Source organism: Ambystoma mexicanum, chromosome 5q (assembly GCF_040938575.1).
Source record: "Ambystoma mexicanum isolate Mex_15411 chromosome 5q, UKY_AmexF1_1, whole genome shotgun sequence".
In the NCBI taxonomy this organism is placed as follows: Eukaryota; Metazoa; Chordata; class Amphibia; order Caudata; family Ambystomatidae; genus Ambystoma; species Ambystoma mexicanum.
The window spans coordinates 443,436,261-443,508,349 of record NC_090933.1 but is presented as its reverse complement, the minus strand read 5'-3'; positions in this window follow the sequence as shown (position 1 = coordinate 443,508,349).

The window sequence follows — 72,089 nt, the reverse complement described above, 5'->3', positions numbered from 1 at the left end:
CAAGGAAAGGAAAGATCATATGAGTATTTCTTCTGCAACAAAAATATTTTTGTAATTGAAACACTGCATTTTCAGTCCAGACTTCGAACATTATTTTGTTTGATATGATGTAATTTCATTAGAAAAGTGGGTACAGTAAAAACATGGAATGTGAGAATACACAAAGTGGTAAAAAGAAAACAGACAATATTAGTTAGTTCTATAAGACGTTGATAATTTAGAACCAAATTGTGTTCTATTTCAGATGCACCCGTGCTTCTTGTGTGCACCGTTAAGCCGTGAATTCTTGAAAGACAAGCATTGGCAAATCCAAATGTATTGGTGTTTACTGCTGTTTGTTGCAATTTGCATTAAGAGGCAAAAGGCTGCAAGTAGGAGAGTGCAACATTTCAAAGGAGGATGTGATAAGGGGTACAGGTGTGCAAGATAATGCTTAGGAAGGAGAATAGAGCAAGGTAGGAAACGAATGAGAGAGGGTTCCATTAATGATGTGCAATAGGAAATATGAGCGAGAAAGGTTGAGAGTGAGAGGGTAAGAAAAAAGTGAGAGTGTGAGAGGAAAGATGAGAAGGGGTGGGTGGGATCTACAGAGAGTTGGGTGGGGGTAGAGAGAGTGGTGGTAGGGTGGGCAGGGGTAGAGAGAGTGGGGGTAGAGAGACTGGGGGTAGGTGTGGGTGGGGTAGAGAGTGGGGATAAGGTGGGTGGAGGTGGAGAGAGTGGGGGTAGGTTCAGTGAGGGGGATTTGATGGGGGTAGAGAGAGGGGTAGCATGGGTGGGGTAGGGTTGGTGGGGTAGAGAGAGTGGTAGTAGTTTGGGTGGATAAGGACAGAGAGAGTGGAGGTAGAGTGGGTGGTTGGGTGTAGAGAGAGTGGGGTAGTGTGGGTGGGTGGAGGTAGAGAGAGTGGGGGTATGGTGGAGAGAGTGGGGATGGGTGGGGGTAGGGAGAGTGGGGATAGGCTGGGTGGGTGGGTTGGGGTAGAGAGAGTGAGAATAGGCTGGGTGGGTCTTGGTAGGGTGGGTGAGTGGTGGTAGAGATGGTTGGGGTTGTGTGAGTGGGGCAGAGAGAGTGAGGCTAAGGTGGGTCTGTGAGGCAGAGAGAGTGGGGATAGGGTGGGTGGGTGGCAGAAGATAGAGTTGGGGTAGGGTATGCTGGGTGGGGTACTGCAAGTCGGGGTAGGGTGGGGGAAAAGAGGGTGTAAGACGGTGGGTGTTGGTAGACAGTGTGGGGGGAGGGTGGGGTATGTAGCTAGAGAGTGGTGCTTGGGTGGGTGAGGTTAGAGAGGGTGGGATTGTATGTGTGGGTGTAGAGTGAGTAGGTCTAGAGTGAGTAGGTGTAGAGGGAGTGGGGTAGGGTGTGTGGGGTAGAGAGAGTGGGGGTAGGGTGAGTGGGGGTTAAGAGTGTGGGGGTCTGGTGGGTGGGTTAGGTAGATAGAGTGGGGGTATGGTGGGTGGGTGGGGGTTCAGAGGGTGAAGGACCTCCAGAAACAGACCTAGTTGCCCCAACCCTCCCTCCAGACCCACAGTCAGTTTGCCCTTAGCACCGGGGGTACACTCTTCATTCTCTGCCACCAGACCCACACCCAGTAGCCATGTCCCTCCAGCCAGACCCACGCCTTGATGACCAAATCCAGAACTCCCTCAAGAACCACACCCAGATGGGCCCATCCGCCCTCCCTCCAAACCCACACGCAGTCACTCTACCTCTCCCTACAGACCTACATACAGTACCCCATACCAGGGTGCTGCATCTCTCCCTCCAGACCCACACTCTGATGGGCACATCTGCTCCGAGTCAGGGTCCCCATCTGCCCTGCCGCCAGGACCACAGTGAGATGCCCAGTCCCTCCATCAAGACCTGCACCGAGATCCCCTACCCATTGCTTGGCAACCATGTGCCCCCGCTCGTGTAGACACACATGCTCCCAACCCACATTCCGCCATCCCTACACTGACATGCATGCCCCATCCCTCCCTCGATTCCAGCATGCCACCACACCTTCCTCCAGACCCACGTGCCCCATCCCTCCTCTATATAACCACATGCCCCCATCCATGGGGCATAATTTCAAGTTCCAAGCTACTAGCCAGACATACGTCACTTGCTGCCTCAATTCTATGCATGCACACAGCACACATATTCCTACTCGCCAGGAGTGAAATATCACTAGGCAATGGCTAGGAGTGAGTGCACATTTTGCACCCTGCCCCATCCCTTCCTCCAGACCCATATGCCCCCATCAATCACTCCCTCCAGACCTACATGCCACAATCCAACACTCCGGACCCACATGGCCCCATCCCTCACTCCATAACCACACATAGATGCCTCCATCTGTTCCTCCGTACTCAGAACTAGAGGCTCTTTCCCTCTGCTAGAGCCACACACAGATGCTCTCATCCCTTCATTCATGCTCAGATGCCCCATCCCTCCTTTATTCCAGACCCACACGCAGATTCTTCACCTCTACTTTCAGACCACACCCAGATGCGTCATTGCTCCCCCAGAGCAATACCCAGATGCTTCACCTCTAACTCCAGACTAAGGGCCCCAGCTGCCCTGCATCCAGACCAACACCCAAATGGCCACATCCACCCTGACTCCAGACCCATACACAGATATCCCCATCTGCCCTGCCTCAAGACTCCCACCCAGATTCTGCCATCCCTCCCTTGACACCCACATGCTCTCACCGCTCCTGTACACCCACATGCCCCCAGCTCTCCATTCATACACACACCCACCCCATTTCAGACCCACATGCCCCATCACAACCAGCTGCCCCATCCCTCCCACCAGACCCACACCCAGATGTCCCTTCCCTCTCTCCAGACACACACTCAGATGCCCATCCCTCCCTCCAGATCCACACCCATAGGCCCCATCTCGCCCACCAGATCCCCACCCATATGCCCGATCCCTTGCCACATCTCTCCTACCAGATCCACACCCAGTTGTCCCATCCTGCCTACTAGATCCACACCCAGATGCCCCATACATCCTACTAGATCCACACACGGATGCCCCATCCCTCCCACCAGATACAGACCCAGATGCCCCATCCCTTCCACCAGATCCACACCCAGATATCCCATGCCTTCCACCAGATCCACACCCAGATGCCCATGCATCTCACCAGAACCACATCCAGATGCCCCATCTCTTCCATCGAATGCACACCCAGATGCCCCATCCCTCATACCAGCACCACACAAAGATGCCACATCCCTCCCACCAGATCCACACCCAGATACCCCATCCTTCCCACCAGATCCACACCCAGATACCCCATGCCTCCCACCAGATCCACACACATATGTCCCATGCATCCCACCAGATCCACACCTAGATGTCCCATCCCTTCCATCGGATGCACACCCAGATGTCCTATCCTACCCACCATATCCAGACCCAGATGCCCCAACCCTCCAACCAGATCCAAACACAGATGCCCCATCCCTTCCACCAGAACCACACCCAGATGCCCAATACCTCCCACAAGATATACACAGATACCCCTTCCCTTTCTCCAGAAATACACCCAGATGGGCCATCCGTCCCTCCAGATCCACACCCAAATGGCCCCAACTGACCCTCTCCAGTCACCCCATTCTACTCACCTATTTGTTAGCTCCCACCTTCATTACACTCCCATCCCACCACTTCTTCATCAATCTACATCAGATTGGCAAGTAAATTTGCCCTTGAGTCCCATCCAAGCCCCCTAACATATCATCAGTCTAGCATGCACGATTACCCTCCTGTTATTGTCTTCCCACTCAAAGGGAAAGATTTGATAAGAGAACCAACCTTCGTGCTCAACATCAAGGATGAGAACACTGCTTGGGTCGTTTTCTTGAATGGGAACTAGACACTATGGGGTAATTCATGGAATAAACGTGCGCCAAAATTTGTGGAGCAAGCTGGCGCAAGCGTGCAAAAGCCGGCGCATGCGTGCGAATCGCATGCGTGCGATTCATGGAAGGCCCTGGGCGTGTTTTCCCCGGGATGTGCGCCAAATCCGCGTGTGGCGCACACTGGTGCACACGTCACTGCAACATCCCGAACGCTGTGCGTGACGCGCACAGCGAAAGCGCACAACGTTAGCACACACACCAAAAAGGGGGCAGAACACAGGGTGGAACACGCAGAATGGGGAACAACGCGTGGAAATATGGGTGTAACTGGGGAAGTACTGCTGTGAAATCCATGGAACGTGCACACGCACGCAAACTACACATATTCATGGTATCGAATAGGGGAAACATGCGCATGCCAAAAAGCACGCACAGGCCTAAACACGTCCACCAGACAAAGGCAGGCGGAAGCGTCCCCGTGCAGTATAAAAGGGCACACAAACAACAAAGCACATATATACAGCTACGATGAATGTCCCATTCCATGGCCCCTTAGGAGAAATGACGTGTCACGCAACGCTCAGGCAACCCTAAAAAGCAAGAAAAAGAGATACGCGACCCTTGTAGCCCACGTGCATGTAAAAAAACACAAACAGTACGCTGTGGCAGCCAGGAACACAAAGAAATGCATACGTGATCAATACGCAGGCTAGTATGCCTGAAAAAAAGGGGTATGCGACTGACAGGGACACCCGCAGTAGGAAAAATAGTGTGCGCGACTCACCGTCTGCCTTGCGTGTAGTAGAAGAACGCATAGCCAACACCCGTGCCAGAAGAAGAAGTATGCACTGTTGCCGCTGTGAAGTAATCGCGTGTGAACCCCAACATCTGGAAAAAACAGGCACAGCTTTCCACGAAAAGCACGTACAGAGCGATGGAAACTCCCGTCGGACCTTCAACCCGTGCCGAGGGAAACACCCGTGCGCACGTTACGTCACCTACGTGCTTACGCGCTAAGGGCCTTTCCTCGGAATTCACGCAAACATGCTGTTTTTCACATGCCAAATCACTCTGTATCAAGCTGGCCACGCGACAACACATGGAAGACCAAGTTCCTGCCCAGAAGGCCGAATAACTGCCCCCCAGAGCCCTGAGCAGCCTCCCACGAGCCATCTGCTGCTACCTGCCTGTCTGCTGCCACCGTGCCCTGCCATTTGGTGCCTGCACATCTTCCATCTGCAGGGGTCCAATTGCTGTGACCACCCCTGCTGGAACAGAAGACTCCTGACTGGTGTTCCATCAATCCACAGCCCAGCCCCAGGACCCAGTTGCCCACCCACACCTCCTTCGGGGGTTGCCATGTCCAACATAACACCTTCCGGCACCAGTGGCAACCCCCCAGCAGAGAGGCAGAGGACTACCAGCTTCAGTGAAAAGGAAGTTGGTATCCTGGTGGAGCAAGTTCTGGGGCATTATGATGCCCTCTTCACACCATTGCGCACCGACAAGGAAGGACGGAAGAGGATCTGGAAGGACATAGTGGGTGCCATCAACACGGAGGAGGTGGCACTCCGTGACATCAAACACGTCCAGAAGCGCTGGGAGGACTACAAGTCCAGAAACCTCAAGAAGCCCGGGGCCTCTTGGAAGAAGCGGATGCAGTGGGGCTCCAGGTCCAGCTTGCCACCCAGCAGATGAGGGTCCTGGAGCGCATTCGCCCAGTGCTTCACCACCAGATCCTCAGGATGCAGGCACGTCTGGAGTCGAGCGGTAAGTGGCCATGCATTCACGTTTAAAAAAGGGCATGTTGCAGTCTGCTGGTAGTTAGCTAATTGGCTGCATGTGTGACATGGGTCATGTTTGGATGTTTGTGTGCAGGGACATGATGGTGCTGCATGTGAGTCCAGTCAGGCGTGACCCACATGGATGGTGTATGTGTTACAATGCATCATGCGGAGCAGCATGCAGAATACACACTGTGCCTGTGTCTGTACCTTGACATGTTTGGGGTGTGAGAGACGTGTGCTGCTGTCATGGACATGCATGATGTACATGTCCGTGTGTCTGAGTAGTGTGTGCGCCATGGATGCATGACACATGTCTGTGACGATGTGTTGATTCACTGATACAGCCTAGTCATCCTTGTATCCACTGTGTCTGGGTCTATATGGGGCCAGATGCATGCCCCTCCGGTGATGTGTGTGCATGTGACCAGCATGTCCCATGATGCATGTGAGTATCAGCCCACCATAGGCTGAATCTACGGTGCCTTGGACATGGATGCCAATGTATGTTGCATGTGCCATGCCTGTTCCTGCATGTGTGTTGCCTGCACTGACCCATGTGTTGTGGAGGGACATGATGGAAGTGACGTTTGACAGTGCCACTCATGTGCTATTGCTTTGTGTCTAGGGGACTATAGTTCAGTACCCTGATGCTTGTGTTCAATGTCTCCCTTTATACAGCAGCGAGTGAAGAAGAGGGCGGAGACGGCACTGTGGATGAAAGCGGCAGGGATGCCTCCACCGGCCGGCGACTCAAGGCCCAGTCACCCTCCCAGGAAATTCCCTCGTCCGGGAGCGAGGGCACTGGTGCCGCATCTGCCACTACGGCTGCACCGGAAGGGGCGGATGAGCCCCCATAGTGGCTTGCAACGGTGGAAGACGGTGCAGAGCCATCCAGGTTGGTGGTGTGTATCGAGGAGGAGGAGGCTGCTACAGAGCCGCACATGGGGCCTGGTGGGGGTGGCACCACTTGTGCAAGTGGTGCAGTTCAGGGGCAGGAGGCAGCACAGGTCACCATGGAGGTACCTGTGCATGTCTCTGTCCCTGACACTGACTGCATCAGCATGCACCAGCAGGGATGCCCCGTCCCAGGTCCGTCCGCAGGTAGGGGGAGGTCCACGTCATCTGGCACTCCTCTACCCGAGGACGAGGGGACCCGTGACCGGATTGAGTCCGTCCTGATTGGTGTCACGTTGCGCACATGTGACATTCGTGATGACGTGCGTGCTTCCTGGGGGAACCACGCACGTCATCACGAAGAACTGTGTGCCAACATGGCCCAGTTAGGAGGCCCCATGGATGGGGGTTTCCTCCATGTGTCGGCCAGTCGTGCGGCCCTCTCCTCGTCTGTGCACACTATACGCGACACGTTCTACGTGCCGTCTACCGGCCCAGATGCCACCAGGGCCCCCTGTGGATCTGCCCCAACCAACACAGCCAGCCTGGTGGAGATCCCATCCCTGCCACAGTCGGGAGTCGGAGGTCCAGCAGGGGTGGCCACCCCACCAACTGGACCCCAGCAGATGGAGGATGTGCCAGCATCATCGGGCAGGGCACGTGCACGACGGCGCCAGTGGATTCCATCAGCCCGGAGGCCATTGTGGTGGCAGAGGCAGTTGCGTCGGAGGCAGCAGCAGGCTCAGCGTGGGAGGCATCATGGCTCGGGGCCATCAACAACCCGGGGGCAGGCATCGGCCGAGGGGCACAAGGACCCCGGACTGGGAGTGTCTTCCATGTGGCAGCGGTTGGGCCAGAAAATAGATGCAAAGAGGCGGCGGGCGGAGACGGCACGGCTCACTATGGTCAGGGCAGAGAACTCCATGCGTAGGGCATTGAGACTAGCTGAGTGCCTCGAGGCAACTCGCAGGGAGTTGGAGGAGGCCATGGATGCATCCCTGCGAGACCTCGATGCCAGGGGACAGGCCCGCCTCTGGAACATCGATGTGGAGTTTGATGATGCCCTGGCCTGGAACATCACTAAATGAGCCGTGGGACTGGCCCGCCGCCTTTGTAAATAGTTTTGTAGGTGTAGGTTTCCTTTCTTTCTGATTTTTATTTGGGGCGCATTGACTATGCCCCGCCTTTTTGTAAATAGTTGTTTATTAGGTAGGTTTTTAGTTCGGTTTCCTTTGGATTGTCAGGCTCATGGACCCTTCATTTTATATTTGTACATAGTTATGGACCAGATCTTACTGTATCATTTTTACCATGGAGGAATGGTTTGCTTTTTTGGGGATTTTGGTTTATGGATGGATGCTTTGCAGCCATTTTACTTTGGATTTCATTGATTGCAGCATTCATTTTTTTCCCTTTATTGTGGACATCCAGACTTTCATACATTTTTTTTTTCTCGGTCGATTTCATTTCATAATTCTGTTTTGTATAGAATACATTTTTTTTTTAATTAATTCGTGTGGTCTGGGCCTGCTCGCAGGTGCCCGTCACTGAGGGTGGGGTACATGAGTCGGGGCTCCCAAGTGCATGGTGCCATTTGTCCTGCCTGCGGGTCATGGTCTGGGGTGATGGGCTGTCTGCAGGGCATGCCCAGGGTGTAGGGTGGTCCCCTGTGTTGTGGGCTGTCTGCAGGGCATGGGGAGGGGGAGGGGCACACCTGGGAGGGCCCACACTGCCAAATCATGTGTAAATCTCCACGCGCACCGCTGGAATACACGTAACCCGCTCACGCCAGCGAAAACCTGTGTAAAAATCTACGCGCACACCCGGAATACACGTACCCCGCTCGCGCCAGCGAAAACGTGTGTAAAACTCCATGCACACCCCTGGAATACACGTACCCCACTCAGGCCAGCGAAATCACGTGTAAAACTCCACATGCACCCCCGGTATACACGTACCCCGCTCGCACTAGCAAAATCGCATGTAAAATTCCACGCGCACCCCCGGAATACATGTACCCCACTCGTGCCCGCGAAATTGCATGTAAGAGTCCACGCGCATCCCCGGAATACAAGCATTCAGCCCATCCACCCGCCCCATGGCCCGCAGGCAGCCCATCCACCCCTGGGCATGCCCCGCAGGCAGCCCACACCACAGGGGTACTTTCTCCACGCAATTTCACTGGCGCGAGCGGGGTACATGTATTCCAGGGGTGTGCGTGGAGTTTTACACACGATTACGCTGGCACGAGTGGGGTACGTGTATTTCGGGGGTACGAGGGGCATTTTACATGTAATTTCGGCGCGAGCAGGGTACCTGTATTCCAGGGTTGCGCGTGGAGTTTTACATGCGTGTTCGCTGGCGCGAGCGGGGTACGTGTATTCTGAGGGATGCGCGGGGAGTTTTCTATGCGTTTTCGTGGTTGGGGGGCTGTATGCTGGTCCACTGGCCTTTGCGCCATGTAGGGGATTTGTGCAATGTTTTTGGCGCACGGGGCAGGGTTGGGGGCATAACTGGTGCTGCTGCAGGGTCGCTGTGCCACTCTGCGCCATGGCTGGTTATGGATGTAAGTATCCATGAATACGCTATGTGGTAAAATGGGTTTTGGCACACGTGGCTGGCACAGACTGTCACACGCGCACTCTGTGTGCCAGCCGTGTGCGCCACTTGTGCGCTAAATTCTATGAATTACCCCCTATGCAGTTTCTACTTCCCATCCCGAAAACGAAACATGGCAACACCACGCCTGCTCACTTTGAACATGCAGGACCAATAACATGCATTCTGCTAAATTTACATGGACCATCTTCTTCCATGTAAATTGTGCAGAATATATGATATTCGCAAGGACAAAGGGTAAATAACATACCTTCTGCACAGTTTACACAGACACTCTTTGCCCTTGTAAATTGTGCAGATTGTATGCTATTTACTCTTTGTCCTTGCAAATAGACATATCCTTTATTAAAATGTGCCACTTTATTAAGAGCAAAGAGCATCTTTTCTCCAGTGTAGTTATGAGAAAAAAGGTGAAAAATTACACAATTGAAAATGGATCAAACTGGTGGCTAAGCGCCGACCAGAATGGACGCATAGCGCCCCGCTCCCGCACTCTATTTTTTCTTCTCCGCCACGTTTCCTGGACGGTGGCGCTTCATGTTAAAGCCTGGCATATCCTGATATGGAGGTAGATAGAAAGTGAAAGCAGCAACGGTCGTGGCCTGCTGCGGTGGGCAGAGTTGTGTAACAGGGAAACCGACTTTCCAGTCAGCTGGTCAGCAACATGAAAGAGAATCTGCCGCTTATCCTAAAGAAACAAAATTCCCTCACAACAAGGGAACGCTTGCTGTTTTCAAGCCCTTTCAATAGGAATTAAGGTACTTTTGGCATACGGTTTCCTTCATTGTGTGGTAATAATGGAATATACAAGCAGTTTAAGCTCATTTAATATATGACATGGCTGAAGGGCCATTTTAAGTGATTCTGCTGCTAACAAAATACCTTTAGCAAAGAGCTACCTTTATTATGGATGGAAAACAGAAAATATAACAAAGTGAAGTCTGTTTAATTTACTACAAGGCTGAAGGGTCATTTTAAGGGATCTTACAGATAACAAGGCACACAGCTACCTTCACCACTTAGTGAAAATAGGGAATTAAAATCTGTCAATTTATAGGGACTTCTTGGCTTCTAACCTAGCATTGGTTATCAATAGTGGCTGAATATTTAGTCATCTTATTTGCACAATATGGCATCTAAAAAAGGGCAACCTAAGGAAATGCCCATACCATCTAAGAGTAATCCCCCTACAAGGCAGAAAAGTGACTTGCCCACACCTAAAGATGCCTCACAGGACCCGGTTATGCAAACCATATTAACAGAGATAAGAGCCCTTAAACCATTCATGGAAGCCACAAATGCAAAATTGCAAATGATAGATGAGAAATGGTTTACTTTTGAATCGCTCATAATTGAAGTTGAAAGAAGATTCAGTGATGCTGAAGATGTCACAGGTAGAGTAGCCGTACTGGAAAACACTGTTAGCTCTCTACAGAAACAAATAGAGAATATTGAAAACAGGAATAAGAGAAATAACTTATGGATTGTGGGCCTTCCGGAAAACATAGAAAAATACAACCCAATTGAATACTTATATGACATGCTTCGCACACTCTTGGAGCTTCCAGCATCCCTACAGCTCAACATTCAAAGGGCTCACCGGGTTGGACCCATAAGTTCAGCGCAAAATGTTCCCGGAACTCTAATCTTTGCCTTACTGGACTATACTCATGCTCTACTTATAATATACAGAGCAAAACAAAAAAGACAGTTTATGTGGGAGGGCTCCAAAATCTTTGTTTCTCAAGATGTATCCAATGCCATTGCAGTGAGAAGGAACAAACTATTCACCTTTAGACCTGCTTTAGATAATTAAATGCCAGATATGGAATTATCCATCAAGCTATGTTCAAGGTTACCCTTAATGGGTGTACCTTCTTCAAAAATCCAACAGACCTGCTCAACTTCATCCAAGGTCACAGAAGGGAGGACATTGATATTTCCAAGGCACCTACCTGATCACAAATGTCTTGTATGAAGCTAATGTCAACAAGTAACCATTTAGCCAGAGAGGGGTGCTGAACGAGCCCCTTTGGGCCTGGGCTTCACCCCCACTCTACATTGCCTGTATACCAACATGGATTGGAGTGGCTGTTTCCCATTAGCCACTACTCTGCTCAAAGTTTTTGGTTGTAAATGGAAGTTATTCAAATTCATGTTGTTTTTGTTTGTCTACCCCTCTCCCTTATGTATCTCCCACACTAGTGTATTATTGCAACAGCAAATCAATTTAACATTATTCTCTGAATGGCTTTCACTAAATTCTGCTATCCATTATAGGGGTATTTCCAAATGTGTGTAATTTATCTCTCTTAACATACCTTCATAGAACATTAAAGGTCTGCATAGCCCTATTAAAAGGCAGGCAGTCCTGTCTCATCTTAATCGGGCTAAACCGTCTATCGCATGTATACAATAATCTCACCTGTCACAGGCTGAAGCTGCTAAAGTGCTTGTGGGTAGGTCAGGTGTTCTCTAGTGCTGCAAATGGAAAAAGGAATAGTGCCATCACCCTTATTAATAAAACATTTTATTGTAAGGTTATTGCTACTGAATTTGACGATGTGGGAAGATGGTTTCTTGTCAAACTTCTCATTGACTCCACAGAATATTCTATTCTTAATGTTTATGGCCCAACCAGTTCCGACCCTCATTCTGGCTGCAACTGAGGAATTCTATCCTTAACTCTAACACGCACAACCTCATAGTTTGTGGTGATTGTAATGAGATTATAGATCCCTAGCTAGACATGAAATCCACGGTACAGTACAGGATAACTAAATCTCATTCACAATTTGTCAACTTTGTTTCTGAATTAGGTTTAACTGATGCCTGGCGTATAACTCACCCCTCCGACTTGTAATACAGCTTCTACTCCAAACCTCACAACTTCTTTTCGAGAATTGATTAAATTTTAATTTCTAAATCCATGACTAATTGCCTGTTAGAAGGTAAGATAGAAGGTATCCAGTTAAAATGTCGAAAACATTTTTGCGAATGCAATAATGGTGAAAAAAATAATGGCAAAAAAACATTTTGAATGTGTTTTTTTTATTTGTATATTTTGTTTGGTTTATCTAGTAAAAATAAATAGAAAATAAAAAAAACTGGGGGTTGGGGGGGACCCCCCATAAATTATTCTTTTTTTTAAATAATCAAAATCATTTTTTTCCGCATTTCTTTCCCAACATTATGGCATTCGAAAAAATGTCATTCGACATATTCACTATAAACCAAGATAGAATGTATCACTGTGTCGGATCATGTACCTGTTCACATCCAACTTTCAGATCTAAGACAGGTATATAAATCATGTCGATGGAGATGTAATCCTGCTCTATTGAAGGTTGCACAATTTACACAGTACATTCAACAACAACATACCCACTTCTTTTCAGAAAATTCAAGTGCTGATACCTCCATTTCAAATAACTGGGACTGCTATAAAGCCATTCTCAGAGGACATATAATCTCCTACGCTGCCAACAAGAAGAAAAAGAAGAAACAGAGGACATACTCAAAACGATTAAATCTATATATACAAACCAACTCTGCGTCTATCCTTCAAAAAATGACCAAACTTAGAATACAATACAATAATTCGGCCACTTAATATTCCTGCACTAACCTTATAGAATATAAATCTAAAATATATCACTTTGCAAATAAATCTAGCAATTCTTTAGCGTCCTATCTCAAGTTTAAAAAAGATAAAGCCAAGATTGTTGTTATTAAAGATCATAGTGGTAATAGAATCTTATCAGATAAAGGAATTTTATAAGCATTCTCAAACTTCTACCAAAAATGATTTTCTTCTGAAGCTTCTCTGAACACTACTCATGATAGATTTCCTTTAACAGGTTTGTCGCAACTCATACTTAAAAACAGATCTCCGTGTATTAATGCTCCTATTACCGATGATGAAATATATAAACCCATTAAAAACCTTAAGAAAGGCAAAGCGCTTGGCCCAGAGGGCTTCTCTATTGACTTTTTTCCTCACTTTAACGATCTCCTAATCCCTAAGCTTAATGAACAATTCACTTCATTCATTGTGAATGAGAAAGCTGCAAGTTCCTTTTTAAAAGCTTTGCTAATTTTATTCCCTAAACCTAACAAAGATCCCGAGCACCCTCAAAACTATAGACCAATCTCCCTTAGCAATACGGACTGCAACATTTTTGCCAAGATCCTAGAAAATCAACTTTTACCTATGCTCCCAAATCTAATTTAAAGCAATCAGATAGGGTACGTTAAGGGGCGATTATCTTCTTCCAATATAAGGCTATTGATATTCTGGATATCATCCAGAAATCCACTGACCTGTACGTGGCCATAGCCGTGGACGGTTGCCAGACATTTCGTCGAAAAAAATTCGTCGACAGGACATTTGGTCGAAACCATTTGGTTGAAAACCAAATGGTCGAATTTTTTTATTTTTTATTTTCACTTTTCTTTATTTTTTTTGGGGGGGTCCCCCCCAATCCCCTTTTTTCTTAAAAACCCTTTTTTTCCCTAAACTACAACCTAAAAAATATATATATAAATAAAAAATAAATTCAACCATTTGGTTTTCGACCAAATTACGTCGACCAAATGTCTTTCGACGAAATGTCTTTCGACGAAATGTCTGGACACCCCCTGGACACAGGAAAAGCATTTGATAGGGTAGAGTGGAATTACATGTTTAATGCTTTAAAATGGCATGGTATTGAAGATCCATTCATATCCATGGTCAAAATACTATACTCTAATCCTAAAAAATCGTTTTTTATAAATGGACAAATGTTCTCATTCTTTCCTCTATATAGAGGTACGCGTCAAGGGTGCCCTCTCTCTCCACTTCTCTTCATACTTGCATTGGGGACCTTCCTAGAAGCATTGCGACAATAAGAAAATATAACAGGTATACATTTTAATGGTATTCAGATTAAGGCTGCTGCTTATGCTGATGATATACTATTGTTTATGAATACATCCAATACACGTTTACAGTATTTACTTACCATCATCACACAATTTTCCCTAGTTAAAATGGTTAAAATGATGATCTCTCCAATTATACTTTATGTTTTATATGTGCTACCTATTAATTTCCCCCTCCTTCTTTAAATCACTAGATGCATGTATTCTTCCATTTCTCTGAGGGAAAAGAAAAAGAGAATTTCTCTATGCAAATTTAAAAAGCCACATGCTAATGGTGAGGTGGGCCTTCCGGATTTCAAGAAATATCAAATGGCCTTTGTCTTACGACAAGTTCAATTGTGGTTTACTCCTACTAATTCTAATGTGCCAAACTGTTTTCTGTTAGAGAGATCAATTGTCTCTCTATAATCTGACTGATTGTACCAATTATCAAAAGAAACATTAAACCCCTTTCTAGTGCTAGCGTTAATCTCTCTATGAAATATCTCTGATCCTATTTATTTCCATCTATTACAAAAACGTCCCAGTTCATTTTACAATATATTTGGATGAACCCTTTAAAATAACAATTTACAACAGAATTATCTGCTGGAAACCATGGCTCTCTTCAGGTATTAAATATGTTAAACAGTTGTTTACTGAAATGGCTCCACTTACTTTTATTGAAATTGTACGTGAATTCCCTCTGCTGATATCTTATATGCAGCCCTTCAGAGAGATTTCCTTCTCAGGGTATGATCTTCAAAACAGCGTCACTCATGGTTGTCCTTGCTATAGTGTTGCTTTCACTATAATAGTGAGCATTGATATATTGCACACAACAGGCACTTGTTCCTTTGATCTCTAATGGCAACACTATTTGAAAATCATGTCCCACTTCTAATCTCATTCTGTCTGGATACATACACCACCTTGGTAGCTTCCAATCTGCATCCACGGTCCATGCTATGGTATGTGTAGCTTTCTCCATCCTACCAATTGGTCTCCTCGATCCATGCTTGAGCACGTTTGCATTCTGTGAGGCAGCAAATGTGAGTTCTCTGTCTTCTCTGGGTTACATGCACCTTTTACATACAGTCCTGTATTAATACTACAGGCTGCATACCTTCTGGATTCTATTGATAAAAAGTCTCCTATATCTATGCTAGAACAGAAGTAACCTCTTCGTAGACTGATAATGTTGGCCTTCAAATGGTTCTTGTTTATCATTCTGACTAGAGCAAGAATGAAGAGGGTAAGGGGACTTAAAGAGAGTTTGGGTTGTGATTGTGGTGTGGGGGGAGGGTGCAGATATTCTTGATCACTTAACTCCTTTGGTTTGGTGGAGGGGGCCCCAAAGATGTCAATGCCAGGGCCCCCAAAAGTGCTTAAAATGGCTCTGCATAGGAGGGACACATTTTTGATCAGTGGAACATGCTATGTTAGGAACATTGAGTTATGTCTTGGGATAACGACTCACGCTCAGAATACAATCTTGAAGTTGTCAATGTCCACAGAATGGGTTAATATATTTTCCAATTGTAAGTTAACATAACAATAGATGGTAATCCACTTGGCATAGAGCAGCTTGTTTTATTGTTCATCAGGAAAAATAGCCGACACGTGTTTCGACCACCCTGGTCGTTCTCAAGGCTGTAAGTAGTTATGGCATCCATACAAATCAATAAATTAAATACAATTTATTTTGTTCCACAAATAATGTGACACCAAATAAACAAACAGAAATAAAGAAAAGGTAAAACAAAAAGTTTTTGGACATACCACACAGGAAGTTTCAAGGGACGGTTGCAACGTCATGGTCAGGTATTATGAAGAAAAACAATTAAGAAAATTAAGTAATTGTTATAATGGCATTACCTTTTGTCATAATAAAAAATAGCAAATTGTTACTCCAAAATGATACTTGATTTTGGATTCACATTGATGCTTCATTCTGAGTATGAGTCGAAGTTACAGAAGGAAGTGGGAGGGTTAGAGAAGAATGATTTTGATCCTTCTACATATGGTTGACTGTCGATCCACATTCTAGGTTATGTTTGGTGCAATATAAGAGTGATGGATTGCAAGATGACAGGAAAAGTGTACTCAGAAGGGATAGTCTGCTGGGATGGAGACACCATGGGCATCTCAAAATGGAACTTAAACCACGGCAAGAGATGCACATAAAAGTGGTTTTGCCAATTGGCTCAAGGAGTGAGTATGGACACAGGATAGTGAAGGAATTTCCAGAGGTGTTCAAGGACTAATTCCAATGGACGCACATCCCGACACACAGACCTCACAGTGCTGCGCTACTGTTAAAAGATGCCAGCCCAAATGCTGGCTCTCCACATTCTGTGCACCACTCCACTTTTCTCAAGGTAGGTCTGTGCTTTAAAAAATAAAATAAAAAATAAAAAATAAGGAGGCAATTGGTATGCTGGGAGGTTTCAGTCCTCGGATTAAGTTGAAGTGGGGGGCGGTTCCTATTGTGCATAAAGTCAGGCAAGTTCCCGTGAGTGTGAAAGGTGATCTAGAACAGGAATTAATGAGGTTATTCAGGGAAGGAGTCATTGAACCTATAGAAGCAAGTGAATGATTGTAGCCCATAGTAGTCACGCAGAAGTCTGCTGGAAAAATACGTATGTGTGTGGATCTGAGGGATGTGAACAAGGCGATATGGGTAGAGTGGTATCCCCTTTCTAACATAAACAATATGTTGACAACCATGGGCAAAGTGAAATGGTTTTCAACTATTGATCTATCATCGACATACCCCCAAGTAGACTTGCATCTGGAATTAAGTCACAGCACATTGTTTATAATACAGATGGGTGCAAATAAATATAAATGCATGCCATTTGGTTTGGCATCTACAGGTGCAGTGTTCCAGAAAGTTATGGAAAATGTGTTCAAGGGGTGTGAAGGCATACATTGGACCTCATTACAACCCTGGCGGTATGGTGTGAACGGTGCCGGTAATGCACTGGAACCGTTCACACGTACCGCCTAATTCAGAGCTTTGCTCGTGGGTGCCTGAAAGCCCGCCAGGTCTGACCGGCGGGCTGTCTGGCACCCACAAGCATAACTCGTAATTGCACTGGCACCGGTATCAACAGTGCCGGTGCATCCATGCTCCTCACCCCCATTCTGCCCTATTGAGCAGAATAGGGATGGGGAGCCCGGTAATGCCGCCACCCGCAAATGGGCAATTACCAGCCCATTCAACTCGTAATGGCCCGGTAATTGCCCATTCGCGGGTGGCAGTGCCGGTTGCGAGTTTGGCGGTAGCCGTGCCTGCCATAAAGTCACGGCTACAACCAAACTCCTAATGAGGCCCATTGTCTCCAATATGACATTCTGGTATGTGCGTGGAAGGAGGAAAAGCATGATAGGCTGTTGGTACAAGTTCTGGAGACATTATGCGATGCAGGGTTAATGGTGAAGAAGGAAAAATGTAAAGTTAAGGTAGATGAGGTTACGTGTTTGCAGCATGTTGTAACTGGTGAAGGGCTGAAGCCCAAACCGGAGTTAGTGAAAGCAATAATAGAGGTGAAGGAACCAGGAAACAAGGAGCAGTAAGGGTAATTCCTAGGACTTGTGTGGAATTTTATGCAAAGTTCATTCCAAACTTTTCCGAGAGAACAGCAGTATTCAGGAACATTTTAAAAAAATAAAGGCATTTGAGTGGTCAGATTCAATGGAAGGAGCATTCCGCAGTATCAAGGAGGCGATTGCTAGGGCTCCGACCCTATATCGATTTTAGATGTGAGCAAGAAAATCTCTAACTGTTGATGCGAGTCAGAGAGGTTTGGGGGCAGTATTGAGTCAATGCCAGGGGAGAGAGGAAGTGCCCATTGTATTTGCTTCCAAGGCACTAAATGAGTGTGTGAAGAAATGTTCAGTGTTTAAAAAAGAAGCATGGGCATGCTGTTGGGCAGCAAGTTGTTTTAGATCTTATTTATGGGGCATACCTTTTGTGATTAGGCGTGATCAAAAACCATTAGTGCATCTGTTTCATTCCAGGGGGTCAGGCATGGCCACACCCCACATAGCAAAGTAATTGGTAAATACACAGGAATTGTTAACAAGGGAGGAGCAATGTGGCAGTAGACTGCTTGTCAAGGCTGCTTCTTGATAAGTGTGCCAAGGAGGGGGAAGAAGAAAAGATTGATACATTGGTAGCAGGCATTCAGGAGTTGGTAGGTGCCATGTGGGGAATGGGAGAGAGCAATAGAGGAGGATGAGAAACTTAGTCGAGTAAAGGAGTACAGGCAAAAGGGGTGGTCGGGAAAGCCAGATTGTGAAATGGCCTACAATATGATTGGAGACAAATTTTCGTCTTCTGAATGGGGTTTAGTGGTATGCAGTGAAAGAAAGAAGGAAATAGAAAAGCTCTGTTTAGACAATTTGAAACACTGCCTGCATTATAGAACAAAAGAAAGGTTACCGTTTTGCTAATGTCACCCCAAGTTTGGCGGATATGCCCAGACATTGCCCTGCACTTCGTAAAGTCCCAAGATACACCACACTGAGGAAACTCATTGAGGCTGAAACATACCTGTGGTTGCTTGTGGTCTTGTACATATGGAATGCGACCAAACAGTTTTGGCTAACATTCTCCTTTTGGGATGGGACCAAGCCTGTTTGGCATATTCTCTCCCCTTTTCTGTAATGCCATGGCAGGCTGAAAAAGATGGTCTGGAGGGTTTCCTAGAGCAATGCATAAATTATCAATAATAAAAAACGCCCAGGCGGCAATCTTTACTTTTCCCTACGGGTTGTGCCCACCACAGTATTATTTGATATCCCTAATAGCTCCTCTGCACCAGTCCAGGGCGAATGATACTTTAAGCACTTTTGTAAGCTATTCCAAATGCTGCAGTGCCATCCCCTGAACCCACCTGGAGTTACACAGAATATTTGTGACTTGCCCTTCCATCAGGAATTGCATATGTACATCGATACAGAAACAGAAGGATGGAGGTGGAAATGGAAACAATTATGGAAGGAAAGGAGGCGGAGTATATTGGTGGGGGGAATATCCTAAAGAGGAGGTTGGAAATAACAGCAAGAGGAACGAGGTTAAGAGTATACTAGGAGAAGATATTGAAGTGGGCCTTGAAGGCGTAGAACGAGGAGAGGAGGTGGACGTTAGACATATGATTGGAGAAAGTGATGAAGTGGTTAGAGGAGTGGAGGAAAATGAGCATGCACACTGTCTACCTGTGAGAATAAAGTCATGAAGGGGTGGATGTCCAAGCACATGGCAAGGAGATAAAATGGTACAGGAGAGAGGTAGTGGGAGCAGGAGGTGTGGGAGAGAATCCCTTAGGCATGACTTTCTTGCGACTCATTTGTGGATGGAGAAGAGGACAGGATGCTAATGTATATCTGCATAAAAGCCTTGCTTGTTAGCTGCCTAGTTGAATTTTAAGGGTACATCCATACCACTCAACCCTGACTTCTGCTTTCACCTGGCCTAGTGTGCCCATGCACAAAAAGCTCTAAGGCCCAAGGAGAGTTATCTTCCTCAGGAGGTAATGATGAGCAGCTGATGACCTTGTCATGAATTGCACGATTTACCTATAATTTAAACAGCTCTCAATCCAAGGCAATTCATAATATGCTTGCAACATTCCTATTGACATTGACAGAAAATGAAGTTCAAAAATGTGCATTCAAGACGATTGGCTCTGACATTTTCTCTTTTCAAGCACAAGTGGATACTATACTGAACATTCGTTTGAACCTTTAAGAATGGATGATAGGGTTATTTACTGCAAGTCATAAAAGCAATGTGGATTCAAACTGTATTTATACCTATGCAAAAAGCACACTATTGAGATGGACTTTGCAAAAGGCTTCACTTCTTATTTGTCCTGTTTAAAAGTTGCTTTTCAAAGCACATGTCCAGAACCATGCTCTGCCACAAGGAGCATTGTAGCTATTTTATTCCGTTGCATTACTATTGCAGCAATTCAAAACAAAATAATGGGTGATTGTTGAACACAAGAACCGTATTTTGAAAAGATGTCATTAGACACTGCAAGAAAAATGCAACAATTCAAAAACATGCACTGGTATGGTCTGCACTCATGAGAGTGTCCAGTGCTTAATTTGTAAAAAAATAAGTGCCAGTGCCCAAAAAATATTGCATCCAATAATGTCGGGCGCTGTGCCGTCCGCAGCGCGGGCCCAGCGCCGCCCTCAGTGCAGGCGCGGCACCGCCGTCAACGCGGGCGCGCCTGCCGCCCCAGTTCAGTGCTAGACCTACCTAGATTGGCCCACCACCAGCCCATCACAAAGCTGCAGCTCCATGTCACATGTTTGGCGCTGCAGCAACTGCTGGCACAGGCTAGTAGTAAATACGCAACTAAGACATGCTCCTCCTGTAACTGCGCCTCGATGCACCCGGGCTGTGTGAGCGCTTTAAAAATGCAAATAAATAAAAAAGCATTCTGTTTCAGTCACTGTTGAACTGTATTTGTCTCTACCCCTTCTGCCCCATCTGACAGTCTGATAAAGTAACCAAGTACTGTTAATCGGTTACCTCCAGGAAGATCACCCTCCCTCAGCCCGTTCTTCAGTCACCTCATCCAGGTGTTTTGTGTAATCAATTTACTCTCAAGCCCTTATCAGTCATCACATCTCATAAATGCATCCCCCTTCACCCTTCCTTCAAGCATGAGCATGGTGTTGTATAACTTGGAAGAAGTCATTTCTGCAAGACGTTGTGAAATCAACAGCCTGTGCTACTTCTGCTTTAGGGCCTCTTTCCACCTTAACACATATTAAAAAACTAAATATGTTTTGTCACCCAATATTCAGGAGCCAGAGGAGAATGCATGTTCGGATACCTCCTTCCCACTGACATGTTCTTGACATACTTCACTAAACTGCGGGGTGTAACAGACACCCACTTCCCTATCTGAGGATTCCTATCTGAGGATTGCATGTGCTCTCATTTGGAGCACATGCTCGAGGCGTATTGTACCCAGGTTAAGGGGCCACATCTGGTGTATAAACCACACATCAGGATAGAAAACATGCGCTGGAATTATGTAAAGAAATGACAGCAAAAGACGGTTGAGAATTATACACGAATACTCAACTAGTGCTTTTATTTATGACGACAGATTAGTGGGCACGTGCTCCATGTTTATCCCCGTCTAGTTTCCATGGGCCTCATTACGACCCAGGCGGAGGACCATGGTGCTATTAGCACCATGGTCCATGCCGGTGTCCGCCATGGCGGAATAGGGAATTACTACCCCATTCCGAGGTTGGTGGGGCGGTATTTCCCCATGCCGCCATGGCCCTTCCCCATTCCCATTTTTGCCCCATAGGGCTCAATGGGAATGGGGAAGGCGCTAATAACGGTACCGCAAATTGCGGTACCGTTATTAGCACCAAAGTCCCTCTGCGGGTCCCTAATTTAACGGCTGGAAAAACCAGCCGTTAAGGTCGGGTCCCGCAAAGGGACCTCGTAATCAGGCATTAAGGGTTTAACGGCACCAACACCTTTTACAGCGCAGTTAAACCCTTAACGCCAGGGTCGTAATGAGGCTCCATGTATGTATCTTTAAGCCTGAAAAGGCATTTCAGAAGTTCGTCTTTGCATTGGCTTTTCTTGCGAAGTGGAGCCAGTTCGGTTTCGGCCCAATATGTGCACCGTTCCGGGTCCCCTCACTGAAGCTCGTTTGTGAACTAATGAGGCCGATAACATTAAAAGGAAGAACGGAAACACCCAGGCAAAAATTCACAGTTCATGTTTCGCTTAGATGAATGCTATCCAGGATCGGACTGGGGCATACAATTGTCTCGAGTCGGGCTCGGCACCAATGAAAAAGTGGCCAAAGTTGCAAACGAAAATTCATTCTTTTTGTGACAGACACTAGTGGGACCACGCTGCCGCCCGTGCCCTGCCTGGTCCTGGGCTTTGTCCTGCCTTGCCTCAATCACTTAGGCTACCTTCCGTGGGGCCACCACCGCCACGGCCATGCTGAGCCTGATGATGACAAAAATAGGTGCGCGGCACAGCGGCCCCATGGAAGGTAAGATTTTAAAAGAAAAAACGTATATTTGGGCGGATGGGGCCCATCACTTTCGAAGTGATGGGCCCCAGCCTCCACTCAAAATAAGTTATTTCCATGGAAGGTCAGGTTTTCAAAGAAAAAAGTAAAAAACATACTTTTGGGCACAATCCACGGGCCCGGCCACCCGCGGCAGAGTCATCCGACTCAGTCTGCGGCAGCCGGCAGCCCCTGGTCACAGAAATTGGCCTGGGCCTGTCACTGACTGCATTCAGCAGCACACTGCACACAGGTCACACAGACAGAAGACCGGGCGCGGATGGGCCCCTGGTGGGTGCTGACTCCTGGGCAGTCAGGACACCACCAGGGGACCAAGCCGCTGCCCGGGCCCCGACCTGGGCCTTCCTTGCCTGATCACTTGACTGTGACAGCCTGCGGCTGCACCGCACGCAGCAACAAGTGACTTACCTGCTGGGACTTGGTCTCCTGTCGGGGCCTCAGGCTGGGGGGGGGCAGGTGCGAACACTGGCACCCGCACAAATGAAAAACCAGACAGAGGGGGCCCCAGGAAGCAACTAGGCTGCACCACGCAGTGCAGCAGGGCAGGCTCTCTCTCTCACAAGTCAGGACCGACGACGCCACGCCTCGACACCTTCACTTCACAGTAACTCGTGAAATGAAGGTGGTGCCGCGCTGCCTCCTGTAGCAACAACAACACGTCACCATGTAATTTCACTGGCTCAGATGAACATTCAATGAAAACTGCACATTCTGTGTTACTATACAGAATGTATCAAATACTGCATAGTAACAACAGAATGGTAGTTTTCATTGGCTGTTTGTAACAGTTTGTTGTTCATTGCTATTGCTGGCCCCTCCCAGGCCCGTCCAGCCATGGCCTGCAACCTGCAAGCACGAGAGAGATCGAGATCAGAATGACAAATCCCAATGGGCCTCATTACGACCCTGGCACTCACGGAATGAAGGGTGCCGGTACGGGACCGGCACACTTCATTCCATGAGCGCCGATTACGAGGTTCCCTTTGCAGGACCCGGACCAGACGTCTGGTAAAACCAGACGTCTTTTCCGGGTCCTGCGAGGGGAAGAGGGAGGTAATAATGGGCCACTTGTAATGTGCCCATTATTACCTCCCTCCCCATTCCCATTGAGCCCTATGGGGGCGCAAATGGGAATGGGGAATGGTTCCTGCAAGGAGGAATTACCGGGTCCTCCCATGTCAGAATGAGAGTCCGGTTTGGAGGCAGCCATGGTGCTATTAGCACCATGGCTGCTTCCAAACTCGTAATGAGGCCCCATGATTTATAATCGAAGCAAAGCAAAATGGAAGAACAAACAAAGCAATGGCACGTGCCCTGGCTCCGCATGAGTTAAGGTGCCCAAAAAAGAGTGCCAGTGTTGGGCAGTGGCATCCACCCCCACAAATTAAGCACTGAGAGTGTCATGTAATTTGTCTACCTCAAAATGTGTTTCTCTTTTGTCCTCAAATTCTTCAGGCGGATTTTAATCAATTACTTGTAACGTAATCTTTTTCTAGTGCACTGGTACAAAAAAAGGAAAATGTGACGTGACAAAGCAAAATAGAAACATTCCAGCTCACAACCCTATGCTACAAAAAGAAAGCTGCAGTAATCAGAGAAACACGTGTTGGGGTAGACCATTCACAAGACATGTTTTTATTTGCTCAGTTTAGTTAAATAAATAAACAAGTGATCAAAAAAACACCAATAAATGAAATCTCTTCACTTGCTTTGGGAACAGTGCATGCAAAATAATGTTCTACAAATGTATCTGAATATTTGAAAACAGCTCTGGAGAAAATCTGTAATGTGGTCCATACAGCATAATTCCCATTCTACAACCTTATACTAATAGAATTCCAGCAGAGAGAACTTACCTTCTACTGATCCAATGATCGCAATCTTGATAGAGATACATGCCCGCATATGTTTATGTAAACAACACATGGGCACCGAAGCTAATGAAAATAACAACCAGAGCAACATAAACACTTAATCTGACAGCCAAAATAATTTTGTTATGAAAAATACTGTCAATCTGTGCTCTCTGGCAAAGGCCCTCATTGTTCAAATCATGCTCGTTTATATGTATGCGGCCATCAACGAAAACTGTGGCATCATTTTAATGTAAATTATCAGTATGGTCAGTGCTAACTGATTACGTGAAATTACACCTCTTTGTGAGGATTGGATTGGCTAGCAGGGAAATAGGGGTGAAATATAGTAAGCTGAGACGAGGAGGTTATCCTTTATAAATCAGCTGGTTTAGCAAGTTGTGGTGCACTTCCTAAATGTCGACCGGAGTCTACATCACTGAAGAAGGAGCAGAGCCTAGAGGACCACTGATCCTACGAGACCTGAAAGAGAGCAAGCAGATTTAATGACACAGCCAAGACTGTAATGCCAGTCTATGGCCCTTAAATGTTTCACTTTGCCATGAGGTCCACTAAAATGGGGCTCATGCCACTTCCTAGTGAAGTTGTGTATTAGTACTGCGTCTCCCTGAAAGAGTCTTGGTGCTGGCAAAAGCTGTTCAGGTGTGGTTGCTGAATGGTCTTCATCTGTGCCCTGAGACCGACACCCCTTGCACTTGAGTTGATCTAAAATGACAGAGATGCTATTGGTCATACATGTCAAATGATATGATATGATATGGCATTTATAACGCACCTATACACAAGTGTTTCAAGGTGTGATGAGGCAAGGGAGGGGGAACAGAGGGACTACAGAAAACGATCATACTAGACCAGGTGTCATTCAGATCGCACAAGTGCATGGGAAGGGGGAAGGTGCGGCGGGGGGTACAGTGCAGTACATGGGATAACAGAATAAATACCAGTAGGTAAAGTATGGCCAGCAGGTGACAAGTGCAAGGGTAAGAGCAGACATCAGGTGTCAAGTGCTGGTAGTGGGAATGTAGGGGTACAGAAACAGTCCCCAAGTGCAAGGGTTGCCAGGAAGGCAGTGCAGGTAAGCAACTGGCAGGAGAGGGGACCTGGGCCCGAGCTCAGAGGGTGGCCAGGTAACCAGTGCAGTTGCAGTATCAGCCAGGAAGTCAGTAGGGTAGAGGAGGAGAGAAAGCAGAAGCAAAGAGAAAGGTTTTGGGGTGCTTCCGGAACCGGAGATGATTCTCCTCAAGTTTCAGGGAGTCAGGGATGCAGTTCCAGAGGGAGGCCCCAGCCAAAGAAAGAGATCTACCACCAACTCATTGCTTGGAGAAGCGACTGACCCTGAGGGAGTTGGAGGCGGATGAACGAAGAGCTCGAGAAGGAAGATATCTAGGAAGAGAGATTTAAAGGTATAGAGGCCCCATGCCCCAGAAGGCCTTGTGGACAATGCAGAGGGTTTTGAACTTAATCCTCACAGCCACTTGGAGCCAGTGCAGAGATTTCAGTCCTGGAGAGATACGATCCCTGGGCTTGAGGCCAAGGACAAGTCTCGTAGTCCTGTTCTGGATAAGTTGCAGAGGGCGGAGAGTAGAGGCACGCAGATTTAGATAGAGGTTGTTACAATAGTCCAGCCTAGAGAGAACCAGGGCTCTGGAGACAGTGAGCTTCTGGGGGATGGAGAGGAAAGGAAGAATACCTCTGAGGAGGTGCAGCTGGTAGTGTGACTTCTTAGAGACATCAGAGATGTGAGGAGAGAAGGAGAGTGTGGAGTCGAAGATGAACCTGAGGTTTTTAGCTTTGCAGGTGGGAGCAGGAAGAGGGCCAAAAGAGGCCGGCAGAGAGCTGCAGGGAAGGAGGGAGTGGGTGCGCCGATGAATAGAATCTCAGTCTTACTCGCATTAAGGCAATCAATATTGCTTAGGTTCATTTGCAGGACCCTATTAAAAATGGACAGAGGCTCACAGTACCCTTGGGGCAAACAAGTGCTTTTCAGCTTAGTCTGATGAAACGTAAATGAAGTGAGGTCTTGAGAGTCCCTATGCAAATGGATTGAGAAAAACACATTTTTCTAGTCAATCACCGTGAACTATTGTGCCTATGTGGGGATACTACACAGAATCATCGCAGGATTTGGAACTAGAGGAAACTCTGCCTCTACAATCGGGTTAATTAGTCTAATGTGCTGAATTAAATGCCATGACCCTCCTTTCAATTTTTTCACAGGTTACACAGCAGTATTGACTCTGACGTCACCTAAATGCCTGTTCCATCATAGTTGAAATAATCTTAAAAATACCCTCCTCTGCCTCTTGAGACATTGAGTACTGCCTTGCTCGAGATAAAATTGCTCCTGGTTTCAGCTTTATCTTAACTTCTCCCACCCTTTCAATAGGCCTACGTCATAGGGGCTTAAAGTCCATAAAGAGGTTGGCACTTTTTCCATGCCTTCTTTAAAAAATGTGGGGATCTGCTGCACTATCACCCTTTGCTGTGGGATTTCCCTTCTCTCTATTCTTTTCCAATATGTAATACTCTCAAATATTAATTCATCGTCTGACGGATCATCCTTAAACATATCTTTATCTGTGAGGTCAGTTAATCTATACCCTTCCCCAATGGGAATTACCGTTCTTCATGGCCTGCCCTTGTCATCAAATCCTTGGAGCATGGCCAATTTCCCTGCCTGCAGCTGTAAGGGAAAAATCTGTCCCCCTCTCTGTCCATATGTATCTGTGGCGTGAACAAAAATTCTGCCCTGTAAACGCCATGATAAATTTGCTCACGTTTTAATAATGTATCCCTGGAGTGGAACACACTATGCCTTCATCAGTAAAAGAAATCGTCATATTTAGCTTTGTCATTAAATCGCAGCCCAGAATATTAACTGGTTACTGTCGCGAATACAATAAAGGTACAGACATATCACATTCTCCTATAGAGACTGGTAATTCATCAGTAAAAGGAACTGTACTTGTAGCTCTGGAGAAGTCTTGCGCCTTTACGGCATTTCAAGATAATTTAACTTTTCCCTCTCGTATACATGAGCGAGTTGCCCCAGTGTCTACCAAAAAAAGAAAAAGATTTGCATCCTATGGTAACATCAACCCTTGGTTCCTCTTGAGAATTCGGTGTCACAGATAGCACTGAACACATCAAGTCACCCTGGGAGCTGTCCTATTGTTGGTACATGCTTATTCCCGTGCCTGTAAAAGGACTTTCAGTGATAACCCCTACTCTAGGAGTCAATAACTGTCCTATGTTTACACTCTGCTGTATCTGCATGGGTGCGTCCTGTGACTGCCCCTGTGTTGGATTCAATGATGCTTGCTGTGGTTGCAAAGCCTGTTGCGTTTTTGGCACTTGTGCTTGATACACTGATATTGGGCAAACCCGCTCCTATTTTGTGAGCTATATGCTGGAGGATAAGCTGTCCCCCCTCTTGAGAATTGCCCATTCTGTACATACCCTTGGCTTCCACATGTTCGCGCAATGTGCCCTGTCATACCACATGTCCAACATATTGGAGGGAGTCTTCTCATTTGCCCTCCTTGCATATTTCGATTGTCATTCTGCATATTCTGAAACCCACCTTGGGTATTTTGAAAGCCACCCTGATTATTCTGGAAAACCACCTCTTCCTCTGAAACCTGTTCTTCTGCCTCTTGGCACAAACTCATTCCCTCCTTGATCCGATTGGCGTTGATTATTTGCCTGTGACATACCCACTGTTTGCTGCGTCCCCAGCCCTTCTCCACTTGTCAGTACCCCTCCTTCTATGGCGTACTTTGGCAATTTCTTCTGAACTAACTTAGCCTTCTCAAGTTTCCTGGCATCCTCCTTCTTCTTATTTTTCTCTTGTAGCAATCGACAATGATGCCCGATAGTCAACTGTATTTCTGCCCATGGCTTTGCTTCCATACCAATTAGTTTCTTGAGCTGTCTCTGTACCTGTTCTGGAAATCCCTGACACAAAATGTGGTAAAATACTGGCACTAATTTCCCACACGGCTCTCGAGTTTCAAAGATCCACCGTTCCTGAAAATTTTGAATGTAGCAAGCGGATCCTCGTCAATTTTCATCTTACATGCCATAATTGCACCCATATCTGACGTATCAGGATATTGTACCCTGAGTGCTTTCCAAACAACCGCTCTGTAATTGTTAAATGGTGCTCCGTTATGAGCTTTGTTTTGTTCCATGACACTTGAGTAGCCTGCTCTAGTCCAAATGTCATCAGCTCTTTCCCCAAGAATGGCTGCTAGGAGACCCTTAATGTCTCCTATAGCTAATGTATTTCCTCCTGTCATCTTTTCTAGCTCATAAATTCATTTTCCTGCACCAGCCGTTATACTAGGGAGTTTGCATCTTCAATTATCCTTATCCATTTGGGGCCAAGGGATATACTGCAGTCTTGTCCCTACTTTCTCCAATAGGGGGAACTGCGTAAACCTGAATCCGCAATCGGCTCCCATCCTCTGCCTATCCATAGTAGGGACAATGGTTCCTGATTGCCTTCTACCTGGCAATGACCTCAGCCTGCTCACATAGGGTGGCGATTCCCCCCTCTCACTATGTGATCGTCCTTTAGGTTGCTCTGGGTATGCCATGGGGTCTGGCATCCTGTGGGATGTTTTAACCCACTTCTGCTCGGCTATGCTACAGCACTGTGTTATGATGGTGCCAGAAAAATAAAAATGACTGCAAAACCCTTGTGTGTGCCAAAACCTCTGAAAATCACACTTTACAACGCACAAAAAGATGGCTGCCCAATCTGCCACGCATGTTGTCAGTGGTGGAACAGAGATCTCACTCCTGAAATGTGTCACTGGGCTCCACAACAAGGGAAGATGGAGTACAGAAGGAAAAGGCAAAATCTTGCTTTAAATCCCTTTTTCTTTGTTGCTGAAACTGCAGAATGCCGGTACAGAACGCCCTAAAACATCCAAAATTCTTGCTGGATGCTACCATTCACTTAGTTCAAGAGATCATTGTGAACTTGCAAGGTCCTGAAACGCTGAAAGCATGAAGGGATTTCCACAGCAAAAGTGGCCTGTCTGTGGATGTCAAAAATCTCTGTGCAGCAGTGGACTGCTGTGATGACAGCTTTCAGGAGCCTGCCTGATTAAACTTTAAACATGTATAAACTGAAATCAAATGTTTGCAATCTAAGAGGCCTGTACTGATGGTAACCTATGTTGTAATTGTTTTGATCCCATGGTTTAAAATCTTGAATCTGAATTCTAGATGCTATTTGAAATCACAAGTTTGTTTTAAGCTAAGGAAAAATGCAACAGCATTAACAATTAAATCAAGCCTGGCTAAAGCTACCAAACTGGAATATCAGGTTTCCTCACAGAAGGAAGGCCTTTCCCTCCAGCAGGAAATCACACCACAGTGGTAATTATAGCGTTTAGAAAGAACCTGGTCTACAGAGGCAAAAGGGAACAATGAACAGCTGCTGCTAAGGAAATGCGAGGTGTGAGGACAGTCGTAAATGGCCTATGCAAGGTGCAAACCTGTGGGATGGCTCCTGGACTTCCAGGGAGAGACCAAGGGGTGGAGCTAAGACAACCATTTGTTACTTAACAAGGACAAAGAACAGACGGATAACTTACTGTTTAAAATTGTGAAAAATATGAAAATAACAGATTTGTGAATCTAAATTTTGGCTGCACGTTTCAAGAGGCAGCAAAATCATGTGACATGTTCTGGAAAGAAATGGCAGAAAATGTGATTTTACACAAAATGTATTTCCGCTACAAGTATGAACCTTTATACACTTATGCCCATGTTAAACACGCACACTTGTACAAATTTGCTTAAGAATTGGAAATTGTGTTCCTAATGAAAAGGGCAACATTCTGTGAAAAGCGGAGACAAGATACCACAGCTACGGGGTTTTGAGGGATAGCTGCTATATAAAATATGTAATCTGTATATGTGATTGTTATAGAGGTTGCACATGTGTAAATATGTATGATGCCAAAAGTAGATTTTGTGTTCTTGGGTCTAGGGGTGGATTCTCTGCCTCATAAAATCACACCATAAAGGTGACACACTGTTTCTCTCCTCCTATCAAGGCAGAGAGGAGACTCTGACCCAATCACCTGTCAAAGGGGCGAGCTTAGAATAAACCAGCCCATACACCCCTTTATCATAGCATAAATAGAGACAGCTCAACACTGAAAAAGACAGACAGATTCACTCACTATCCCGATGCTGACGGAGCACCCTGCTGCTGAACTCTACATCTTCCTTGCTCCAGACTCCAGAAACTTGGCAAAGCAGAAACCCATTGCATAGCTGAACCATTTTCAGCTAGGTCTCAAATTCCAGAACCAGAACCCCACAAACCTAAGGGGAAGCATCAAAATACAGCCGGGCTGGGCTGTACTGCTTGCATGCTGAAATAATTATCATCAAAACCAAGAAGGGCAGATCCAATCCAGTTCTGTGCCGTGCTGCGACCAGAGTGCACTGCAGATCCAGTCCAGTCCTGTGCCGTGCTGTGACCAGAGCGCCTTGCTGATTGCATCTGATATGCCCAGCCGTCTGTCTTAAACCAGATCCAATTCCCTGACCAGAATATTGATGGACCAGAATCCTGACGGTTCTGTTTAAAAACATATCTAGTGAGTATCTATATATAGAACTGTGTCACTAGCATATGTACCTTGCTTAGTTAATTTCTATTTTAAACCCATTCTATCTCATATTCAGAACCTGTATTGTTAGGGGTATTTTTGAATTGTCTGAACTCTCTATCCAATCCCTCCTATCTTCCTCTTGTACTAGTATTGCTAAAACTATCTTTGCGCTGATCTTTTCTCATCTGAAGAAGGCAAGTTCTTAGCAGGCAGTCATTCTGATCCAGTGGCTGTGTTCGTGTGGGGTATTTGTTTTGTTCATAGTCATTCTTTAGTGTAGAAAACCTTGTGTCATTTTAAAAGTGCATTCCTGTTTTCCATTCTTGCGCTTATCTCGAAAAAAATGACCTCCACTAAAACGTCCATAACTCCCTTAGTTTTTGTGCTAGAAACGAAATTTCAACTTCTGCTTGTAGCTAACATCCACAGTTTTTTGTGAAAAGTTTGCCGCAAATTTTGTTTTTGGGAAATTCTGACAGGTGTAAAACAGCCTTTGATTGCTTCCAACTTGAATTTTAAGATTTCAAATTGTTTCTTGGTATTAAGTCATTACCTGTGTTTTCTGTGCAACTATCCAAAGTGGCTCCCATAAGAATGTATAGCAATTTCAGCAATTTTGACCATATTTGGTGTTTTTAGCCAGTCCATTCTAAGATAACTTTAAAAGCCATTCTGACAGTTTGACAGTCAATTCCGTTTGTCTTGTGTTTGCTGGGGGACAGTGGGATTGATATTGATATTCTGTGTGAATTCTGCCATTCCTGAAAACCTGTTCTCTCCTCCTATCTCTGTACCTTGCCTATTGGGGGTTGAGGGGTGTGCAGGGGGAACCTTTAACCACAGTGCTGTTTGATCTGAACACACACACAAAAGTATTATTTCTGTGCTGAATTGTTTTACTCACTATTACTTCTTGTGTATTAGAGAGATTATTCAGTGTTACATCACGCCATTGGTGATTATTGTGTACCCATTAAAACAAAGTGTGTTTAAATTGTAAATACATAAATAAACATTTTACTTTGCAAACCAGCCTGATTCCTGGTTCAGTGTGACCGGGATGGGTTCCAGGAGAGGGGCGTGATATGAGTGGTATATCGTTCAGAATAAAGAACTTTTAGACAAAAATAAATAAGGATTTCAGTTGTGCATTACACGCTAGACATTGACTTGGGTGTGTGCCGGATTGAAATCACTTACAGCTTGGGGGCTCGTCATGAGATCCTGAATTAGACATACCACTTGTGACAGTCTAACACAGCGTGCTAACTGACGGGGTACATACACCTTGTTGGGCTACCATACTGTGCTACACTGTAAAAACACACTTCAATAGAAATACTCAAAGGAGTTGGGCCTGTTTTGCAAAAGTAAAAGTAACCCTGAGATAAGTCAGAAGGAAATTAATATTTCCGCAATGGTGACCTTATTGGAAATCAATATGGCAAAAGAACACCCACTGCACAAATTGTTTGTCAGGGGTGAATGGGTAGAGCAGGATGAGCATGTCTGGCTGCAGGAAATCAAACAACAAATCACTGCCATAGATTTAGATACATGGCAGGACCAGGGTCCATTAAACCAGGTACTTAGTGAATTGTATATGGCCCCAAAAGTAAAAGAAGAGCAATGTAAAATTGCCAAAATAGCGGCTTACCTATACCTCCACATTGGAGTAATACAGGAAAAATATGCCGAAAACCTAGATCTGGCAAAGAGGCAAATACAATCCCTAGAGAAAACCCAAACTGATATGGACTCAGCAGAGCAAAGGATACAAAAGAGCCAAGATTTTGAGAGAGAAACCAGACAGTACCTGACAAAAGTATAGGAAGATCTGGATCTCCTGGAGCAAGAGAAGGTAGAGCAAGATACCAAATTACTGACACTGCAAAAAGAGTGTCAAGAAAGGTTGAATTCGCTACAACAGAGCTAAAAAAAGCTGGAACATATAAATTATATAGAGCCTGCGCAGGGCAGATAGTTGCCCTAGAACATCAGATTGATGAAATGAAGGAGGAAAATAATAAACTAATAGTGAAGGATCTCCAAACTCAAACATATTTTGATGAGGAGAACCAGAAATAATGTGCCATTAGATAGCAAAGGGATGACCTGGCTGCACAGAGGGATACCCTAATTCAGGAAAGGGACGCCTTAGGACAGGAAGTCAGCCATTTAAAAACCAAGGTGGAAGAAAATCACCTGGCTCTTCAGGGACTGGGTGAAATCAAAATGGACTATGAAAAGCTGTTTGAGCATACCAGGAAGGTGGAAGATGCACTGGCAAAGAATAATCAGGCCAATCAGGATCAGACTCAGGAGGTGAGTCTCCTGCAGCAAAAGTTGGCCCAATACTCCCAATGCAGACAGGAAGCACAGAGAGTCAATGAGGCTCTCTGTCAAAGAAATGACAGGCTCCATAGACAGATAGCCATGCAGGAACAACTAATAGAGACCAGTAAGGCCTTTATAGAAGAACAAAAGGGACAGATTCTTGCATGCCAACAGGGAGTAGGGGCGGAGAGAGATGAGGTCAGATGGGGGAGGGAAACTCCTGAGCATAACCTCAGGAACCCTGTTCTCACCAGAGACTTTAATCCATTCAATTCCATGGACTCTGCCATCCCCATTTCCACTGGCTCACATGAACCAAGGGCCACGTGGATGGTAGACTTCAACCCAATGGGAAATATGGGGCTAATAGGTCAGTACCTCGCAGAAATGGATGGGCGGGCATCTCTGTACAGGTTCCCAAGTGCTAGGTCATCTGCTCTGATCAGGGAGACTCAAATGAAGGGAGAATCAGAGAAATGGATCCTCAGAAATATAACTTACCAAGAGATCAGACAGTGAAATTTGGTGGGGAATTCCATGAGACTAGGCTCACCAAGAGCATACTAAAAACCTCCTCCCAGCTAGGACAGTGGGGTGGGGGGGGGTATTCAACTAATCCTGAGGGCAAGGAAGAGTCAGAAGATTCTTTTGAGCACCACAGGTCCCAAGAGACTAGGCCCCCACATTCTGCCAGCCATTCCCAAGCTTGCAGAATCCGGGAGAGTCTAGAAGACCAGACAGCCACCTCTGGTATCAGTGCCTCTGAGTCAGAGGATGAGTGGACCAGGATGACCAGAACTAAAAAGGCCAACAAAGTCAAGAGGGCTTTACTCAAGGATCCCCTGAAACAAATAAAAGCTATTACGAGCGTCATCATGCCCTACCACAAAAATGCCAAATATTCGGTTTGGGAGCACCTTGAATTATTTGAACAGATGATGGAGACTTTCCATCTGAAGGACAGCCAAAGCTGTATTCCGTACATAAAGTGGACGTTTTCTCCAGCTTTTTTGCGAACTGGAGGATCAGAACCATTCCAGATGGTCCACCTATAGGGCGGCCATCCCGAAACATTTTTCCATTCATAGGAACCCTCAAGAGGCTTGCAAGGAAGCCTAAAACTTACAATGTGGGGAAGACCAGGCCCACAAGAATTTGTTCAGGAATTGAAACGCGCCTTTGCGCAGACGACTAGAAGGGTGCGCACTGACAGTAAGGAATTAGTGAAAACCTTCTTTCATGCTCTCACTAAGTACATGACCCTGCTAGTTAGGGACTTTCATGAGAAAAGATCAGTAGACTGGGTCATTGAACAAGCAATGCACATCTATGAAGTACAGAAGTCGTTGGAAAGTAAAACTCTTAGCAAAAGCCCCAAACCGACCAACACCCCTGCTGCTAATAAGGTGGCAGATGTGAAGGTTGCCCCCATTTTAGATCTGGAGATGGGGGTGCCTAAAATCCTTCCCGTGCAGAATCCAACCAACCCCAGACCCAGAAGGCACTGGGACGAATCCCAAACGGGGAGCCAGTCAGGTAACCCCACAAATGGAACACCTAACTCCCCTGACTACATCAGCCCACGCTACAAGGGAAATAGACCCATCCTGGGCTATGTGTGGACTCCTCCAGCCCAAGGGGGGGTCCAACCAGACAGCAGGAAACCCAGGAAACTTCCCTCCTCACTTTCCCCAGGAGGGCAGTAATCCCCCAAATGCCGAGCCAAATTTCTTTCCCCGGTACCCGCCAAAATTCAACCCCCAAAACAACCCTTCTTTCTTTCCCAACTTTCCTGAGCCCAGGCAGCCCAATCCGGGAGAGGGGAGGCCAAGGGTGGAGGGGTACCCAAACTTTCCTAACCAGGGGTATTATGCAAAAAGGGATAGTTACCTTTCCCGGGCTCAACCCAGGGTAGACCTGAGGACCCCGTACCAGCCCGAGCGGGTGACCCAACTAGAGCGCCAGGTCCAGAACATGGCACAGGATTTGGTTTGCATGCTGAGGGCTCAACAGAACTCTCAGATGAGCATGGCTCAGAAATCCTCAAATCCAGGGTCTGGTGCTCCAGAACAATGACGGGGGAAGAACCCCGACAACCCAGCGGTTCCCAGGGAGGAGGCACAAGAGGAAGGGGGGTGTAAAACCTTAGAGGAAGCTTCCTTCCCCACTTGAGAAAAGCCCCTGGAAATCCAGGAACTGGAACCAAAATCTCCTGCCCCCGAAAGTCTGCAACCCAAGGAGCAGAGAGTGGGGAGGAGAAATAAAGAGCCTAAAAAGGCCCATTTTGTGGAGGAGGTGCAAATCTTCCAGTTTGAAGGAGAGGAGACCTCAGAGGATTCTGGGAAAAGGATCTTCTCCTTCAGGGATGGGAGAACTCCTCCCAAAGAAAAATGGGCCCCAAAGGATCCAAAGCCAGACTGGGGGGATGTGGGGACCGAGTTAAAACCGCCCATCATCAAACCCCAGAATGACCAGCAGAAAAATCCCCTTGTTCAAACCCATTCTGGTGACTGACTCCAAAAAGGGGGGGGCAGCCCAGAATCATAACCAGGGGAGTCCAAAACTTCCCCCATATCTAGCTGTCACCTTTTTCTTACAGGTTCCCAAGATCCCAAACAAAATCCAGCCCAAATCACCTCTCTGTCAGTATCCAAAGCAAGGAAATTGACCCACCAATTGGCCAAAAATTAGCATTATCTTTGCCCCCTTGAGGAAAAGGAGGGAAGATTTTATGCCCCGGTCCAAATACAGGGGCAATGTACAATTATGGCACTGGTGGACACTGGATCCCTAGCTACCCTTCTGTCAAAAAGGGCCTTTGATCAGCTGAATTCGGGAAGGGGGGAGAAATACCAAATTCCTCTCACCCCTCTTCCTTGGCAACTACAGAACTTCGATGGGAAGGGAATTCCTGTCGAGGGGACTGCATATTTAGACTTTAAAATTGGGCGACACAAGGTGAAGCACCCGGTCATAGTTGTGACTCCAGAGGGCACACCATGTTTACTAGGGAATGACATCCTGCGTAGATTGTCTCCCCTCATAGATTGTGTAAACAAGGTCCTCTGGACCCAGACTAACCGACCAATAAAATTGAAACATAGTGTCAACCATGTTAGCTTAAATGGAACATCCCACATGGTTGAACAAAAACCTGACCAAATTGAATTCCACTTCCAGAATAATCAAATCCCAGACGTGACAGTAATTGCAGTAGGACAACAAACTGGTGATGGGGAGTTCTCTCTATTTCTGAAGATCAACCTTCCTTCCAGTTTAAGGTGGCATTCCACACTGGAAGGAAACACTCTGAAATTCTATACAAATTCACAATCAGAAAATTCCATTCCTATAGTCCAAAAAGATGAGAAATCAGCTCAAAGCTTGGCTGATATTCGGAAAATTGGATAGAAGTTGTTCATCCTTATTCAGTTAAATGAGGGGAAGGACTCTGTTCTCGCCCGAGTGTGTGTGAACAATGGTAAGAGCTTCATCAGCGAGGCCATGTTCCGCAACCTCCCAAAAGATCCAGCCATTCCCACATTCAAACTGGTAGACAAATGGGAAATGGAGCTGGAAACACCCAATTCCAAACATCTCCTACCTAGCAGGTGAATGCTCAAAATTTCCATAGGCAACAAAAGTATAGACCATAATTGTTGGGTTGTGCGAGATGTCCCTGCGGCATTTTATTTAGGCTGTGACATTCTCAATCGCTTTGCCATTAGTTTGGACCTAATAAACTTCAAAGCTTGGTCCAGATTAGCGGGTAATCCCATGGACTTTGATGACCCAGAGAAAGCATTTCGGTCAGCTCAACTGCTGCCATATGCAGTTGAAATTCAGATTGGAGAGGAAGTCACCATCCCAGAACGGACCCGTCAATTCTCACTGGAAGTAAAAATTAAAAGAGTACAGAAACTGAAAAATCCTGACGCCTATGTCCATCTTAATGCTAATTTCCAATTGCAAGGGTTGGAGGTAAACCCAACAGCACTAGTCAACATAGAACACAACACCATTCCAATAGAGGTGGATAACCGCGACCTAAAGAGTATCACTCTGGGCGCAGGCACCATTATTGGAATGGCGGTTGATGACCGACATTTTTCCATAGATTTAGGTAACAAACTGTTAGGACCAATCCCCAAGGACTGCTTTGACAATGATAGCGACGATGACACAACACCAGATAGGATCTTCACCCGACATGGGTGGAATTTCCTGGTGTACTCTTCCTGCCCTTATGGTAAGGAAGATGTGACTTGTGATTTCAGGAGGGATGAGGTGATCTTTCAAGTACACAAGGACTGCCTTCCCCACCTGAAGCCATTAGTCCAAATTAGCACTCTGACCAGGGACTTCTCCACCCAGCTGGAGGAGGCCGCTGAGATAGCCAAACCGGAAGTCTTTCCAGGCTTCAGGCAGATGGTTGAAGAGAGAGTCAACTTAGCTGATGCCTGTGAGACTCTGGAGCAGAAGCAAAAACTGAAACTAATTTTCTTAGATTTTCAAGATCTCTTTGTGGCAGACTCATGACTGTGGTTGCACCGACATCCAAACAACAAAAATTCCCACGGAACCTGGCTTGACTCCAGTGTTTGTGAAGCAATATCGCTTGCCTCTCGCATTAATGGAGTCCCTTACTGAAATAATTAAGAACGTTGAGTCCTGTGGGATAATTCGTCCAGTCCACAGCACCTTCAATAATCCGGTGCTGGGGATTTTGAAACCAAATGGCCAGTGGAGACTCTGTGCTGACCTGAGGGTGCTCAACAAACGGGTCCACACTTCCCGATGGCCTCTTCCCTACATAGACCAAGGGCTTGCCCAGATCCAGGGGTCACAGGTATTCACTGCCATTGACCTGACCAGTGGGTACTGGGCTGAACCTGTCAGTAGGGAGGACCAATAAAAGCTGGCCTTTTCCTTTGGGGGGCAGCAGTACACTTGGACCTGGACTCCCTTTGGATACATCAACTCCGGCAATGAATTTAACATCTTTCTACACAAGGCCATGCCCGACCTGGGTGAAAGGGGTAATCTGGCCTATGTAGACGATGTTCTAGTCAAGAGCTCAACTGTGTAGGAACACATAGCGGAGATCCGTTATGTCCTGACACAGTTGAGGGCTGCCGGAGCAAAACTTTCTTTCCAAAAGGCACAGTGGTGCAGAACCCGTGTCAATTTCTTGCAGCATGAGATAACTCCTCAGGGTCTCTGTCCCCAGGAAAAGAAAGTAGAAGCCCTCCAGAAAATAAAAGACCCCACAACTCGCGGAAACTAAGGAGCCTCCTTGGACTAACTAATTACAGCAGAAAGTTAATTGAGGATTACGCAGAGATCACAAGACCTCTGATCCATCTTTTGAAGGGGGGGTCAAGTGGGAGTGGGGTCCAGAACAAGCCGAGGCAGTAAGACAACTCAAAAAAAGCCTCTCAAAAGTGCCTTGCCTAACTTACCCTGTCAAAAACAAGGAGTTCTTCTTGGAGACAGGGTTCTCAAATACATGATTGACTGCAGTATTATATCAAAAGCATGACAAGGTCAATAAAGTAATCTCCTATGCGAGTAAGTCTTTATCCTCTGTGGAGGAAAAATTCAACAATTGTGAGTAGGCACTCCTGGCAACGGTGTGGGCATTGAAGAATTACTGCCCGTTTATCCAGGGGGAACACATCATAGTGGAGACTCCACACTAACCTTTGCAATATCTTCAAAGTGACAGAATCTGGGCTGGAAATGTGAGCAATTCCCGAATTACTTCTTGGATTCTGTCAATGCAAGGATTTCCTGTGGAGGTCAGATATGGCCAAAACATGAAGAGTCCCCTCGCACAAGGTCTGGCTGACTTGCATGATTGTGCCAGAGAAGACTCTCTCGAGGACGAAAGTCTTAAAATTAAGGACAACATGGAGGCCTACCTTAATTCCCCACACAAAGTCTATGAAGAAGACCAGTGTGAGGGAATGCCCACTGGTGCTCCTACCATGTTGACAACAACGGGGAAAAGGAACTTGTGGCCGGCGTAGGGAAATCATGGGTGAATGATGCACCAGAACCCTCCGCTGGGTACAAAATCGGTCCCCGAAGTAGTCAAGTGGCAGAGCTGATGGCTGTGCATCAAGCCATCCTCACTGCTGTCCAACACCAACTCCACAAACTGATCATAATCACTGATTCAGATTATGTACGGAACGGGTTTGTGGAGCACCTGGTTAACTGGAAAACCAGAGGCATGCTATGTGATAATAATAAACCATTAAAACATGGAAAATTAATACAAGATATTGATGATCTGGTCACCTCGAATGGGATGACCATCTACTGGAAAAAGATTAAGTGTCATTCTAAAGTAGAGGGACCAGACAAAACTGGAAATGACCTAGCTGATCAGCTGGCCAAAACCGGAGCTATCCAGGGGGATCTACTTGAGATCGAGTGCCTGTTGGGGGAAATCCAGGTCATTGCTATCACTAGGTCCCAGACAAATGCTCACAATGAACACTCAACTGCACAATGGAGTAAGGAGACCCCAGATGCTGATTTGATTACTGCTCAAAAAGGGGATCCAATAATCTGTAAGCTTTATCAACAAATTGAGGACCCTGAGAACATTCCCCTGACGGATACCTATTACATTGGGAAAGAGGCCTCAGAGTGTTGATGAAATGTCCAAAAATGTTCCGAATCCAAGACGGTTTGTTGGTGAGAAGATCCATAGCTGGCCATGACCATTGGGTGGTCCCTATCTCATTCCAAAGCCTGATGCTAAGTCACGCCCATGATGCGGCCACAGCGGTAATCAGGGGTTTCATACAACATTAGAAATCTTGCGAGAGGTTGCATACTGGCCACACATGGGGCAGATCCTCGACCAATACTTGAAGGGGTGTCTTGTGTGTGCACAATTTCAGCCAACATCACTCACACACCCTGCTCCCCTCCAAAAGAGGGGGATGACACTGCCTTGGTCAGATTTGCAAGTCAATTTTATCGGGCCCGTGATTCGCTCCTCTAGGGGGAACAGGTACATGTTGACCATAACATGCTTGTTCACTAAATGGGTGGAATGTCTCCCAGCCCCAAATTGCAAGGCAGAAACAGCAGCTGCCCTGATGATCAATCACATATTCTTGCGTTTTGGACTACCCCAAAGGACTGAGTCAGACCGATGTAGCCACTTCACTAGCGAAGTAATGACAAAATGTGGGAGATACTTGGGGTCAAAAGGAAACTACACATTGCCCTCCGGCGAGCCTCTAGTGGTGGAGTTGAGAGATACAACAAGACTATTGTGAGCATATTAAAAAAGTTTGTGGCAGATTCTGGGCCAAGTTGGGACATTTAATTACCTCTTGTCCTGATGGCCATCAGATCTACCCCTTCTTCTGCAACAAAAATGTCTCCATTTGAGCTGATGACTGGACGAAGGATGGTGATTCCCCAGCATCTGCTCTACAGAACCCAAGAGCAGACCTTGATAAATGCCTCCACAACTCATGAGTATGTTGAGAATCTGAGAAAACCCCTTCAACATGCTTTTGCCTATGTTCAGCGGAATCTAGAAAGATCTGCAGACAGTATGAAGACCCACTATGACCTTAAGACAACTAAAAAAGAATACCAAGTAGGAGACCGGGTCTACTTGTACAATTTCCAAAGGAACCAAGCCAAACAGCGCAAATTCCTCCCAACTTGGCTGGGTTCTTTTGAAATTGTAGATAGAATCTCACCAGTCGCCTTAAAATCCGCATCCCCAAGGGCAGTTTGGCAGAGGGGGAAGACAAGTGGGTGCACATAAACCAGCTGAAGAGTTGCCATCCGAGGCATACTTTGCGGCAAATAGCGGAGCCAACCAGAAACCCAGAGGGGGACATTCAGGCAACCTAAAAGAATCCACCTGTTAAAACTATTAGTAAATACAGGCGGGGAGTACTGTAAATTGTATTTCAATGTATGCATCTGCCCCACTACATGAGTAGTAGTGGGGACATTTCCATAACCATGCTCTGTTCTGTCTCATAGCATTGGAACCAAGAATTTCTAATTACCAAGGAGGACCACTCGAGGACCAGGAGGAAAGACCCAAGGAGCCCGGAGTATCGCTCCACACTCCCATCCAGAACTGGCGAGGAGAGCATGTCGATCCAGCACTGATGGGAGAAGCAGACGACTTTCTCCACCTGGACCAAAGAAAGAAAGAACATCCCAATCTCCCGACTTCCCCTTGATGGGCAGTCAAACTCAAGTCGTGAGGTGAGCTCTCTGGGATGTTTTAACCCACTTCTGCTCTGCTATGCTGCAGCACTGTGTTATGATGGTGCCAGAAACATCAAAATGGCTGCAAAACCCTTGTGCATGCCAAAACCTCTGAAAATCGCGCTTGGCAATACACAAGAAGATGGCTACCCAATCTGCCACGCATGTTGTCAGTGGTGGAACAGAGATCTCACTCCTGAAATGTGTCACTGGGCTCCACAACAAGTGAAGATGGAGTATAGAAGGAAAAGGCATTGTTGCTAATGAAACCCCAAAATCTTGCTTTAAATCCCTTTTTCTTCATTGCTGAAACTGCAGAATGCCGGTACAGAACACCCTCAAACATCCAAAATTCTTGCTGGGTGCTACAATTCACTTAGTTCAAGAAATCATTGTGAACTTGCAAGGTCCTGAAAAGCTGAAAGCATAAAGGGATTTCCACAGCAAAAGTGGCCTGTCTTTGGATGTCAAAAATCTCTGTGCAGCAGTGGACTGCTGTGATGACAGCTGTCAGGAGCCTGCCTGATTAAACTTTAAACATGTATAAACTGAAATCAAATGTTTGCAATCTAAGAGGCCTGTACTGATGGTAACCTATGTTGTAATTGTTTTGATCCCATGGTTTAAAATCTTGAATCATAATTGTAGATGCTATTTGAAATCACAAGTTTGTTTTAAGCTAAGGAAAAATGCAACAGAATTAACAATTCAATCAAGCCTAGCTAAAGCTACCAAACTGGAATATCAGGTTTCCTCACAGAAGGAAGGCCTTTCCCTCCAGCAGGAAATCACACCAAAGCGGTAATTATAGGCTGTGGAAAGAACCTGGTCTACAGAGGCAAAAGGGAACAATGAACAGCTGCTGCTAAGGAAATGCGAGGTGTGATGGCCTCCGGAAGGAGCAAACCTGGGGGATGGCTCCTGGACATCCAGGGAGAGACCAAGGGGTGGAGCTAAAGAATCATTTGTTGCTTAACAATGATAAAGAACACATTTTAAAAAGACGGATAACTTACTGTTTAAAATTGTGAAAAATATGAAAATAACAGATTTGTGAATCTAAATTTTGGCTGCACGTTTCAAGAGGTGGTAAAATCATGTGACATGTTCTGGAAAGAAACGGCAGGAAATGTGAATTTACACAAAATGTATTTCCACTAGAAGTATGAAACTTTATACATGCTGAACACACACACTTGTGGAAATTTGCTTAATAATTGGACATTGTGTTCCTGATGAAAAGGGCAGAATTCTGTGAAAAGCTGAGACAAGATCTCACAGCTACGGGGTTTGAGGGATAGCTGCTATATAAAATATGTAATCTGTATATGTGATTGTTATAGAGGTTGCACATGTGTAAATATGTATGGTGCCAAAAGTAGATTTTGTTTTCTAGGGGCTAGGGGTGGATTCTCTGCCTCATAAAATCACACCATAAAGGTGACACACTGTTTCTCTCCTCCTATCAAGGCAGAGAGGAGACTCTGACCCAAACACTTGTCAAACCAGCCCACACACCCCTTTATCATAGCATAAATAGACATAGCTCAGAACTAAAAAGACAGACAGATTCACTCACTATCCCGATGCTGGCGGAGCACCCTGCTGCTGAACTCTACATCTTCCTTGCTCCAGACCCCAGAAACTTGGCAAAGCAGAAACCCATTGCATAGCTGAACCATTTTCAGCTAGGCCTCAAATTCCAGAACCAGAACCCCACAAACCTAAGGGGAAGCATCACAATACAGCTGGGCTGCGCTGTACTGCTTGCCTGCTGAAATAATTATCATCAGAACCAAGAAGGCCAGATCCAATCCAGTCCTGTGCCGTGCTGTGACCAGAGTGCATTGCAGATCCAGTCCAGTCCTGTGCTGTGCTGTAACCAGAGCACCTTGCTGATTGCAGATCCAATCCGATGTGCCCAGCCGTCTGTCCTAAAACCATATTTGATTCCCTGACCAGAATCTTGATGGACCAGAATCCTGACGTTCCGTTTAAAAACATATCTAGTGAGTATCTATAGATAGAACTGTGTCACTAGCATATGTACTTTGCTTAGTTAATCCCTATCCTAAGCCCATCCTATGTCGTATTCAGAAACTGTATTGTTAGGAGTATTTTTGAATTGTCCAAACTCTCTATCCAATCCCTCCTATCTTCCTCCTGTACTAGTATTGCTAAAACTATCTTTGCACTGATCTTTTCTCATCTGAAGAAGGCGAGTCCTTAGCAGGCAGTCATTCTGATCAAGTGGCTGTGTTCCTGTGGGGTATTCGTTTTGTTCATAGTCATCCTTTAGTTTAGAAAACCTTTGGTCATTTTAAAAGTGCATTCCTGTTTTCCATCCTTGCACCTATCTCGAAAAAAACTACCTCCACTAAAATTTCAACTTCTGCTTGTAGTTAACATCCACAGCTTTAAATCGCATCTAAAACTGTTTCCCAAATCCATACGGTTCTCCCGTTATCGCGATTATCGTGTAGTGAAAAGTTTGCCACAAATTTCATTTTTGGGAAATTCTGACACGTGTAAAACAGCCTTTGATTGCTTCCAACTTGAATTTTAAGATTTCAAATTGTTTCTTGGTATTAACTCATTGCTTGTGTTTGTGTGCAACTATCCAAAGCGGCTCCCATAATAATATATAGCAATTTCAGCAATTTTTACCATATTTAGTGTTTTTACCGAGTCCCTTCTAAGATAACTTTAAAAGCCATTCTGACAGTTTGACAGTCAATTCCGTTTTTGTCTTGTGTTTGCTGGGGGAAAGTGGGATTGATATTCTGTGTGAATTCTGCCATTCCTGAAAACCTGTTCTCTCCTCCTATCTCTGTTCATTGCCTATTGGGGATTTAGGGGTGTGCAGGGTGAACCTTTAACCACAGTGCTATTTGTTCTGAACACACACACAAAAGTATTATTTCTGTGCTGAATTGTTTTGCTCACTATTACTCCTTGTGTATTAAAGAGATTTTTCAGTGTTACATCACCCCATTGGTGATTATTGTGTACCCATTAAAACATAGTGCGATTAAATTGTAAATACATAAATAAATATTTTACTTTGCAAAACAGCCTCATTGTCATGATCTCTGCTTCCAAAAGGTCAGGACTTACCCAACTCCCTCGGAAGCAGACCCATAACCCAGGTTCCGAGTGCCAATCAGTCCCAATTGGGACCTTTTGGACCCTGTCCTGGCGCCAGTGGCACCAGGCTCATAAATATGCCCAGTCCCAGCGCTGGAAGCGCCGGGCTCATAATGCTTGGGTGGACTTACCTGCAGCAGACCATGCTGCTTACTTACCTGCCAGTTGAGCCTCTGATCCTCTTCTGTTTGGGACTACTTTTCCTGTTGGGTGGGGCAGGAGCCACTCCCCAGGTTCAGAACACTGGAACTCTTCTGGAAAGCAGGAACTCTTTTCTTATCTAGGCGAGGCTGTGGAAGGAGACACCTAAGCACTACAGGAGGCTATTTAAACCACACCCGATGGATGAATCTTGCTTTGCGTTATTCTGCATCCTCTGCAGCAGAACGCTCATCGTGTCTTCTGCATCTGATCCTGGGCCTAAGGGAAAAAGGCTTACCATCCTGAATCCAGTCTTCAGCAACACCTATAAAGACAAGAAAGAACAGGTTAGCACTACGGTCTTCAGTGACAGCTCATCTCTTACCTGGTCCATCGGCTGTCACCAACGCCTCGCGCTGCATTCCGGCATCTGAAAGACAAAGGCTTACCTACTCTTCGTGTGCTCCGGAGGTCTTCGCACTGCATTCCGGCATCTGAAAGACAAAAGCTTACCAACTCTTCGCATGCTCCGGAGGCCTTCGGCGCTGCATCCCGCATCTGAAAGACAAAAGAAGGTGCGTTTAAAGACATTGGGTAACTTTAATACTCACGTGCCATTACTCCTTCCCACGCCGAACCCAGTGGGTATTCCGGCACCCTTCAGCAGCTCCGAACTTGAACCTGCAAGATAAAAGGACAGTTAGTGCGTATCGTGAAGCAGGCAACAAGCGCTTACTTACGTGCTTCCAGGCGCTTCTATTCCTCACACGGGTTCCATCCTCAACTCACTTCGGCCCGTCATCCGCCATCGCCGGAACCCTGCAAAACAAGAGACATCATTACAAAAGACTTTTAAAGACATTTGAAATACTGGGAACTTACCGTTCGTGCAGTAAACGACGGACAGCAGTCCTCTGAAGTCAAGAGGCCTGCACCCTTATCCAGTGAAGAAACTGGTTATGGCACCCTGCCCCGAGGCAGATGGAGAGCACGGCGTTCACTTACCTAAGGTGAGAGCGTTAACCTTTGGGGTTCTACAGGAGAAGAGAAAGGGAAGAAGAGAGAGACACCCAATAACCCAGTTCATTAATCCCATATTTTCTATCTGCAGACATCTTACTCTTCGAGTCAGACATACAGTGCACAGAGGTCCAGCCCAAAGAGCCAACCGTGTGTTACACATCACCTTTGCAGATACGGTACTCGCCCAGTCAAGACCGGCGACTCTGCGGGAATCAGGTGAGCGTTACACTCATTCCTGGTTCAGTGTGACCGGGAGGGTTCCAGGAGAGGGGCGTGATATGAGTGGTATATCCTTCAGAATAAAGAACTTTTAGACAAAAATATATAAGGATTTCAGTTGTGCATTACACGCTAGGCATTGACTTGGGTGTGTGCCGGATTGAAATCAATTACAGTCCTATCGTTAGGTTGGTCTAAATCCGACCATCTCCCTCTTCCTCACAGAAGGTTTCTCTGTCTTAATCTGACATATCTAGTCCCCAACTAATGTGGCTTTCATTCTTCTCACCTCTGTTTAAAATCAGCCTGTCTAAAGACAAGGCTGTATGCTCGAGACTAAATGGGCTTCCTTCTTTGCCTCATGACTGAACACCTGTGGATCGATCTTCTTTTCCCTTACTTCTCAATTAACTTTTTGTCCTCATCTCTTGATAAGCTTTATCAATCCTATCTCTGATGCTTCCTATTTCAAAATTCTCATCTAGATGTACTCTAGACGGTACTTGCATTGCTCCTTGTGATGGGAGGAACTCCTCTATGTCGCCCCATGATATTACTGGACTCGGTTCCATCAGCTCTTTCTGAATGCGATCAATGTCTCGTGCCCTCTGTCTCCTTTTTCACTCCATCTCCTCCTCTAATTCACTTTGCTTCTTCGTTTCCCATCTAATTCTATCCTCCTCTTGTCTTTTCTCTTCCCTTCTTTCGTTTGCTCTACATACTTCTTCATCTCTTTGTCTTTGCATTCTTTTATATTGTAATTTCTGTTCTTCTTCCTCTTCTCTCTTCTTTTCAATCCTGTCTCGTTCTTCGATTGTTATTTGTATTTTGTCATGCTTTCTCTGTTCCTCTGCCCTTTCTTCCTTTCTTCGTTGCTCCTCCTGATACACCTGCTCTCGCCTTTGCCTACTCTTTCTTTCATGTTCATCCTCTTTTAATCATTTCTCCCATTCCCTGTCATTTCTATCTTGTTTGTCTTGATATTCCCCTTGCCTTACTTCCTCGATGCTCTTCCCATCAAGCTTGAGCAATATCTGTACGCCCATCCATTCGTTCTGTACAAGCGTAACCTCGTCAGCTTTATCCCTTTCTCCTTTCCATCTCTCGTTCTATATCTACGGATACATTAGGTCGTTCACTTTTCTCCTCTTCATATTGTAGGACCTTAAAGGTCTCAGCCTTTCCTTTAGCCCTTTCTCTTTCTCTTTCTGGACTCTCATCACTGCTATAAGCAGGTGGTTCATGCATCGATTTAGTATATCACATCACCGCTTTTAATTCCCTTAAGGGATACAATCCTTCATCTTTTGCACTATCGCCATTTACTTCAGGTGCAGTGGGGGGAGCAGAAGGCTCAACACCTTCCTCCCCACACTGGATAAGCATCCAATCCTAAGTAGGCCGATCTTCTGGTTCCTCCTGGTACATCGTCCAAAGCTCTACACTGGCTAAGCTTTTCTCCAATTTCTTCCCTGTGTACACAGCATGCAAATATGTTATCATGTGCTGCAAAACTGCGTTTGACAGTGATCCCCCTTGTGGCCATGGCATAAACATTTATCTGCGGTATCCTTAACCTATTCCGCACTATACTGTTTGAGCTTTAGTGCCTGTTTTGGCAGTTGTTTGCAAAGATGCATCAGTGGAGTAACATCCCCCATTGTGACAAGTCTTAATTGACTGTCGATACTTACCGTTGCTTTACACAAAATGCGTTTCAGAAAAATAACAAATATGGGCGCGCACCAACAGTTGCCGCTCAAAGCCTCTACTTGTCAATTTACTCCAATCTACCTTTTTCAGCCGGCCCCGACAACAGCTGAAAATATAGATACTAACTTTTGATTTTCTACTCAACACAACCTATACTTGTCGCTCTTCGACACTTCACTTTTTTTAATACATAGAATACACAAACAGACAAACTAGTTGACTTCAACATGTATCTCCTCAGCGCTACTTCTTGGCCTAAACTACTCCGATTGGAGTTTGAGTTATTCCCTCTTAGAGACCTTGTCTGTGTGCCTCCTAAGTACCCACTTTGGTTTTTGGAATAACTCCTTCTAAATGATCATTGAGCCTACGACTCTGGGCTTTTCAAGATGCTCCTCGTCATACATTAATCAACTAATCCCCTGTTATTCTTCACTATTACCACAATCTCCTGTTCCCACATTATTTGCCATTCCCCTCAATCCACTCACCACTTGGCTTTCGGCTCTTGACACTCGGGATCGTCTCCTCCTCCAACTGGCCACCATTGCCTTCGGTCCACTCAGTGCCTGTGGAAACCAGGAGTGATTTTGTGAAAGAGGGGCCCTTCCCACCTGTATCTTCTTTACTTGCAAGTTTTCTATATCAGCCACTCTCCACAGAAAGCCTCGCAATCCTCCAGCTAAATGGCGGAGCACGTCCGATAATCTGAACTTCTAAAAGCCTACTAGGTCGATGGGTCTTTCAGAAACCATCATCTCTCTGCTACCAAGTGAACCCGGGGGCGGGTCCTTTAAGACGCGGTAACAGTATCTTAGATGGTTGGGGATGCAGATCTCACTCATAAATCAATAATCAGACCGACTTGATATTGCCGGAAGTTGGCAATATCAAGGCTGTTTTAATAACAAGTATTTAAAACAGGGAATACATCGGGCATCAACGGATGCTGCACAGCTCGCTCAACCAGCTCTCGAAAAAACATATAATAAAAAACATTCTTTTATACAAGAAAATCATCATAAGTGACATTCTACGTGGCAAAATAAAAAAGCCTACTAGGGGTTGTGGTTGGTCTGCGGGGAACATATACATATACTTTCTATGGGATACAGGGTCGTGATTGGGTCTCTAAGATCAGGTGGACAACTAAGCCCACCCCAAGTGCAAATCAACTTCTGTGTCAGACTAATACCTGACATACTTTTGGCTTCTCAAACTATAGGGCATCTTAATACGTGGCCCTCTACAATTGGTTGGCATGCTTGTACCCTTCTGGAATATTGCACTCCTTATCCGCACGCAAGTTGGTACCCCAGGAGTTGGGGGGTTGGCCTGGTCATGCCTTCCCACCCAATTATCCCAATACCCATCATCAGTACTGCGGTCTGCCATTCAATTAGTTCTTTGAACTCTGCCTTGCATAGGCTCACTATGCCTGAGAATAAAAGGGAGTGTGGCATGGCCTTATCTTCTGGTCTCCGTGTAGCTCGCCCAAAGTCTATTTTCATCTGACCATGTGACTGGAGACCACGTTATTGAGCTCCTTCATTGTATTTTATACTATTAAATGAAGTCCTCTTGGCCAGTAGTTTTCCATTACACCTCAAACAGGAGCCTAGCTTGCTTCTCATATTATTGTATCTTCTCGAGTACATACCCGGGCTCTCGGCGGCCCCGACTCTTGACACTGGGCCATGCAAGCCTTCTTGAATCTTCCTTCGCCGTCAACTATTCTAATTCTGCTGCGCCACACTTCTAGACCTTTCATTCATGGGGTCCAAGTTTGCTAAAATGCATTGTGGAACATACAGATTCTATACATTCCTATATGTATACATTGGCGCATCGCCGCAATCTATTCACTACATAGCCAGCCTTATGATTACTTCATCTACTTGCGTTACTGCATCTGTACATTTGTAACATGGTTTTGCATTTTCTTCAGTGCTACTCCACAAGTGCAATCTTCATTTCCCTCCCGAAATGTTGCTCACTTTGCTACTTCGTCATCAGATTCTATAAGGTCTATATTCTTTCTTCATTCGCATCTCTTCTGGGTGCATCACTTCAGCTTTTTGTGACATTACCAGTCTTCTCTTTCATTCATTTTCACACTTCTTCCGGAATTTCCTTCAGAAAACGGTCATTTTTCTGCGCATACATATAGGGTTTTCTCAGTGGATACCTTGCTTGAAGGACGGTTCGCGATATAGGCACCATTATTGGCTTTGCGCATGGCGCAATTTTTCGTGGCCAACAAATAGGCAGAATAGGGGCGGAACTTCCGGTAGAGGTACTTGGCTCCTCCTCTACACTCCCTTCAGAAAACGTAGGAGATACATTTACTGGATTGGTATCACTGTAGACTTGCACGACTTATGTGTAACCAGCATGTATTACATTATAGAAAATTGACTTGGATATGTGAGATTGTCCCATTAAAAATATTGCTACTGATTTCAGAGTTCTATAATCTAAGCCAAATATATTTAGACATAAAACAGCATAAAACAGAATTAATTAAGGACATTTCAGTAAATGTAATATCTAGTAGGACCAGAATTAGAATATAGGATATGAATACATTTAGACAAAGGCCATCATTTGCCATCCACAGAAATCTGACAGTTTCAGATTGAACTGCTGTTTTGAATCTATCAATATCAATATTGATGATACGCATTCTGGCAGTCCCAGAATGCACAGTAAAGAAATCCTAAATGGAATGGGGCATGCAGTATTGTAAGATTAACACACTAGCAATTTTCAGCAGATCTGTCTTGTTTGTTTGGTGCTCTACCTATTTGAGGAAACATCAAGGTACAGAAAAAAAACACCCTAGACCTCATATTTTGTGTGTGTTGAACACACTCATTTTGCATTCACCTTTTTGATGCACAAACTGCATAGATTCTGCTGAATAAAATGACCACATACTTTAGTTGTATCAGCCAACAAAAGAAACAATCGTCCCCATATATGCCCTTTTTCATTGGCTACAGTGCCACACAGAGTCGCCTAATGTGCAGAGAAAAACATATTGTACTGGATTTGGCCTGATTATCAGATGTGAATGGGCGGCACTCAATATCAGTAAACGAATTGACTCCTATTTACTCCTGCAAAGCACAGATTGACTGAAAGCACCAAATCATAGTCACAGAGAACTCACAGCAATTGGAGTTACTTTGTTATCCTGTGTTTTTCAGCATATGTAAGCTGAGGGACGGCATTCCATGTGGCAGCTACAATGTTGTCTGGGTCCAGACCCAGCTGGCTGGGTGAAACGTGCGTGTGCTTCTTGACAATGCAGTGGGTGCCATAGAGTTCACTTATGAGCTGACAGAATGCCTGAGGATGAGAATTCACTTCTGACCAAAGCCGGATCCTACCTGATACATTTTGTACCGGATTGTCCGCCTGGAAAAACCCAAGCACATCTGTAGTATTGGCATACATGTCAGAATTCCCCAATTTGTTCGGGAAACAAATATCCTGTTGAAGAGAGGGTTCCTGGAATGGCTCTTGTGTCCCCTATGCGTATGACAGCCTGAAGAGCAAGAAACAAGAGATGCCAGTCATTGCTTGGTCAGCCCACAGGCAGGCCAGTACATCCAACGTATATGAGCAGATATTCCTTTAGACAACCGTTCAAACCTTATCCAGCGGATGCTTCAGCGGACATAGGATCCCCATCATTAGGTGGACTAATAACATGTGTCCAGCCGTGCTGACTTCATCAGTGACCGCACGACATAGCAACGTTAGCCATGAAGCAAACTTGCATCCCTGATTGAAGTTACACAGACACACGTGCACACATGAATGACATGCTTACACCATTCTGCAGATAGAGGACAAATACATATACATACTGTCAGAAGCCTTTACTTTTTACTAGCAAAACACAGAAACGCAAGAAAGAAAGGGATGCAGAGCATGCTTGCAGTCACTTATTGCAACTAACCATATGGAACTACGGGGTCGCCTAAGGAACCTGGAAGAGCCAAGTACCACTAACCTAGAAGGGAAATAGCACAATATAGGCATATAGAAATCATAGCATAACTGTAGCAGAGTTACATGAATCTATGTGATCACTGCGCCGCCCGTAATTCCACCGACGAAAATGTCGACTACAATTACGGCACGCTCAGTGATCAGATAGATCACTATTGCCCGCCTGCCCACAATCCTCAAACTCGCACCCCCCCTTACCTTTCCTGTGGCACACTTCTGTGTGCACCGCCGACGGCCTTGTGCCCCTGTGGCTTCAGTTTCTCCCACTTACGTGGGGGGGTGCTGACGCTGCAGGTTTTTTTTTAATCTTATCCTCTGCTTACCGTAATGGTAGGTAGGGGACACCCCCGCAATCCCCGACACATGTTGCTGTGTCCAAGGAGAGCAGCGGACATCCCCGCAACCCCCGCTCTGCTTGGGCACAGTAATAGGGATCGGGATTTTTGTACCAGGCTCAGGCGCAGTGTTAGTAATGTCACCACAATCGAGGCAACATTTTGGTACGATTCTGTGTTACATAAGGCAACAGGCCACAGAATAAGGGATGAAGAAAAACAAATTTTGCAGCATGCTGCTCAGGACTGATGCTCACCACCAAGATCAGAAACAAGCAGCGCATTCCTGGCTCCATGGACAGGGAGTCACCTGCAAAATAACAGAATAAATCTTCACTAAAAGCAAACCAAAAAGCTCAGATTTGCGGTTTTCATCCACGTGACCAGGCCAAGCTGATCAATAGCCATTTACCCACAGTGGGAAGAGGAGCAGTTCCCAGCGAAGCAGACAAGAACTGATACATGTGTTTTCTAACAACGTTGCAACCTGCAGGCACTCTCTAAGGCGAGGTGGCTATACCAGTGGCAGCAATGGGAACACACAGTCTTTCTCACTACCTTGGGAAGGTACAGAGAGCCGTGTGAACCAAGACGGGTCCCATGCCCGAGGAGGCTCACTCCAGCCAATCAGGGAGCCCAACTCCTGGGGTGGAGGGTAATGGACACAGGCCAGTGGTAGTCCTGGGATTGTGCAACAATGTAACAGATCATTTTTGGGGAAGTCTCAGGCGAGACACCTGACATGGAAGGACCAGTTAGCTAACACCTATAGGTGCCTTCTAAAGGCACTACCACCCCAGCCACCCAATAGAGTGGGCTCTTAAGTTTTTGAGGACGGGCTCGAAGTTATGACGCCATTTGGTAACAAAAGATCCTGACACAGGCTCAGGAGCTGTGATTGCTGGAGATTTTTGATTTCCTGTATGATCCCTGTCTGTTATGGAAAATTCAGACTGTCCCTTGGCTGAGTCCTCCGTCATTGCGGGGGGGGGGGAGAGTCCATTGGGCACTGGGTACTCTGCTGAATGGTAATTGTGTAATGCAAACCCCAATCCTCTGGCATACCTGTACACAGATTGGTAGCAGAGAATGGCTCATTACGCCCGTTGGGCATAGGACTGCCTCTTCCGTCTCAACGCCAGCAGGGCTGTGAGGTGACCCATGGAGCACAAGACCACACAGAGGTGTACCGTGTGCAGAGGCCGTCGCAGCCACCTTGGAGAATATCCTGCCTGCTGTCTGTGAGAAGTCCAGCAGACCATAAAGGCGGCGTGGCAGCTTTGGGGGGAACCGTGGCCGAGCAACGTCAGTGGATCACAGAGTGTAAGTATTGACTCAGCCACATTGCAATGAAGGGTAGTGGTCAACGGGTGTTGGATGCTGGGTCGTGTTAAATGTTGTTAAGTATTGTCAAGTATTGTCGAGTAGTGTTGAGTATTGTAGAATAAGTCCCTTGCTGATGGTTAGGGAGCATTCTATCTTGAGGTAAAAGGCTGAGGCAGTTAGCCTAGACTATTGACTTAAGGGTACAGATGACAGAAGTTATGTAAATATTGGATTTCTTGTGGTTTGGGTGTTGTAGCTCAGGTTGTGGATGATGGTATCCCTGTCGATAGGGCTTAGTGAATGAAGCTAGCTTGAACCGTGGAAGGTGTTCTTCTGGTTAATTCTTGCAGAGGTGTTTTATTTGCAAGGCGACGCTGTAGGTGCTGATTGAGCATGTAAAATATTGGTATCCCCTGTTAGGAGGCAGGACGACAGCTATGGGTATATGTTGATTGTATTTGTGAAAAATATCGGTGTAATGGGACAATGGTGTTGTGAGCTCTGTTAGTGGTTTCTTTCCTTCACCTACACATTTTAGAACTGACGTCGCCAGTGATGTCTGTGTATAGATATGTTATGATATGATGTGGCATTTATAACGCGCCTGTACACAAGTGTTTCTAGGCACGAAATATAGGATTAGGAGGGCATGAGGTGGTGCAGCACCTTTTGACGATCAAGGGTTGACAGAATAGTGTTGTTTTGTAGTGGTGGGTGCGGAAGGCGCATGCACAAGAGCAGTGATAAAGCTTGAGAAGGCAGCGGATTGTACAGGGTGGTGTGTGGAGCATGCCTAGAGCGTTAGTTGAGACCCAGAGAGGCTTGTGATGTTGTGAAAAGAACTGGTATCTGTGAATTTGAAGGCAAATAAGATAAACTGTATTTTGTGTCTGAATGACATCAGAAGTGTCAAAAGCCCTGACTTGGGTCAAGTAAGTATTAAAAGCAATGTACCATGGAGACACTGCAGGGGATACACCCCTACATCACATGTGCAGATCCCTTCCTTGATATGAGGACAGGATTTGTAAATATAGTGCAGAATGGACACGGAGCCCAGAGGGTAAATTGCCTCAGCCTTGGCCAAAAGGTGGGAGCTTCTCCAAATATGTGCAGCAACTGTTACATACACACCTAAAAGAGGTTTATAAGGGGAACACGTTGAGCAACCATATGGCAATATTCGAGCTCTGGAAAATGTTACAGGACAACGGAGGGGAGGTGGCGCAGTATCAATGGATGCTGAGCCAACAGGAGACCCCGGGCAAAAAGCCATTGGCCCACACTTCCCCTCCTCCTCCTGAACATGAGAACAGAAGGGTCACAGCTGGGGTACAGGGATTATACACAATATGGGAATTGAGAGCAGCGGCGGCGTACACAAACCCAATATTTTCACCTCAGGCATACAGTAAAGAGGAGGGGCAGAAAGGGGTCGGACAAGCAGGAAGTGGAACAGCAAGTGCCGAAGGTGGAAAAGAGGGACGCATGGAGTCTCAGATAAGGGTAAAAGAAAGTGATCCTGGAGCAAAGGGAAGAAAGGAGGGGCTGGAGAATATAGTATCGAACAAATGGTTGGGAGGACAAATATTACTGAAACTAGACGGGAGGACAGTGGGAGAAACGAAAGGGTTGAATGGGGAAGTAACGGGTTGCAAGGAGACTAGTGAAGCACGAGAATGGGCAGAGATAATGGAAGAAGTGGAGAGACAAGAAGAAGAGGAAAGGGAGGAACGAACGCGAGAGAGTACTAAGAGGAATGCAAAAGGCAGAACAGCGGGAGCAGCGAGAGATGAGGAGAAAGAGAGAGTTCAAGGAGATACTGAGGAAAAGGGCAGAAGAAGAGAAGGAAAAGCAGGTTTTGATAAAGAGGGGGAAGAGCAAGTTAGAAATAGAGCGGCTCGTAAGAGAACGCAAATGCAGAGACGAAGAAGAACTCCCTGTGAGAGACATAAGACTAAGGTTGGGATTAGCAAGTTTTAATGACAATGAAGGAAGAGATGAGCAAAGTAGAGAGAGATTGCAGCAGGAAATAAGATAGGGCAGCTATGCTGCTGGACAAAAACAATACCGGGCGCTTCGTGAAGGGGGACTGCGGGAACATGATTGACATGGAAGGAGAGCCACAAGTAGCCACGGTGCTGAGGAGACTAAGAAACAGGACGATATCGACACTGACAGGGGAAAAACCGAGTTGGACGATGACGTGGCAGGGAGTGAGGATTGTTAACGGCTTCAATTCAACACTACAGCTATGTCAATGCCTAGTCTGGGATGCTGATGGAAACCCTTATTTATATATTTTTATGACAAGTTATAATCTGGATGATGAACCCTTGTATAACGCCCCTCTCTTAGAATCCCCCTGACCCCACTGAGCCAAGAAGTAGGTTTGTTTTGCAAATTAAAAAGGTTTATTTGAAACATTAATAAACAATAGATATATATAACACTTTTATAAATAAATTGATAATTGATATCACACTTATGAGTATAATGTCGATCAACAATGGATAATGTTATACTAGCACACTTTTTTTATTACTTAGGAATTGGTACAGAAAGGCAAGGTGGGACAGAATGCAACACAGAAATAATTTGATATGATTTCAACAAGAGATAATGTGATCACTTTTTCTCTGACAGTTCACTCCCCCCCTATGCAATGTAAGGAGATGGAAGTAACACACAGAGGGCCTCATTACGAGTTGCCCGGTAAAACCGGGTTCATTACCGGCATGCCGGAATGAGTGGGTCCGTGCTCGTATGAACCCACTAATAGCGGGTGATTATGAGTGCGCGAGCACGCGCGTCCCCCCATGCCGGTAGTGGCAATACCGCCATGCCACTAAAGGGCCTCCAACTCCCCTATACCGGCATCGCGGGACCCACCCATAGCGGTACTGCCTCATACCAACCCCTAAATACCGGCATGGTAATACCGGCATGGTAATATGTGTTCGCAAAAAAACTGACCCGGAAATTACGTCATCGCGCAGGAACGGGAAATGGGCTGGCGGCCATCTTTAAAAACACAATCCATTGCGATCCTCCATAACCACCAGCCGATACTCGGAGAGCACAGTGGAAATCCATAGAGGATGTCAAAGGCTACCAGGAAGACCACCCCCCGGCTGCATAAACAGCGTTACTCAGACGCAGAGCTCACCATATTAGTGGACACTCTAGCTGCACATGCAGAGACAATACAATCCCACGACAAGAAGCGGGAGGTGCAGCAACAAAAGTGGCAAATCTGGCAGGAGGTAGCCCGCAAGGTATCAGCCGTAGGTCCCACCCCGCGCAGTGTGAGGGACTGCAGGAAGCGGTGGGATGACCTCCGGTTGAGGGTACGCAACATCATGGCCACCAATCGGAGGGAGGCCATGGCCACAGGCGGGGATGCCCACCCCCCTGCCAAATTGATGCCCTGGGAGGAGACGGCCAGCAGATTCATCAGTCCTGAGTCCATCGAGGGATTATGCGAGATGGAGACGGGTACGGCATCAACCGCGGAAGGAGGTGAGTGACCCTGCAGATCCCTGTAGGGGAGACCATGAAGTAGCACAAGTAAAGTGGTAGAGAGTCTAGACAAGGCAATGCATTTCCCAACACCCACATGACCATACCCAAATACAGATGGTGGGCCAAACGCTGCCACACTGAAATGCATGCTGAGTGCCCATCCCTTAACCAACACACAGCCAACACACCTGGAGCTTGCCCATGTGATACTTCACACAAACCCAAAATCAATGGCATGCCACCTGCCATGCAGTGAATGCTTACATGCCCCTTCTGAATACCCTGCGTGACACACCTGTAAGACATGAAAGCATGATAAAATGAATAATGAACAGCACCGCCACTGCCATGTCACACCATCACTGATGCCCTGCATCTCTTCTACCCCCCCAGGCACTGATGAGGAAGAAGCAACCCAGGACCAACTGCAAGGGCATCCACCTCACACCGTAAGAAGAGGGCAACCACCACCACCACCTCCGCTGGAGGCAAGCAGGCCACACCCACACCTCTCCAAGGGGAGTCCCTGGAAGCACCCGCCTCCACTGGGGAAGAACTTGATGCCAGTGTGGAGCCTGAGGGAGACATTGAGGTGACATGCACAGCCACCCCGCGCCCCGTGCCCACGCCTTCGCCCCAACACCTGCAGTCACCCACCTGCAGTGAAGTTGATCCCTGCCTCCATGACTGTGACCTACCCACCTCTGAGGAGTCCAGTCCCGAAAATGTCATCCACGTGACTGCACAACCCACCACTCCAGCCCCCTCCAGAACCCTGGAGACACGATTGTCAATGGTGGAGGCCCAACAGGAGGCCATGTTAGACCTACTCCGCCAGTACATAGCAGACGGGGAGGAAACCAGGCGGGTATTGCCACAGCAATTGCAGGGACCACAGTGGCCATCGAAGCAAACACAGCCGCTGTCAATGCATCGGCTCGGCTAATGAGGGACTGCCTGGGGGCGGTGACACAGGTGCTGACCTCAATGCTGCTTCATATGCAGCGGCCACGGCTTGCAGGAGGTGTGGAACCTGCCCGCGAATCACCTACTACCTCCACACCAGCTTCATCTGTCCCCACCAGCCCAGTGCGCCACACACGTAGGAGTGCAAGGCACACTGAAATGCCACCTCTGGACAGGAAGAAGTCCCGGAAGTAGTGTGGGGGGACAATGGTAGTGGGACACAAGGTTGGGGGTGAAGGGGTGCATCTTGTGGAGTCTATTGGGGGTGTTGGTGTTTGTTGGGGGGGTCAGGGAGTTTGTTGGGGGGGACTGGGAGTTTGTTGGGGGTCAGGGAGTTTGTTGGGGGGGTCAGGGAGTTTGTTGGGGGAGTCTGGGAGGGGGAGTGGGCACATTTTTGCTGTTGTAAATAATACACACATTGTGATAAGAAAAATCCATGGCTGGACATTGTTATTTTTGTGTGCATCCATTTAATGTGGTACGGTGTTCAGTGCCCAACTCCCAACATTCCCTGTGTGCATTTCCACATTAGCCCAGTGTCTGACTGACACGAGTCTTTCATAGTCCCTGTATTTCAGAAGTATTCATGAATTAGTGCTTGGCGTACAGCATAGCCATCCCGTGCATCACGTACTGGCAGGGGGGCTACTTCACCTCTGTCTCCATCCTCATCATCCTCACCCGGCCCATGCATGTCAATGTCAGGTGGCAGTGGTACATTTCTCCAGACGCACATGTTGTGCAGCATGACACAGGCCATGGTGATCTTTGCCACCTTCTCAGGCCTATATAGGAGTGCCCCACCAGACCTGCTGAGGCCGCGGAACCGCCCCTTCAACAGGCCAAAGGTCTGCTCAATCACAACACGGGTACGGGTGTGCACACGATTGTACTCTTCCTCATGGATGTTCTGCGGGTTACGCACAGGGGTGAGTAGCCACGGCCAGATTCAAATAGGTGTGTGTCACTCTGAACTGCCACATTCAGGGAGCACAGTCATGGCGGCAGCTATTTGGTGTGGCCATGCACATGTCCCTGTATGCATGAAAAAATGTTATCTAGGTGCAATCTATACTGTCATGAGGTGTGGTAGTCTGGATGGCGTTCAATAGATGATGCAGGGTGTAATCATGCATGCTGAGGCAGATATGCTGTGGTAGTGCAACAATGCTTTGACTCCAATTCATGCTGTTCATTATTTACTATGCATGGTCACACTGCCCACATTGTCACACTTGCCATCCTGTTCATTCATGCATTGCTTGCCATCACCAGGGTGGCCTGGTTGTGCCTCTTACTTGTTCTCATCGATATGCATTATTTGTGAGATGTGGCCCAGTGAAGTGTCATGTACCGTTTGGCTGGGTCAGGTGAGGAGTGTTTAGCTCTGCATTCATTCGCCACTCACTGGCTATTGCCACCCAGGTGTACTATTAACCCCCCCTTTCCCACCCTGGTGAAGTATCCCCCCCTATCCCACCCGGGTGCAGTAGGCCCCCCCTTCTGCATCCGCACACATGAGTACCCCACAGCATGGCCATGGGCCTGTTGTGCAACTCACCGAGCAGCCAGGCACGTGGTCCGGCATGTCGCTCCATGTGACGGGGTAGCGTGGAGTTGCGCAGTACCATGGCATCATGTGTGGATCCAGGAAATCGGGCGCAGCAATGGGTGATGATCTTGCTGGAGTCACATACCATTTGCACATTGATGGAGTGGTATTGCTTGCGATTGCGGTACACCGCCTCTATGGCATGGGGGACTACCAATTCCACATGGGTGGAGTCGATGGCACCAACACAATTGGGCATGCCTGCCAGTGCAGGGAAGCCTACTTTGGTTTCGGCTATCTCCTGGGCAGTCCGTGGTAGGGATATGTGGGTGCTTGCGTGCTTCAGGAGGGCATCCAGCACTTGGTTCAGCATGCGTGAGAATAGTGGTTGTGAAATGCCATGCAGCTGGCCCACTGTGTGTTGGTAGGTGCCTGTGGCCAGGAAGTGTAGCACAGACACCACCTTTAGTAGTGGGGGGATAGCAGTGCGTATTTGTATGTGGCTGGCAATGTCATTCTGTATCATGTCCACTATGGTGGTGATGGTGTCACGGTCCAACCGGTACAGGGTGTGGATCTGCTCAGGGGTTAGGTTGAATGGGCTGGGTCTGGTGCGAGAGATTGGTGGCTGCCTACGAGGCGCTGGTGGCTGCGCTGGTGGTAATTGCTGGCCCTGTCTCACCCTCCTTCTCCTCCTGCGTCTCCTCTGTGCTGCCTGTTCTTGCTGCTGTAGTTGTTGTTGTTGCTGTTGTTGCTGTAGTTGTAGCAGTATAGGTATGTCCTCCTGCGCCATGATTGCAAATGCTAGTGGTAGCATTTTGGTGTAGGAAGAGGTGTGGTGTGTAGGTGTGCTCCTTTTGTACTAGGCCACTCTACATTGCCTACACCTGTGGAGGGGGGGTTGTGGTGTGTGGGTGTGCTCAGTTCATACTGGCATAGCCTCCTTTGACTCTGTGGGGATTGTGTGCACCTGTGGCAGCTGCCTTGTATCTTGGTTGCTGTTTGCGGGTGGTCCGCGATGCCTGTTTTGGAGGCATCATGCAGCCCGCTATTGCCGGGTTCGCGATGCCGGTCTTTGCATGTTTGCGTGGGTTGTAATTGGCACCTATTACCGGCATGCCGGTATTTCCTGCACGAAGAGGCGCGTGTACGCGCCTATGCCGCTATTTACGGCACAGTAAATAACGGTGCCGTTAATACCGGGTTTGTGGGTCAGAATGCTATGGAACATTAAATGATGCCGGTATTTACATACCGGCATCATTTTTCCCTTACCGGCATACCTCGTAATGATGCCCACAGTCTTCAGGAATACAATCACAGTACAATATGAATTCAGTTCCCCCCTAGCAAGCTTATAGCACCAGGATGATTTTGAAACACAGGCAAAATACTTTAAATGTGGTTTGCAAAGAAGGGAAAGATATGCTAAAAATGATTTTAATTCCCTCTAGAGGTTCAGGGTGGGTGATAGCTACTTCAAATTAGCTCAGGATCACTTTAGCAATGCTCTATGAATGATTGCCAGGTTGCAAACGAATTTCAGAAAAGGAAAGCAAGAAGCTGCTATTTTGACAAGTGAAGAAATTTGAGCCAAATCGCAAATCGCGGCACTTTTTCCGAGTGTGTCGAGCGCGATTACGGAAAAAGTGTAATGAATAGAAAGTCGGTTCTGGGTTCGTTGGAAAGCCTAGAATGTTAGCTTGAAAATGAAAAAACACGCTCCTAGCACCAACGGTTCAAGAGATACGGACGATTTCGTGAAGGTAGTTTTTCAGAAATGAAATAATGATTCAAAATGGCAAATGACACTTTTACAGGTTTAAAATCGGAGAAGGGACACACGATTCTATGATGCAGTTCTGGACAGGTTCAAATGTTTTGAATCAGATTATTTTAAGCTAAGAGATGGGTTCTGCACAGTTCTAGCTGGGTACTCACTCTTAATTTTGGAAGGAATGGGCCTCGTCACGGATCTGGTCAACAGGTTGGACTGGACTTCTGGGCGGTTTCTGGTACTGGTTCTCTGGTTCTGGATCTCTGGTTCTGGTCTGGTCTGATCTCTGGTTCTGCTCACAGCGATCTGGTCTGGGTCCGGTCTGCGGTTCTGGATACAGCTCTGCTTTCTGGGTGTTTCTGGCACAGGGTTCTAGGCCAGAATCCGACAGCTCAGCCGGGCTGTTTGAATAATTTGCAAATGATTTTGAAGCCTGCTGAAAAAGGTTTCAGCTTGTGGCTTCAGGCCTCTCTGCTACAAGTTCTGGAGTCTGGATTCAAAGTTCTGGTCTCTGGAGATTGATTGATTTGAAGTCTGGAGTCTCCCGGAAAAGCGTCCCGCAAGAAAATGGAAAGTGAATGTCCCTACCTGGGTTTTGGAGTTCCTTTTATGTCTTTAGAAAATGGGTGTGTGCGTAGGCATAACTAAGCCTGCCCCTCTCAACTTATCATTGGCCCAGTTCTCCTCTCTCCCTTGATTGGGGGAACTGAGTTGTGAGTCAGAGTGATGAGGTAGGTTTATGGTCAGAGGATCCTCCCGTTGTCAAATTGCACACAAATCTATTTCTGATCCAAATACATATTTCCCAGATACACAATTTGTTGAAATTACAAACACACATCATATATCACATAAGGTAGTCTCTGTTCCAACTCTGATGTTTCTAAGAGCTTGGATTATGAAATGACAATATTTTGCGCTTTTTGGTTGGTTTCCCAATATTGGACTTTTACCCAAATTTACACAGAGGTACCCTGTCTCTCTACACATATTCCAGTAAATTTCCATGTCTCTAGCTTAAACCCAGTGTCTGCAACATGAATAAATTATGGGGTTCGGTCCCAGAACATCGTACGGAATTGAGTTCAGACTCAAATTGTAGGTACATATTCCATTTTAAGGATCTCCAAATTGTACATTCCTGTCATCTGGTTACAATTAGTTATCAGTGTTTTTATAAAACATATATTTGCCTTCAATTCAATTCACAAAAAGTGTCTGGCCCACCCCTAGGAACTGGGTGAGTCAGGGATCACATGTCTCTTCTTCCAGGCAGAGCTCTGTTTACAGTCCAGACCCAAATCAGCATATCCCATTCAATTGAAAGAGACTATTGTGTTGTGTCCTGCAGGCTGGAGGAGAAACCCCTCCCTCTCAATCAACAGGGCCATGTGATATCCTACCTTCTTGGGTGGAGTTCTGAGGTGAGAAGGTTTCCCAGCCTCTTGGACTGTTAATTGAATCAGTCTGTCTTCTGGGAACAGCAGGTGTTTAAGAATTTTAATGAACCAAAAGGCTTTGAAGTTTCCAGCTGGCTCAGGATCCTTTTGCAACTCCTGAAGTACAGTTCTCCTGTCAGAGTTTAGACCGCTAGCGCCGGTTTGTGTCCAATGCCGGTACTGCACCTATTTTTGGGATCTGTCTTGAATTAACTCCATTTCAAAAAGGGGATTTTACTTGATAGTATATGATCCTTGCTTAACATTGTTTTGATGGGAATCCTTACAGTAGAGTGGTGATGTGGAACACCCCACAAGAAGGTTGAATCTTTAGAGTGGTCTTGTGAGCCATGATTTTAGCAAATCTTTGACATCAAGAAAATGAATTCCCAACAGCTCTGGGTTGCTTTTGGCAATCAGCATTGCCATTCCCAATGGTTTAGGCTACTGTGTGTGTAGCCCAATGGTGGTTTTAGGCAGTGCCCTCCTGTGCTCACAAACATAGGCAAAAATGGGTGGCAGCCTATTCTTCACGTTTCCCTGTGCACTTTCTGGGCAGTTCTGGCCTCATGATGTTTTCAATGCCAGTAATGCACAGTTTTATGGTAGGGCTTGGATGTATGGGTAAAAACATCCCACAAGCCCCCCCTCTTGCGATGGCCATTCTGATCTTTCACTGATGGAACTCGCAAGATCTGGGATGTCCGCCTCATCTTCTTTCGATTCCACAAATGACAAAGTTCAGCATCTTTTCCTCCATCCGGACGGATCGATCGGTTCTCCTTGCCAGTCCTGATGGGAGTATTGGGCGGTACCCCGGGCCCCTCGGATCTTTGCTCCCGGTCTCCAGGTCGTCTTCCGTGATCAGTCTCCATGGTTTCATCTCTCCTAGGATGATAAAGCAAAGCGGCAATACACATTCCTAGACATTTTTCCACCACTATTAATGGTGTGGCAAACATATACATTTTATACATCCGGATACATTTTGCAGTCTTATTTTAAAAAACAAGATATAACAGGAAACATTTTCATACCAGAATCATGATATTTTAGAGACTATATGCAGGATATTTTAGGGTTGGAACTGAATTACTCTGGAGCGGCCCCCTCTGGGATTCCAGAGGATTCCTCCAGTTGCTGCAGAGTGTGCCTGGGATGGCAACACTTTAACTGATTTATATGGACCCACTTGTCTTCCGATTCCGCCAAACTACCTTTGGGGATGGTGATCTTATAAGTTACTGGGGAGATCTTGTCTACAATTTCAAACGGTCCCTTCCAGGTAGGGAAACATTTTCGCAGTTTGGCCTGGTTCCTTTGGAAATTGTATAGATAGACCCGGTCTCCCACATTATATACTTTCCTGGAAGTTTTCAAATCGTAATGGGTCTTCATGCTATCAGCTGATCTTTCTAGATTTCGCTGAGCATAGGCAAAAGCATGTTGGAGGTGTTGCCTCAAATTCTCCACATACTCATGAGTTGTGGAGGCATTGATCAACGTCTGCTCTTGGGTACTGTATGGCAAATGCTGGGGAAGCACCATCTTGCGTCCAGTCATCAACTCAAATAGTGACATTTTGGTTGCAGATGAATGGGTAGATCTGATGGCCATTAGGACCAGAGGTAATCGGATATCCCAACTTGGCCCAGAATCTGCCACCAACTTTTTTAATATGCTCACAATGGTCCGGTTGTAGCGTTCTACTGCCCCAGAGGAAGCTGGCCGGTAAGCAATATGTAGCTTCCTTTTGACCCCCAGTATCTCCCACATCTTTTTCATTACCTCGCTGGTGAAATGGCTAGCTCTGTCTGACTCAATCCTTTGAGGTAGACCAAAACGGGAAAAGATGTGGTTAATCATCAGGGCAGTTGCTGTTTCTGCCTTGCAGTTTGGGGCCGGGAGACATTCCACCCACTTGGTAAACAAGCATGTGACCGTCAACATGTACTTGTTTCCCCTAGACGAGCGAATCACAGGGCCTACGAACTCGATTTGCAAATCTGACCATGGCAGTGTCATTCCCCTCTTTTGGAGAGGCGCACAGTGTGTGAGGGATGATGGCTGAAATTGTGCACACACCAGACACCCCTTCAAGTATTGGTCGTGGTCCTGCCCCATGTGTGGCCAGTATGCAACCTCTCTTAAGATCTCAAGTGTTGTATGAAACCCCCTATGACCGGCGGTGGCCGCATCATGGGCGTGACTTAACATCAGGCTTCGGAATGAGGTAGGGACCACCCACTGATCATGGCCAGCTTGGGATTTCCTTACCAACAAACCGTCTTGGATTCAGAACATTTTTGGACATTTCATCAACACTCTAAGGTCCTCCTTCCCAATGTAATCGGTATCCGTCAGGGGAAAGTTCTCAGGGTCCTCAATGTGTTGGTAAAACTTACCAATTATTGGATCCCCCTTCTGAGCCGTAATTAAATCAGCATCAGGGGTCTCCTTACTCCATTGTGCAGTTGAAAGATCGTTGTGAGCATTTGTCTGGGACCTAGTGATAGCAGTGACCTGGATATCCCCCAACAGGGACTCAATCTCTATTAGATCCCCTTGGATGGCCCCGGTTTTGGCCAGCTGATCAGCTAAGTCATTTCCAGTTTTGTCTGGTCCCTCTACTTTGGAATGACCCTTGATCTTTTTCCAGAAGATGGTCATCCCATTCGAGGTGACCAGATCATCAATGTTTTGGATTAACTTCCCATGTTTCAAGGGTTTGTTATTAGCACATAACATGCCTCTGGTTTTCCAATTAACCAGGTGCTCCACAAACCTGTTCCGTACATAATCTGAATCTGTGATTATGACCAGTTTGTGGAGTTGATGTTGGACAACAGTGAGGATGGCCTGATGCACAGCCATCAATTCTGCCACCTGACTACTTCGGGGACCAATTTTGTACCCAGCGGAGGGTTCTGGAGACTCATTCACCCACGCATTCCCTAGGCCGGCCACCAGTTCTTTTTCCCCGTTGTTTTCAACATGGTAAGAGCATCCATCCACATAGACAGTGGGCATTCCCTCACACTTGTCTTCTTCAAAGACGTTGTGTGGGGAATTAAGGTATGCCTCCATGTTGTCCTTGATTTTTAGACTTTCGTCCTCGAGACAGTTTTCTATGGCACAATCATGCAAGTCAGCCAGACCTTGCGCGAGGGGACTCTTCTTGTTTTGGCCATATCTGACCTCCACAGGAAAGCCTTGCATTGACAGAATCCAGGAAGTAATTCGGGAATTACTCACATTTCCGGCCCGGATTCTGTCACTTTGGAGATATTGCAGAGGCTGGTGTGGAGTCTCCACTATGATGTTTTCCCCTGGATGAACGCGCGGTAATTCTTCAATGCCCACACCGTTGCCAGGAGTGCCTTCTCACAATCGTTGAATTTTTCCTCCACAGAGGATAAAGTTTTGCTCGCATAGGAGATTACTTTATTGACCTTGTCATGCTTTTGGTATAATACTGCCGTCAAGCACGTATTAGAGAACCCTGTCTCCAGGAAGAACTCCTTGTTTCTGACAGGGTAAGCTAGGCAAGGCGCTTGTGAGAGGCTTCTTTTGAGTTGTCTTACTGCCTCGGATTGTTCTGGACCCCATTCCCACTTGACCCCCCCCCCTTCAAGAGATGAATCAGGGGTCTGGTGATCTCTGCGTAGCCCTGAATGAACCTTTGATGAGGACATCATCTACATAAGCCAGGTTACCCCTCGCACCCAGGTCGGGCATGGCCTTATGTAGGAAAATGTTGAATTCATTGCCGGAGTTGAGGTATCCGAAGGGAGTCCGGGTCCATGTGTACTGCTGGCCCCCAAAGGTAAAAGCCAGTTTGTATTGGTCCTCCCTACTGAAAGGCACGGTCCAGTATCCATTGGTCAGGTCTATTGCAGTGAATACCTGTGACCCCTGAATCTGGGCCAGCCCTTGGTCAATGTAGGGAAGAGGCCATCGGGAAGTATGGACCCGTTTGTTGAGCTCCCTAAGGTCGGCGCAGTGTCTCCACTGGCCGTTTGGCTTCAATATTCCCAGCACCGGATTATTGAAGGTGCTGTGTGCTGGACGGATTATTCCCCGGGACTCAAGGTTCTTAATTATTTCAGTAAGGGACTCCATGGATGCGAGAGGCAAATGATATTGTTTCGCAAACACTGGAGTCATGCCAGGGTCCGTGGGAATTGTTGTGTGGATGTCGGTACGACCACAGAGTCTACCGCAAAGAGATCTTGGAAATCCAAGAAAACCTGTTTCAACTTTTGCTTCTGTTCCAGAGTCACACGGGCATCAGCTAGGTTGACTCTCTCTTCCACCATCTGCCGAGTTTGGGGCATTCTGCGGTGGCATGCGCATCTGAGGGTTCTGTTGAGCCCTCAGTATGTGACCCAGATCCGTGCCATATTTTGGATCTGGCACTCTAACTGTGAAACCCGCTCAGGCTGATACGGGGTTCTATTTTCTCCCCTGGGCTGATCCCGGGAAGGGTAGCTATCCCTTCTCTGGTAGTACCCTGGGTTGGGAAGATTTGGGTACCCCTCCACCCTTGGCCTCCCCTCTCCCGGATTAGGTGGTCTGGGCTCAGGGAAGTGGGGAAAGAAGAATGGATGATTTTGGGTTTGGAAGTTGGGTGGATACCTGGGGAACAAGTTCTGCCCAGGATTTGGTGAATTTCTGCCCTCCTGGGGGAAGTGCAGAGGGAAGTTCCCTGGGTTGGGTGCTTGGTTGGATCCCCCCCCCTTGGGCCGGAGGAGTCCACACATAACCCAGGATTGGACTGTTTCCCTTATAGCGGGGATTTACATAGTCAGGGGAGCGAGGGACCCCATTTGTGGGACTGCCTCCTTGACTCTCTGTCTGTGACTGGCCCGAGGGCCTTCTGGGCTTAGAATTATTTGGTACCGGCAGGTTTTTAGGTCCCCCCATCTCCAAATCTAAAACGGGGGCAACCTTTACCTCTGCTACCTTGGCAGCAGGAGGGGTGCTGTTGGGTTTGGGGTTTTGGGCTGATTCTTATTTTCCACCGGTTTCTGCACCTCATAGATGCGGGTGGCTTGCTCAATGACCCAGTCCAAAGATCTTTTCTCGTGAAAGTCTCTCACGAGCTGGGTCATTATGTATTTGGGTAAGGCATGGAAAAACGTATTAACAAATTCTTTACTGTCCGTGCGTACCCTTTTGGTAGTTTGCGCAAAAGCACGCTTTAACTCCTGCACAAATTCTTGTCGGGCCTGATCCTCACCACACTGCAAATTGTAGGCTGCCTTGTGAGCCTCTTGAGGATTTCTATGAACAGAAGAATGTTTCAAGATGGCTGCCCTATAGGTGGACCATCTTGAATGATTTTGGTCCCCCAGCCCCGCAAAGAAACTGGAGTATTCTGGGGAGAATGTCCATTTGACGTACTGGATGCAGCTACTGCTGTCCTTCAAATGGAAAGTCTCCATCATTTGCTCATAAAGCTCCAAGTGTTCCCAAACAGAATACTTGGCGTTCTTGTGATAAGGGGTGATGACACCCCATATTGCCTTGACCTGCTTTAAGGGGTCCTTAAGCAAGGCCCTTTTTGCCTTATTGGCCTTTTTGGTTCGGGTAAACCTGGTCCACTCATCCTCTGACTCAGAGGCACTGCTCCCAGAGGTGCCCGTCTGATCTTCCAGGTTTTCCTGGATTCTGCGAGCCTGGGAATGGCTGACAGAATGTGGGGACCTGGTTTCCTGTGTCCTGGGCCACTCAGAGGAGTCTTCAGATCCCTCCTTTCTGCCAGGATTTGATGGGTAAACCCCCCCGGGCCTGCTCTTTCAGTTCCTCAGTTAAGGCCTTACTAGACTCTATCAGTCTCTCCTGCATGGCTACCTGTTGCTGGAGCCTATCATTGTGCTGACAGAGAGCCTCATTTTCTCTCTGCGCTTCCTGGTTGATCCTGGAATACTGGGCCAGTCTTTGCTGCAGGGTGGTTACCTCCTGGGCACCGTCCCTACTGGCCTGCTCCTTTCTTGTCAGAGCATCTTCCACCCTCCTGGTGTGCTCTAACAAGTTCTGATGCTCTTTTTGGAGGTCACCCAGTCCCTGGAGGGCCAAGTGATTTTCTTGAATTTTTCTTTTTAAGTGGCAGACTTCCTGGCCTAAGGTATCCCTTTCCTGAGTAAGAGCCTGCATCTGTGCCGCCAGGTCGTCCCTCTGCCGTTGAAGGGCACCAGCTTTCTGGCGCTCTTCATCAAACAACTCTGCCTGGATATCCAGGTCTTTCAAAATCAATTTATTGCTTTCCTCTTTCTCTCTGTCTGGTTGGACTTGCAGGGTGGCTACCTGCTCTGTGCATGCCCTATTGAAATTGATCTGTTCCTCCAGCTTTTTCTGGCACTGCAGTCAGGAGTCCACACTGTCTTGGTGCTCCTTCTGCAAGGCCAGAATTCTGGTATCCTGGTCAGCCTTTTCCTGTTGCAGGATATCCATATCCTCCTTTATTTTATTGATGTACTGTCTACTGTCATTTTCGGACTCCTGGCTTCTGTGCAGCCTCTGCTCAGAAGAGTCCAGATCAGATTGGGCCTTCTGTAATGCCAGCAGTTGCCTACTCGCCAGATCTTGGCCTTCAGCACATTTGTCCTGCATGGCTCCCATATATAGATATAAATATGCTGCTACCCTGGCAATCTTATTGTGCTCATCCTTGGCCTTAGGGGCCATATATAGTTCACTCAGGGCCACATGTAAGGGACCCTGATCTCTCCATATATCTGACCCTGTTTCAGTGATCTGGAGTGCGATTGCCTGCAACCAGACTGCCTGGTCCTGATGAGCCCACTCACCTCTCACAAATGGCTATTTTGATATCTACCAAGGCTGTCCTTCTGGAACTTGATTTCCTTCCAGACTAACAGAAGTTTGTATTTTATTTTGCAAAACAGACCGTTTCCTTAGAGCGTTCCTTTGAGGGGTGTTTTTACAGTGTAACACGGTGTGGTGATCCAACAGAATTTATGTATCCTGTCAGTTAGCACACTGTATTAATCTGCATAAGTGATAGATCTAATCCAGAATCCCCGGCTACGAGCCCCCACTCTGTTAACGGCTTCAATTCAACACTACAGCTAAGTCAATGCTTAGTCTGGGATGCTGATGGAAACCCTTATTTATATATTTTTATGACAAGTTATAATCTGGATGATGAACCCTTGTATAACGCCCCTCTCTTAGAATCCCGCTGACCCCACTGAGCCAAGAAGTAGGTTTGTTTTGCAAATTAAAAAGGTTTATTTGAAAAATTAAACAGTAGATATATATCACACTTTTATAAATAAATTGATAATTGATATCACACTTATGAGTATAATGTCGATCAACAATGGATAATGTTATACTAGCACACTTATTTTATTACTTAGGAGTTGGTACGGAAAGAACAAGGTAGCTGAGAATACTTTTATGATTTCAATGAATGCAAAGTGGGACAGAATGCAACACAGAAATAATTTGATATGATTTCAACAAGAGATAATGTGATCACTTTTTCTCTGACAGTTCACTCCCCCCCTATGCAATGTAAGGAGATGGAAGTAACACACACAGTCTTCAGGAATACAATCACAGTACAATACGAATTCAGTTCCCCCCTAGCAAGCTTATAGCACCAGGGATGATTTTGAAACACAGGCAAAATACTTTAAATGTGGTTTGCAAAGAAGGGAAAGATATGCTAAAAATGATTTTAATTCCCTCTAGAGGTTCACGGTGGGTGATAGCTACTTCAAATTAGCTCAGGATCACTTTATCAATGCTCTATGAATGATTGCCAGGTTGCAAACGAATTTCAGCAAAGGAAAGCAAGAAGCTGCTATTTTGACAAGTGAAGAAATTTGAGCCAATTCGCAAATCGCGGCACTTTTTCCGAGTGTGTCGAGCGCGATTACGGAAAAAGTGTAATGAATAGAAAGCTCTGGGTTCGTTGGAAAGCCTAGAATGTTAGCTTTAAAATGAAAGTTAAAACATGCTCCTAGCACCAACGGTTCAAGAGATACGGACGATTTCGTGAAGGTAGTTTTTCAGAAATGAAATAATGATTCAAAATGGCAAATGACACATTTACAGGTTTAAAATCGGAGAAGGGACACACGATTCTATGATGCAGTTCTGGACAGGTTCAAATGTTTTGAATCAGATTATTTTAAGCTAAGAGATGGGTTCTGCACAGTTCTAGCTGGGTACTCACTCCTAATTTTGGAAGGAATGGGCCTCGTCACGGATCTGGTCAACAGGTTGGACTGGACTTCTGGGCGGTTTCTGGTACTGGTTCTCTGGTTCTGGATCTCTGGTTCTGGTCTGGTCTGATCTCTGGTTCTGCTCACAGCGATCTGGTCTGGGTCCGGTCTGCGGTTCTGGATACAGCTCTGCTTTCTGGGTGTTTCTGGCACAGGGTTCTAGGCCAGAATCCGACAGCTCAGCCCGGCTGTTTGAATAATTTGCAAATGATTTTGAAGCCTGCTGAAAAAGGTTTCAGCTTGTGGCTTCAGGCCTCTCTGCTACAAGTTCTGGAGTCTGGATTCAAAGTTCTGGTCTCTGGAGATTGATTGATTTGAAGTCTGGAGTCTCCCGGAAAAGCGTCCCGCAAGAAAATGGAAAGTGAATGTCCCTACCTGGGTTTTGGAGTTCCTTTTATGTCTTTAGAAAATGGGTGTGTGCGTAGGCATAACTAAGCCTGCCCCTCTCAACTTATCATTGGCCCAGTTCTCCTCTCTCCCTTGATTGGGGGAACTGAGTTGTGAGTCATAGTGATGAGGTAGGTTTATGGTCAGAGGATCCTCCCGTTGTCAAATTGCACACAAATCTATTTCTGATCCAAATACATATTTCCCAGATACACAATTTGTTGAAATTACAAACACACATCATATATCACATAAGGTAGTCTCTGTTCCAACTCTGATGTTTCTAAGAGCTTGGATTAAGAAATGACAATATTTTGCGCTTTTTGGTTGGTTTCCCAATATTGGACTTTTACCCAAATTTACACAGAGGTACCCTGTCTCTCTACACATATTCCAGTAAATTTCCATGTCTCTAGCTTAAACCCAGTGTCTGCAAAATGAATAAATTGCGCGGTTCAGTCCCAGAACATCGTACGGAATTGAGTTTAGACTCAAATTGTAGGTACATATTCCATTTTAAGGATCTCAAAATTGTACATTCCTGTCATCTGGTTACAATTAGTTATCAGTGTTTTTATAAAACATATATTTGCCTTCAATTCAATTCACAAAAAGTGTCTGGCCCGCCCCTAGGAACTGGGTGAGTCAGGGATCACATGTCTCTTCTTCCAGGCAGAGCTCTGTTTACAGTCCACACCCAAATCAGCATATCCCATTCAAGTGAAAGAGACTATTGTGTTGTGTCCTGCAGGCTGGAGGAGAAACTCCTCCCTCTCAATCAACAGGGCCATGTGATATCCTGCCTTCTTGGGTGGAGTTCTGAGGTGAGAAGGTTTCCCAGCCTCTTGGACTGTTAATTGAATCAGCTTGTCTTCTGGGAACAGCAGGTGTTTAAGAATTTTAATTAACCAAAAGGCTTTGAAGTTTCCAGCTGGCTCAGGATCCTTTTGCAACTCCTGAAGTACAGTTCTCCTGTCAGAGTTTA